Source organism: Oncorhynchus keta, chromosome 7 (genome assembly GCF_023373465.1).
Source record: "Oncorhynchus keta strain PuntledgeMale-10-30-2019 chromosome 7, Oket_V2, whole genome shotgun sequence".
NCBI lineage: Eukaryota > Metazoa > Chordata > Actinopteri > Salmoniformes > Salmonidae > Oncorhynchus > Oncorhynchus keta.
Window position 1 is genome coordinate 21,481,816 of NC_068427.1, and position 57,537 is coordinate 21,539,352.

Here is a 57,537-nt window from a genome sequence, read left to right on the forward strand (position 1 = left end):
TTGCTGTCTGCGGCTGGGGGGGGCAGAGTCTGTGGGGGATCAGACAGGTTCCAGCTCACAGCTGCAAAACTGTAGCCAGATGTCATGAGCTCTTCCTGAAATGAGGATATTCCGTTTCAAAGGTTGCATTACTAAACATTAGATCCGATGTTGGTGCGATTGCATGTCTCTTTCGAAAAGACTCCATATTTTCATCATGACAACAGAGTGAACAGGGTTATGGTAATGTAGATCAAATGAAATCTCAGTCAGTTCATCAACAGTCTTATGGCATGGAGGGAGTAACTGTCTCTGTGCATGGTGCTGCTACTCTGATACAGTTTGCAAGATGGTAAAAGGGCCAGATGTCAGTTTTCTATTTCTATATTGACTAAAACAGACAGATAGACAGACAGACCCAAATCTGTTGTAGAACAGACTACAGTAGTTTCAGATTTGAAACTACACTATCAGGGGAATATTTCATCGCTCAAGTTGTTAAATTATAAATCAATTCGGTGCTAGGCACAACAGATTTTGTCACATTGACTTTACTGCTGTAGGGAACTGTAACAGATTATAGAAACTGAATTGTATGTACATGATCAACATTTTTGACTGGGAAGCAATATTTGTAAGCCAGAAGTTGACAGGTTTGTTGACATAACATAAAATACATTACCTTCCATAACACCAAATGGTGGACAATGTTGGGAGCGCTGTGTGTTCTCACAGCACAGGTGGCACAGAAATATTTATCTGAGCCGCAATCCCCACAGTGCCATAGCTCAGCCTCCTCCAAATCTCTACACACACTGCAGATGGCTTTCGGTGGAGGACATTCCAGCTCCACTGCAGGCATGTGGAGTAGCTCCCTCAACATCTTCCAGGCCTCAACATCCGGTGTCTTACTTTTTTATGTTGGTGGAGGAGGTGCATCACTGCAGCTGGGCACAACTTCTGCTGCAGAGGGAACCAGCACTGTTCTTCCAGTACTCCCTGGAGAGTAGTGACAATTGTTATTGAGTGGACAAGCCTGGTTATGTTGAACAAAACTGAACAAAGCAACTTTCTCACTGATCCAAGTTGATGGCAGGGGTGTACACACTATCACGCCTCCAGTCAGGTCTCTGTAAACCAGCAGGCCTCTTTTTCTTCTAAAAGATGGCATCTGTCAAGAAAAACAAGACAACGACAATTAAGTTTGATTTATTCTAAATGAAGATATAATATGAATTACATTTAAATGATCTGATACATAGGGCACATAGGTATCTAACATAATGCATGACGAGTGGAGTTATTTTGCTTGCACTCAATTATTTTCTTATAGGGAATCTAAAGACAGTTATGGTTAGGAAGTTGTACTTCGCATAGACATTAAATAGTCTGAAATGGCTCCAGAGACAGGTGATGACACATATTTTGGCTTCAACAAGCATGGGACATGAATATATTGGGCATCTTGGCTAATGGATGATTATTCCTGGGATTGTTATAATGTGCCATCTAAACACTTGCCTAGTCCAGTGGTTCTCAACCTTTTTTGGTCATTGTAGGCCCAATCACATATTGCTATGCCCATAGTGCTCCCCATATTTATTTTAAATGTAGGCATATCATATGCAATTTGTCTTTTTAAATACTCACCTCGGATATTGGTTCCTGGTTATATGAATGGTGTAATCGTTGGTTAGAGAGAGTTTAAATCCATGCGAGAAAGCATCCTAGTGCACACTTTGGGAAAAGTATGGAGATTTAAGACACAGGCAGAGACAGGAGATGCAGCCAAAGAAATGAGACGCAGCCTAGCACCGAAAACAAGAAATAATACCCGGGGTTCCGGGGAAACGTAAGACGAAAAGACTGCTAATGCTTTTAAATTGATTATATATTCAGATTGAATAAGAACACATTTCTTATTTTCAATGACAGCCTACAGTGGGTTAACTGCCTTGTTCAGGGGCAGAAAGACAGAGTTTTACCTCGTCAGCTCGGGGATTTAATGGCCCAAAGCTCTAACCATTAGGCTACCTGCCGGCTACCTGCTATGTGTCATATTTGCGTGCTATCCCGGGGTAAAAACATTTTTTTTTATCCATTACATTAGCTTTGTAAATCACAGTAGAAAAAAGTGATCTCCTAGTTTCAGTTAAAGCACAATAAAAATGGCCATTACCGCCACCAACTTATACAGGGTGTAGTAACAGCCATGGTTGATGGGCCGTGCGAGACATTCCGTCGAGTAGGTAGAGGAAATGGCAACTGTGCTTGAAACCGAAAGTGTAGCAAGTGAAGTGTGTGATAATGAATCGAAAATAGGGAAATCAAAGGGGTGGCAGGGTAGCCTAGTGGTTAGAGTGTTGGACTTGTAACCGGAAGGTTACAAGTTCAAATCCCTGAGCTGACAAGGTACAAATCTGTCATTCTGCCCCTGAACAGGCAGTTAACCCACTGTTCCTAGGTGTTGAAAATATGAATTTGTTCTTAACTGACTTGCCTAGTTAAATAAAAGTAAAATACATTTAAAAGAATGGAACAAAATAAGCAAAAGTTGCAGTAGAAGAGAAGGACCGGTCCAATAATACATTTCTTATTGGGCTGGGTTTTTTGAACAAGGAGTTTAATTTGGGTAATCCATTTATAATATCGAGGACTGTGAAGAAAGCAGTGGGAAAGGTGGATTCAATCAAGGTGACTAGAAGTGGCCTTGTTTTGGTTAATTGTGTTGATGAAGAACAGAAGAAGCGTGTTGTGGATTTGGCAAAATTGTGCACGTCAGAAGTCAAATGTATTGATCTTTGGAGCAGGGTGTCTGCCAAAGGAGTTGTAGCTGGAGTCTTGTTGGATATACACTACCGTTCAAAGGTTTGGGGTCACTTAGAAATGTCCTTGTTTTTGAAAGAAAAGCACATTTTTTTGTCCATTAAAATATCCAATTGATCAGAAATACAGATTAGACATTGTCAATGTTGTAAATGACTATTGTAGCTGGAAACGACAGATTTTTAATGGAATATCTACATAGGCGTACAGAGGCCCATTATCAGCAACCATCACTCCTGTGTTACAATTTGCACGTTGTGTTAGCTAATCCAAGTTTATAATTTTAAAAGGCTAATTGATCATTAGAAAACCCTTTTTCAATTATGTTAGCACAGCTGAAAACTGTTGGTTACACTAGTGACCATATCCCCCGTGCATCCCGCAAAGGCAGAGGTGTTGCTTACATTTACGATAGCAAATGTCTATTTACAACAACAAAAAACTATGTTTTTGCCTTTTGAGCTTCTAGTCCTGAAATCTATGCAGCCTACTCAATCACTTTTTATAGCTACTGTTTACAGGCCTGCTGGGCCATATACAGCGTCCCTTACTGAGTTCCCTGAATTCCTATTGGACCTTGTACTCATAGCAGATAATATTCACATTTTTGGTGATTTTAATATTCACATGGAAACGTCCACAGACCGACTCCAAAAGGCTTTCAGAGCCATCATCGACTCAGTGGGTTTTGTACAACATGTCTCTGGACCTACTCACTGTCACAGTCATACTCTGGACCTATTTTTGTCCCATGGAATAAATGTTTTTCCTCATAATCATGGACTATCGGACCACCATTTTATTACGTTTGCAATGGCAACAAACAATCTGCTCAGACCTCAACCAAGGAGTATCGATAGTCGTGCTATAAATTCTCAGACAACCCAAAGATTCCTTGATGCCCTTTGACTCCCTCTGCCTACCCAAGGACGTCAGAGGATAAAAATCAGTTAACCACCTAACTGAAGAACTCAATTTAACATTGCGCAATACCCTAGATGCAGTTGCACCCCTAAAAGCAAAAAACATTTGTCATAAGGGGAAAAGATCATGATCATTAGAAAGCAAATTACGGACTCCTATTTAAATCTGCGTATTCCTCCCAAGCCCAGTTGTCCTGAGTCTGCACAACTCTGCCAGGACCTAGGATCAAGATAGACACTCAAGTGTTTTAGTACTATATCTCTTGACACAATGATGAAAATAATCATGCCATCTAAACCTTCAAGCTGAATACTGGACCCTATTCCAACTAAACTACTGAAAGAGCTGCTTCCTGTGCTTGGCCCTCCTATGTTGAACATAATAAAAGGCTCTCTATCCACCGGATGTGTACCAAACTCACTAAAAGTGGCAGTAATAAAGTCTCTCTTGAAAAAGCCAAACCTTGATCCAGAAAATATAAAAAACTATCGGCCTATATTGAATCTTCCATTCCTCTCAAAATGTTTAGAAAACGCTGTTACGCGGCAACTCACTGCCTTCCTGAAGACGAACAATGTATAAGAAATGCTTCAGTCCTGTAATAGACCCCATCATAGCACTGAGACTGCACTTGTGAAGGTGGGAAATGACCTTTAAATGACGTCAGACCGAGGCTCTGCATCTGTCCTCATGCTCCTAGACCTTAGTGCTGCTTTTGATACCATTGATCACGATATTCTTTTGGAGAGATTGGAAACCCAGTTAAGTTCTGGCCTGGTTTAGATCTTATCTGTCGGAAAGATATCAGTTTGTCTCTGTGAATGGTTTGTCCTCTGACACATCAACTGTAAATTTCGGTGTTCCTCAAGGTTCCGTTTGAGGACCACTATTGTTTTCACTATATATTTTACCTCTTGTGGGATGTCATTTGAAAACATAATGTTAACTTTCACTGCTATGCGGATGACACACAGCTGTACAATTCAATGAAACATGGTGAAGCCCCAAAATTGCCCTCACTAGAAGCCTGTTTTTCAGACATAAGGAAGTGGATGGCTGCAAACGTTCTACTTTTAAACTCGGACAAAACAGAGATGCTTGTTCTAGGTCCTAAGAAACAAAGAGATATTCTGTTGAATCTGACAATTAATCTTAATGGTTGTACAGTCGTATCAAATAAAACTGTGAAGGACCTCAGCGTTACTCTGGACCCTGATCTCTCTTTTGACGAACATCTCAAGATTGTTTCAAGGACAGCTTTTATCCATCTACGTAACATTGCAAAAATCTGAAACTTTCTGTACAAAAATTATGCAGAAAAATTAATCCATGCTTTGGTTACTTCTAGGTTAGACTACTGCAATGCTCTACTTTCCGGCTACCTGGATAAAGCACAAAATAAACTCCCGTTAGTGCTAAATACGGCTGCTAGAATCCTGACTAGAATTAGATCATATTACTCCAGTGCTAGCCTCCCTACACTGGCTTCCTGTTAAGGCAAGGGCTGATTTCAAGGTTTTACTGCCAACCTACAAAGCATTACATGGGCTTGCTCCTACCTATCTCTCTGATTTGGTCCTACCGTACATACCTACACGTACGCTACGGTCACAAGACGCAGGCCTCCTAATTGTCCCTGGAATTTCTAAGCAGACAGCTGGAGGCAGGGCTTTCTCCTATAGAGCCCCATTTTTATGGAATGGTCTTATCCAATGTCCTGTGTGAATTTAAGTATGCTCTCTCTAATTCTCTCTTTCTCTCTCTGAGGACCTGAGCCCTAGGACCATGCCTCAGGACTACCTGGCATGATGACTCCTTGCAGCACGGCCAGTCCACCTGGCCGTGCTGCTGCTCCAGTTTCAACTGTTCTGCCTGCTACTATGGAACCCTGACCTGTTCACCTGTGCTACCTGTCCCAGACCTGCTGTTTTCAACTCTCTAGAGACAGCAGGAGCGGTAGAGATACTCTTAATGATCGGCTATGAAAAGCCAACTGACATTTCCTCCTGAGGTGTTGACTTGTTGCACCCTCGACAACTACTGTGATTATTATGATTTGACCATGCTGGTCATTTATGAACATTTGAACATCTTGGCCATGTTCTGTTATAATCTCCACCCGGCACAGCCAGAAGAGGACTGGCCACCCCTCATAGCCTGGTTCCTATCTAGGTTTCTTCCTAGGTTTTTGCCTTTCTAGGGAGTTTTTCCTAGCCACCGTGCTTCTACACCTGCATTGCTTTCTGTTTGGGGTTTTAGGCTGGGTTTCTGTACAGCACTTTGAGATATCAGCTGATGTACGAAGGGCTATATACATAAATTTGATTTGATAATGTAGATGATCAGTACCTTAGTCAGAAAATACCAGGAGTGGTCAGTGCACGTCGCCTGACCCGAATGGTAAATAGATGGAAGAAGAAAAGCTTGTCGATATTATTGTTGTTTGAGTAACTCTACCTGAATATGTGAAGCTTGGATATGTGAAGTATGCTGTGAGACCATCTTGTGTTCAAACCATTACAGTGTGGAAATTGTAAAGGATATGGTCAAATGTTTGCAGACAGGAGAAGTATGATATTGAATAATCTGTGAATGGAAAATGACGCAACTGTGGTGGGGTTCATACTCCGGACTTCATTGAGTGCCCTGTTAGGGTGAAGGAGCTAGAGGTGTATAGGATCAGGGCTGTGCAGCAGATCTCCTATTTGGAGGCAGTGAAGAGGGTCGAAGGGGCAAGAGAACAGCGTTGAAGATATGGCAGTGGATACATTGCAACCAGTTGCTAGTGTTTTAAGTCAATCAGGTGATCTCGAAACAATCATTGTGAAGAGGGTGGATTTTTTTACATTGGTACCCCAGGTAAACTTAGGTTTCATTACATACAGTCGGGAGGAACTACTGAATATAAGAGCAACGTCAACTCACCATCATCATGACCAGAAATATGACTTTCCCGAAGCGGATCCTGTGTTTTGCCTTCCACCCAGGATAATGGATCGGATCCCAGCCGGCGACCCAAAACAACGATGCCGTAAAAGGGGAAAACGAAGCGTTCTTCTGGTCAGGCTCCGGAGACGGGCACATCGCGCACGACTCCCTCGCATACTACTCGCCAATGTCCAGTCTCTTGACAACAAGGTTGATGAAATGTATGCAAGGGTAGCATTCCAGAGATACATCAGACTGTAACGTTCTTTGCTTCATGGAAACATGGCTCACTCGAGAGATGCTATCGGAGTCGGTGCAGCCAGCTGGTTTCTTCACGCATCGAGCCAACAGAAACAAGCATCTTTCTGGTAAGAAGAGGGGCGGGGGGTATGCCTTGTGATTAACGAGACGTGGTGTGATCATAACAACATACAGGAGCTCAAATCCTTCTGTTCACCTGAATTCCTCACAATCAAATGTCGACTGCATTATCTGCCAAGGGAATTCTCTTCGATTATAATCACAGCCATATATATTCCCCCCCAAGCAGACACATCGATGGCCCTGAACAAACTTTATTTGACTCTATGTAAACTGGAAACCACATATCCTGAGGCTGCATTCATTGTAGCTGGGGATTTTAACAAGGCTAATCTGAAAACAAGACTCCCTAAATTCTATCAGCATATTAATTGCGCAACCAGGACTGGTAAAACCCTGGATCATTGTTATTCTAACTTCCACAATGCATATAAGGCCCTCCTCTGCCCTCCTTTCGGAAAAGCTGACCACGACTCCATTTGTTGCTTCCAGCCTACAGACAGAGACTAAAACAAGAAGCTCCTGTGCTCAGGTCTGTTCAACGCTGGTCCGACCAATCTGATTCCACGCTTCAAGACTGCTTCGATCACGTGGATTGGGATATGTTCCGCATTGCGTGGCCATACACGCCTCCAACTCAATCATCAAGTTTACGGATGACACTACAGTGGTAGGCTTGATTACCAACAACGACGAGACTGCCTACAGGGAGGAGGTGAGGGCACTCGGAGTGTGGTGTCAGGAAAATAACCTCACACTCAACATCAACAAAACAAAGGAGATGATTGTGGACTTCAGGAAATAGAAGAGGGAGCACCCCCCTATCCACATCGACGGGACAGTAGTGGAAAGGGTAGTAAGTTTTAAGTTCCTCGGCGTACACATCACAGACAAACTGAATTGGTCCACCCACACAGACAGCGTTGTGAAGAGAGGCTGAAGAAATTCGGCCTGTCACCAAAAGCACTCACAAACTTATACAGATGCACAATCGAGAGCATCCTGTCGGGATGTATCACCGCCTGGTACAGCAACTGCTCCGCCCACAACCGTAAGGCTCTCCAGAGGGTAGTGCTCAACGCATCACCGGGGGAAAACTACCTGCCCTCCAGGACACCTACACCACCCGATGTCACAGGAAGGCCATAAAGATCATCAAGGACAACAACCACCCGAGCCACTGCCTGTTCACCCCGCTATCATCCAGAAGGCGAGGTCAGTACAGGTGCATCAAAGCAGGGCCCGAGAGACTGAAAAACAGCTTCTATCTCAAGGCCATAAAATAAAATAAAATAAAATAAAATGTATTTATATAGCCCTTCGGCGGCAGGGTAGCCTAGTGGTTAGAGCGTTGGACTAGTAACCGGAAGGAGTTCAAACCCCCGAGCTGACAAGGTACAAATCTGTCGTTCTGCTCCTGAACAGGGGGCAGTTAACCCACTGTTCCTAGGCCGTCATTGAAAATAAGAATATGTTCTTAACTGACTTGCCTAGTAAAATAAAGGTAAAACAAATAAAAAATCAGCTGTACAGTAAACCCAGCCTAAAACCCCAAACAGAAAGCAATGCAGGTGTTGAAGCACGTTGGCTAGGAAAAACTCCCTAGAAAGGCCAAAACCTAAGAAGAAACCTAGAGAGGAACCAGTTTATATGGGGTGGTCAGTCCTTTTCTGACTGTGCCGGGTGGAGATTATAACAGAACATGGCCAAGATGTTCAAATGTTCATAAATTACCAGCATGGTCAAATAATATGTCTGGGACAGGTAGCACGTCCATTGAGTGGCTGCTGCCAACATACTGACTCAACTCCAGCCACTTTAATAACGGAAGTTGATTGAAATTGGTGCAAAAAATGTATCACTAGCCACTTTAAACAATGCCACTTAATATAATGTTTACATACCCTACATTACTCATCTCATATGTATACGTATATAATGTACTCTATATCATCTACTGCATCTTGATGTAATACATGTATCACTAGCCACTTTGTTTACATGCCCTACATTACTCATCTCATATGTATATACTGTACTCGATGCCATCTACTGCATCTTGCCTATGCCGTTCTGTACCATCACTCATTCATATATCTTTATGTATATATTCTTTATCCATTTACACTTGTCTATAAGGTATTAGTTGTGGAATTGTTAGGTTAGGTTACTCGTTGGTTATTACGGCATTGTCGGAACTAGAAGCAAAAGAATTTCATTACACTCGCATTAACATCTGCTAACCATGTGTATGTGACAAATAACATTTGATTTGATTTGAAGCTAGATATCATTATATCGGCAGCCGATAAGTTTTGGGGGCTCCAAGACTTTACAGCAGAAGCACTACCGACTTTTGTTGCTAGGAAATGTCCCCTCTGGGTTGGGACCTGAGTAAAATGAGTTTAAAAAATGTACAAAATTACAGAAAAGCATAATGATTTTGTTTAGTAATTTTAAAAAAATGTTTGGTAGTTGGAATTATATTTTATTTTACCCAAATATTTAAATTTTTTGGGATCTTTATTATTCACCCGAACATTAGGTGGCGGAATGCACATTTCATGTCTGCGAAAGCCATTATACCATGGAAGCAGAAGCACCATAGAAGTAGAAGCAGGACGATTATTTTTGCCTACTCGGAAATTACGATACGAAACGTTGACCCTTCTGAACGAATACAGAGTCAGGCGGGGCCCAACTATTCGATTCATATCGCGTGATTTCTGTATTAATGTAGAAGAAGCGAAAAGAAATTCGACGTTGCGAACGTACGGAGATTAAGTCGATCCGCTCATACTTACATTTCTAGCACGCTGTGGTTTTCTGTCAAATTGCTAAAGATAACAAGACATGGAGAATGGGTCCCGAGCCACATGGTAGGAAAATACGATGCGTACTTTGTAAAAGTTCCAAGGAAAATCTGACAACTGGACCATTATCGACGAAAGATTCTGTCACCGCTCATCAGAACTGCTTGGTAAGATTCGAAAAGCTCTGCCGTGACCTATACTTTTGTTTTGGGGGAATATTTTGGTACTGCTAGGCTAACTACGATATTTTTGGGGAAGGAACTAAAACGAGTCAATCAAATTTTCAGATTTAGTAGACAACAGCATGTGGAAAACAGCTGTCGATTGACACATTTAACAGTGGGGTTCTGACCCGGCCCTTACCTAGTGTTATGATTAGTCTATTGCAGCCAGGGGTTCTCGGACCCTAGGTACTGCATTTAAAAAAATTAATATTACTAACAAATTAAACGAACTTTGGCAAAGGGATTTTAGGAATAGGTTTAGTGTTATACAATGTAATATTATTAATATAAAATTGATGTTATTAACCCTGGGCAACATGGGCCTGGGAGGCTCACAGGGATATTGGTATCCACAGTACTCCACCAATTATTAATTTGACAGCTCAATCATTCTTGTATTCCCCTAAATGTTATTGTATTTTTTAAAACATAAATGCACTGTAATGTAAGCTTTAAAACGGAAAAATGTTCTCTCTGCCTCATGGCAAAATGTGTATAATTGCAGGATATTAGGTTTAAAGCTGCAACAACAACAATATCTCTGCCCCATGACAAAATGTGTAGAATTGCAGGATATTAGCTTAAACTGTAATAATGTCTCTACAATGCCAAGAGATGGGACTTTAGAATGTTACTTCCCCAGGCCACCGAGATTGGGTTCCATGCACTGACAGTCATAGTAGAACTTCTTGTATGCTATTTATCTCACTTGAGTTTTGTTCTGATTGAGGGGGTCCCTGAAGAATTTGATATCACGAAAGGGTTCCCTGGACTCTAAACGTTTTGAGAAGCCCTGGTCTATTGACTCAAAGAGAGTGAACACTACAGAAGTACACCTCACCTTGTATGATCGGCTTTGTTGTTTGTTTGTTGTCCCATTTAAATCCTGAATGCAGCTCGTTTGGGGACACTGATTTTCCTATCATGATAATATAATTGACATGCCTTATGAGCTATCTTACCCCATCAGAACCCAAAATAACATTGTTTATAAACAAAGAAATACAATGTGATTGTAAACAAACACTGTATATCTTCAAAACATGGTTAAAACTATCAATTTGATCCCATGAATGGCCAGTCCATGCATCCATAGGTCCATCTATGAATTTGATTGGTTACATAATATTTATCAAATGAAACTGTTGGGGCTGCCATTTGGTGTTTGAATCCCAGATTGCCCCTTTAACTCTTCCATGTGTTTTGAATTGCAGCTTTATTCATCTGGGGTTATTTGTCAGAACTCGCCAGAGTTTGACGACTTGTTTGGTTTCACTGTAAAAGATGTCCAGAATGAGATGAGGAGGGGAAACAGACTGGTGAGGTTATTTTAATGTTTCCCTTAGTGTTTGACATAAGTTGTTCAAACCATGATAGTTGTTTGAACTAATTAAGTCGTGTGTGTGTTGTTTCAGTAATGTCTGATGGTTTTGGTTTTGTTGGCCTACTGTCACTGTACAAGCAAACTGTATCCCCCCCCCCCAGATTTGCTACAGGTGTAAGAGGAAGGGTGCCACGGTGGGGTGTGAGGTGAAACGCTGTCAGAAGTCCTACCATTACCCCTGTGCTGTGGAAGACGGGGCCCACAACGTCGAAGACCGTATTGAAGGGAAGTATACGTGAGTGCAAGGCATAACACCTTTTCTTCCTAAACAACTGTGAAATATATTTTTGAACTTCGTTGTATAGGACAATGGGTCTCAACTGACCAATTTAATAGATAAAGTTAATGAACATGTTATTGACTGGGTCTCTATGACCGTGTCTCTGTTTGTTACAGGGTGTACTGTCAGAAGCATAATCCAGAGTTAGGAGGTGAGGTGGCTGCTGGTTATTTTTATGTGTCCATCTGCCTGTAGGCTAGGATTGAGTGGTATCCAGATTTCTGTACCTTCAATTCCATTCTCCTGTACCATACTGGGGAATCCGGTATTTCCAGCAGTGCCCACAAGGGGTGCTATTTCTTAAACTAAATAAAAAGCTAACAGCTAACAAGCACGTATTGAAAATCATACCGTCTGTATTTCAAAATACCACAGTATACGATCCAAGCCTATAGCAGGAATAAATGAATTTTCCATCCCGATACCCATCTGGATGTGTTTAGTTTATTAAATAGCAGTTAGTCCATCAGGGCAAATCTTCCTGGCTTGGTACACAAACACGCAGCCTCTGCCAGTCCAGCTGGCCGTTTCAACAAAAAACTGTAAGTTAATGAGGTGTTACTTTGACTTGTTCTTGAGGATTGTTTCTGTCTCAACACAGCATCCAATGGTACATCTTTGTCCTGCAACGGTGATTCAGACACAGAGAAGAACAACAATGGAGAAACGTCATCCAAGGTCTGTATGCCACTGACTGTAATGTAAGAATTTAATAACACGCACACAGGTCATTTATGAAAATGGATAGTTAATAGCTAGGCCTATATATGATTGATTAGCTGGTCACTATTCCTGTCTTCTGGTCATCATTGAACAACATCATCTAGCTGAAGGCTCAGAAATGAATACAAATCACGTTTCTCCCTCCAAATAATGGTCCTGTAGTGTACTAAACTCAGCAAGAACGTCCCTTTATCAGGACCCTGTTTTTCAAAGATAATTCGTAAAAATCCAAATAAGTCACAGATCTTCATTGTAAAGGGTTTAAACACTGTTTCCCATGCTTGTTCAATGAACCATATTCAATTAATGAACATGCACCTGTGGAACGTTCGTTAAAGACACTAACAGCTTACAGACGGTAGGCAATTAAGGTCACAGTTATGAAAACTTAGGACACTAAAGAGGCATTTCTACTGACTCTGAAAAACACAAAAAAAAAGATGCCCAGGGTCCCTGCTCATCTGTGTGAATGTGCCTTAGGCATGCTGCAAGGAGGCATGAGGACTGCAGATGTGGTCAGGGCAATACATTGCAATGTCCGTACTGTGAGATGCCTAAGACAGCGGTACAAGGAGACAGGACGGACAGCTGATCATCCTCGCAGTGGTAGACCATGTGTAACAACACCTGCACATGATCGGTATATTCAAACATCACACCTGCGGGACAGGTGCAGGATGGCAACAACAACTGCCCGAGTTACACCAGGAACGCACAATCCCTCCTTCAGTGCTCAGACTGTCCGCAATAGGCTGAGAGAGGCTGGACTGAGGGCTTGTAGGCCTGTTGTAAGGCATGTCCTCTCCAGACATCACCGGCAACAACGTCACCTATGGGCACAAACACACCGTCGCTGGACCTGACAGGACTGGCAAAAGTGCTCTTCACTGACGAGTCACGGTTTTGTCTCACCAGGGGTGATGGTCGGATTCGTGTTTATCGTCGAACGAATGAGCATTACACCGAAGCCTGTACTCTGGAGCGGGATCGATTCGGAGGTGGAGGGTCTGTCATGGTCTGGGGTGGTGTGTCACAGCATCTTCGGACTGAGCTTGTTGTCATTGCTGGCAATCTCTACGCTGTGCGTTACAAGGAAGACATCCTCTACCCTCGTGTGGTACCCTTCCTGCAGGCTCATCCTGACATGACCCTCCAGCATGGAAATGCCACCAGCCATACTGCTCGTTCTGTGCGTGATTTCCTGCAAGACATGAATGTCTGTTCTGCCAGGGCCAGCGAAGAGCCTGGATCTCAATCCCAATGAGCATGTCTGGGACCTGTTGGTAGGAGGGTAATACAAATATTTACACATGTTAAGTTTGCTGAAAATAAACGCAGTTGACAGTGAGAGGACTTTTCTTTATTTGCTGAGTTTATAACCTAAAATAATATAGCCTAAAGTTAATCAATATTCATTCCCAATTGCAGCTGTTTTGTGTCATCTGTGAAAAGAAAGAGGAGAGCGTCAGTCTAGAACACATCGACAGTGGCATTTTCAAGTGAGTATGAGGAGTCTTTTATTCCAAAACCAATGGCTTTGCTCATTAATTTCTATCATTGTCAGTAAGGGTGATTTATTATGTTGTTGTTAGAGCCTGGAATGCCTCTGTCACAGGTTGTATTGTGAAAAGCATAAACCACTGTCGTTTCAGAAAGAGCTGAATGGTAAGTCATTTAGTCTCCACTGACTCACACTTCCTTTGGTTGTGTGTTACACAAAGGTGTTCTCTGTAGATCAGATACATTTGTAAATGTATGTTTTGGATATGTTGTAATTTTCAAGGACATGCTTTGTCAGGACCCTCATCTTGCAAGTGTGACTACAACACACCTGAAAACCAACGGCAGACACAAACACCCAAGGTGTTTATATTTAGCTTTTAAAAATGGATGCATATCTTCTGCAGTAAAGAAAGTCACTTAATGTAATCGTATGAAAATATAGTGAATCATAATCTCTTTGCTTTTGAAACAGAGACGCTTGAACTTCTCTAACAAGTAAGTATGGAATTGAGGTATGCATGTTGTAGGGTGGTCTGGTTCTTTGGTCCTGTCCAGCTGACCTGCTCTGTTCTGAGTGTGGAGTTCATACTGCTTTATGTATGTTTTTTGCTGACAAACAGTTCAGTAAATGTGTCTCTCTCATTCATAAAATATGGACTGGATTCTTTGGGGACTATTTTCTGAACACTGCGCCCGTTCTCACTTTTTTTTGTCAGACAGGAAGTGACATCATCAAGAAAGTCCAAACACAGGAGGATAATGGATAACTCCTCAGACTCAGGTTGCTTTATTGTTCCTGTAGCCGCCTTTTTCACTACCTTGATTGTTGTCATTTTTTAAATAAAGTTTATACAAAGACATGAGCAACACATTGCATTGATTAGTATGTTGGTGTGTTCTGTAACAGATGGAGATGTGAATAGGATTGATATGAAGTTTTCCCCTCTGGAGTCCAATCTAGAAGACCTTGTCAACTCTGAACACAGGTAATGGTGATAGTGCTCTCATCTAGTTTCAATTAAACTACTTTCAATGGAGGCAGTGCATATTTTTTTTTAACCAGGTAGGCCAGTGAAGAACAAGTTCTCATTTACAACTGCGACCTGGACAAGATAAAGCAAAGCAGTGCGGCAAAAACAACAGAGTTACATATGGGAATAACAAACGTACAGTCAATAACACAATAGAAAAATCTATGTACAGTGTGTGCAAAGTACAGATACTGGGGTGCAAAATAGCAAAAAAAATATATAATAACAATATGAAGTAGATGGGTGTGCTATTTACAGATGGACTGTGTACAGGGATTGGTAAACTGTTCAGACAGCTGATGCTTAAAGTTAGAGAAGGAGATATCAGTATCCAGCTTCAGTGATTTAAAAAATATATTTTTTTATATATTTTTTTGCAATTAGTTCCAGTCATTGGCAGCAGAGAACGGGAAGGAAAGGTGGCCAAAGAGGAGTTGGCTTTGGGGATGACCAGTGAAATATACCTGCTGGAGCGCTTGCTACGGGTGGGTGTTGCTGTGGTGACCAGTGAGCTGAGATAAGACAGGGCTTTACCTAGCAAAGACTTATAGATGACCTGGAGCCAGTGGGTATATGTAGCGTGGACCAGCCAACGAGTGCATACAGGTCGCAGTGGTGGGTAGTACATGGGGCTTTGGTGACAAAATGGATGTCACTGTGATAGACTGCAACCAATTTGCTGAGTAGGTCGTTGGAGGCTATTTTGTAAATTACATCGCCGAAGTCGAGGATCGGTAGGATAGTCAGTTTTATAAGGGTATGTTTGGCAGCATGAGTGAAGGAGGCTTTGTTGCGAAATAAGCCGATTTCTAGATTTAATTTTGGATTGGAGATGCTTAATGTGAGTCTGGAAGGAGAGTTTACAGTCTAGCCAGACACCTAGATATTTGTCCACATATTCTAAGTCAGAACCGTCCAGAGTAGTGATGCTAGTCGTTCTAGCGGGCAACAATCGATTGAAGAGCATGCATTTAGTTTTTAAAAGCAGTTGGAGGCCACGGAAGGAGTGTTGTATGGCATTGAACCACGTTTGGAGGTTTATTGGTTTATTCTGACATTTCCTTACCTTCCAAGGCTCTCTGTTGTCAAGGTTGTTTAAATAGCATGTTATCATTTCAGTGTTGAGGCGTTTCCTGTGTAGGTCAAATGTTATAAAAAGGGAAGGAGGGGGATAGTTGCCTGCCTCTGTAGCGTACAGTGACACAAGATTATTGATTTTGCGCTCTTACTTCACAGTAATCATGCTGAGACCACCATTGCTTCCACCACAGGTAAAACATGTCAGGACACACATTAACACACCACATTACCAGGATGTTTAATATCAAACCTAATCATATCAAACCAACTGTAATTTTCCTTAGGAAATTAGCCAGCACCTGAAGATGGGGACTGTACATTAATCGACTCCGTGAGTTACACAACTTTATTTCTTTGACTACTCTTGTCCAATATTTCTCCTGTGGCATTACTGTATCTCTATACTGGTCCTAAACCATTGATTCAACCATAAGGTGCTACAGAGGGTAGTGCGTACGGCCCATTACATCACTGGGGCCGAGCTCCTTGCCATCCAGGACCTCTATACCAGGCGGTGTGTCAGAGGAAGGACCTAACATTCTTCTGACACCATCCACCAAAGCCATAGACTGTTCTGTCTGCTACTGCACGGTAACGGTACCAAGTCTGGAACCAATAGGACCTTCTACCCTCAAACCACGAGGCTACTTTACAAGACTACTAATCATATGGCTACTCGGACTACCTGCATTGGCCCTTTTTTTGCACTCTATGCACACACTGGACTCCTCTCTCTCACTCACTCACACAGTTAACATAAACATATGCATACTGACGCCACACTCACCACATACGCTGCTGCTACTGTCCATCTGTCACTTTAACCCTAGCTATGTGTACATATCTACCTCAATTACCTCGTTCTCCCTGTACATAGCCATGTTATTACCTCGTACCCCTGCACATTGACTCAGTACTGGTACTCCCTGTACATAGCCATGTTATTACCTCGTATCCCTGCACATAGACTCGGTACTGGTACTCCCTGTACATAGCCATGTTATTACCTCGTATCCCTGCACATAGACTCGGTACTGGTACTCCCTGTACATAGCCATGTTATTACCTCGTACCCCTGCACATTGACTCTGTACTGGTACTCCCTGTACATAGCCACATTATTTCTACTCGTTATTCACTGTATTTATTCCTTGTCACTTTCTATTTGTATTTTTTTACAAATCTTTATCTTTTAACCCTGCATTGTTGGGAAAAGGACCCATAAGTAAGCATTTCACTGTTAGTCAACACCTGTTGTTTATGAAGAATGTAACCAATTGAATTTGATCTTTCTCCAGGATGCTGGGTCCCAGAGTCTTTTGCTGCCAGTGATGCTGTGTGTTGCATCTGAAGAACCCTCTCAGGCCACAGGTAGTTACAGCTCCTCACCTCTCACCTGTACGCTCACTTTTCATGAACTCTTACATATAATCCCTCCCTACTAGCCAGGAAGGAACAACTCAAATTGTTGAGTTCTCTATCATCTCGCTCCTTCTGTGTTCTCTATCCTCTCAGTGTGCAGTTCTGAGTCTTGTCAAGGTTCTGTTCCGCACTCACCTGGTTCACCACACGGCAGCTCTCACTCACCTGGACCTGCTATTGATCCCATCTTGCCTGTCCACTCACCTGACTGCTCATCCGTCCACTCTGGTCCACTCAATTTGGCCAGCACAGCTATTGTGTGTTATGGCCCAGTATCCTCTCCTCCATCTCCCTCTACTCCCTCTCCACACGCTGTCTCCCAGTGTCCCCTTGCAAGGCCTGGAGGCCCGGGTTCACTTGGTGGTTCTGGCTCCGGCAATGCAGCCAGCAGGGTGTTCTGGAGGAGGTGTACCGAAGCAGGGTGTACAGAGTCAATCTTCACCACCTTCATCTCTGACATGGTCGGCATCTCCAAGAGGATCCTGTCAGATCAGGCCAGTCAGGAGGGTGAGTGGAACGGCTGGGGGGGTTGGCTGGTATATTAAATAAAACTGTCACCAATTGAACACTGTAATCAGAATTGCAGGCTTCATTTATTTTCTTTCGTATGTTTTTGCTTTCTCTGTCATCCTTCACAGATTATGATCTCTCTCTGAAAGTGATTGAGGCCTCTGGAAAATTATCACAGATGCTTTCACAGCAGGAGAGAGGTGAGAATTAGTGGATTAATAACAGAGTTAGGAGTTTTTATAGCGTTGTGCAAATGGTAAGGCTTCTTATTTTCAAAGCTTGTGAAGCCTGTATTCATATTTTTCTAGCCCAGACCCATTGTTTGTTGTATGCTCTGTACATTGCTCTACATGCACTTCGTGAGCCTTTAAACAACTAATAAAATGCAAATATAAATCAAATGTATTCTCCCTCCTTTGTTCAGAGTTTAAGAAGAAGCAAAGGGAGCTACAGAGAGCTACGGCAGCCATAAGAGAAGCCAGGTCAGCCCTGAAAAGATGAGCGGCACTGCCAGAAATTACAGCCTTCAAAGTTCAATTCACCTTTCCTCATTTATATTTATAATTTGATTTCTCAAATGTTTTTTGAAAAAACTTGTTCCGCTTTCTTATCATAATACCAAACACATAACCTAATCTTATATTACTACCGTGTTTTATATCTAGTAGAAGCAATTGTCAAACAAGAAGAGGCTGGCTTTTTCACTTGCCAGAAAAGGGACTTTATAGCTTCACCAATGTAAAAAAAAAAAATGTACAGTACCAGTCAAGTTTGGACACGCCTACTCATTCAAGGGTTTTTCTTTATTTGTACTATTTTTTTTTTGGGGGGCATTATTAGTTTTTTTATTGTAGAATAATAGTGAATACATCAACTAGGAAATAACGTATGGAATCATGTCGTAACCAAAAAAGTGTTAAACAAATCAAAATATATATTTTAGATTCTTCAAAGTAGCCACCCTTTGCCTTGACAGCTTTGCACACTCTTGGCATTCTCTCAACCAACTTCACCTGGAATTCTTTTCCAACAGTCTTGAAGGAGTTCACACATATGCTGAGCACTTGTTGGCTGCTTTTCCTTCACGCTCCGTTTCAACTCATCCCAAACCATCTCAATTGGATTGAGGTCAGGTGATTGTGGAGGCCAAGTCATCTGATGCAGCACTCCATCCCTCTCCTTCTTGGTCAAACAGCCTGAAGGTGTGTTGGGTCATTGTCCTGTTGGAAAAACAAATGATAGTCCCACTAAGCGCAAACTAGATGGGATGGCGTATCGTTGAAGAATGCTGTGGTAGCCATGCTGGTTAAGTTGCCTTGAATTCGAAATAAATCACTGACAGTCACCAGCAAAGCACCATCACATTCTTCACAGTGGGAACCACACATGCGGAGATCATCCGTTCACCTACTCTGCGTCTTACAAAGACGATAGCTGTTGGAACCAAAAAATCTCACATTTGGACTAATCAGACCAAAGGACAAATTTCCACTGGTCTAATGTCCATGGCTCGTGTTTCTTGGCCCAAGCAAGTCTCTTCTTATTATTGGTGTCCTTTAGTAATGGTTTCTTTGCAGCAATTCAACCACGAAGGCCTGATTTTACACTGTCTCCTCTGAACAGTTGATGTTGAGATGTCTGTTACTTGAACTCTGTGAAGCATTTATTTGGGCTACAATCTGAGGTGCAATTAACTCTAATGAACTTGTCCTCTACAGCAGAGGTAACACTGGGGTTTCCTTTTCTGTGGCGGTCCACATGAGAGCCAGCTTCACCATAGCTCTTGATGATTTTTGTGACTGCACTTGAAGAAACTTTGAAAGTTCTTAATGTTCTACAATGAGGGACTGTTGTTTCTCTTAGATGATTTGGGCTGTACTTGCCATAATATGGACTTGGTCTTTTACCAAATAGGGTTATCTTCTGTATACCACCCCTACCTTGTCACAACACAGCTTATTGTCTCAAATGCATTAAGGAAATAAATTCCACAAATTAGCTTTTAACAACCACACATGTTAATTGAAATGTATTCCAGGTGACTATCTCATGCAGCTGGTTGAGAGAATGCAAGGAGTGTGCAAAGCTGTCAACTTAAAGGGTGGCTTACTTTGAATAATCTTAAATATATGTTGATTTAACACTTTTTTGGTTACTACATGATTCCATGTTATTTTGATATCTTCACTATTTTTCTACAATGTTTGGAAATAGTAAAAATAAAGAACCTTGGAATGAGTAGGTGTCTTGACTGGTACTTAATAAAATATTTCCCCCTAACCCTACCACCTCTCTCCTAATTGGAGTAAAGTAATGAACAATAACACTTAGGCTTCTACTTCCAGTTTATACATACTATATACATTTTACAGACAATCTTTTTTTGTTTTGAATCCCACCCTTCAGCTCCACTCAACCCCTCCCATCTATCTCTTAACACCATAATCCATGTTTGATTTATATTTGCCATACATTTTTTAAATGTGCTGTGATGCTTCACAAAAGTTCTGAACCTTTCTATTCTCATAGTTTCTACAGATTGTAAATTAGTCAATAGTTTTGGCAAAAATGTTTGACTTTTCAAATCACCCAGTAGTGCTATATATATAATTCTATTTGTTGCAAGAATTTTGTGTAATTCAAAGTTTTGAATCCGGCGTTGTTTTGCGTATTGGTTCCTAAACCATGTGTCATGGAATCAGTACATCAAAAATGTCTTCCCAAATATTTTGCAATCGATACGGCACAGCGGTCAATTTTTTGGTCCTTAATTAAATGAAACTGGTGTATATAATATATATATATTTTTAATCAATTTGTCTAGTGCATGGCCAGCAGACAAGCTTCTTACTGTTCTGTGGTCTGGGGAAATGCATCAGCAAGTGACATTAGGAGGCTACAGATTGCACAGAACAAAGCAGCAAGGATTGTTTTAAGGTGGAAATATGGTTCTTCTGTTGTAGTCATGCTGCCATGCAATAACGAAATTGAATAATTTATCTGAGTAAGCCAATGTATATATTTCAATATATACATTGACACAATACATAGGAAAATTGTGCTGGACTATGGTAGATAATTGATTCTTCATCTTTTTAGACTGTTAAGAGTATTTCTGGTCAATATGTTAGTTTATGTCTGTAACAGTGTGTTATATGTGAAATAATTTTCAAATAACTGAAAGTGAGCGGTTGTAATCTGAATAAAGGGGAGAGACATTCTTAATAATCTGCTAGAGAACCAGTTCGGAATATAATAACTGTTGTATGACAGACCTTTAGTGAGAGGTCTAACGCTTTAATCATTTCTGCCCTCCAAATTCATTATATAAATAGGCCCGTTTCATTTGGTCTGGCTTGCCGTTCCAAATAAAGTTGAATATTTTTGCTCATTTATAAAAAGTGTAGGCAAAACCATAAGCAAATATGTAAACTGTAATATGACTAGAGTTAATCAGGGTGATTTTTTCCATTAAAATTGGAGTTAATTTCTTTCTTTTGGGGAATGTATACTGAGTATGTCCACATCACCGTCAGACCATTTTATTGGAAAACTACACGGTAAAGTAAAATATGTATTTGTGATCTAATACATAATATAGCACACGTATCATAATTAGGTTTTAATCCAGAGTTTATAAAAATGATCTAGATCGCGCAGGGATCCATATTGTTGATTTAAAAGAACATGAGTCAGTGTACAATGACAACTTTGTTTTCAAGCCCTGGATTTCTAACCCTTTGATATGATAGCGGACAACCTTGTTTTACTTCTCTTGACAGTTTAAAACTTTGAGAAGTTTATAACTAAATGCCTGAAATATTTAAACTCCAGTCAACTTTATCAAAAGCCTATTCAAAGTCAGCTGTTCTGTTTCCAGTACTTGTCTTATCTCCAATATGTCAACCATGTAAAAAAAATGCATCACAAGATTTCCGTGGTAGCGGAAACTGCATACACGGTAAACGTTGCATGTCGGCTCAGTCGAAAATTACCGCTATAGCGCTGAACTTCGGCGGTGGGATTGAATTGAGCCCTTGTCTTACACCCACCTCCAGCCCACCACCCTTTTCTTTGACTCACTTATACTCCGCCCACTGGTCTGTCACTTTAGGCTCTGCCCACAGAGCTTTTATCCAACAGATCAACTGTGTGCTGCCCTCAGAACAGGATCCAATAAGGTCATTTGTATTGGTCATATTGAGGAAAGTTAACTGGCACACCACTCTATAGAATTGGCATAGAAATGAATTACTGTCAGTTGGAATCATATAAAAACTCAACTGGAATCTCAGCAGCTCCTCACAACAAAGCAGCCTTCACCCAGCTTTCTCACACTCAGTGTGTGTAACTAAATATCTACAAGTTGTCTTTAATGAACATAAAAAATAGGTGATTATCAGTTCTGTACAGCTGAGATATAGTGCAAACATTACTGAAAAGTAACAATACCTAAAATGTCTGAAATCATCTGTAACATAGGCTGAAAATATTGCATTCAAAAACCCAGCCAACACAACGTTCTCCAAGAACTCTGTCATAGAGTTTACATTGACCCTATGCACAGGTTTTTGTTGTTGCTCTTTTTGGGAATGATGTGATTTCACACAAGTACAACATTTTTATTGCTCTAACAGATTAAGGCCTAGGTTCAATCAGATCAATAACCGACACCAGCATGGTGGATGTGTTGGAGGTTGAACTGTGGTGGAACCATTAGATCGGTGAGCAGCTGCACTTGATCATTGTCATGAAACCACACCCAGTCCTGTTAGAAGTTCAGAACAAGAAGGTGGGCAGTCAAATTGAAAAATCATGAAACTAAATAATGAGGATTTCTATAGTCTTAATCGAGGTGAAGATTACATCTCACATTCCAGTGTTCAAACTTGTAAACAAGGCTACATGGGATTTATGTTAATGTGACTCCGTGCAGCCAATGGCAATGTTACATTTACATTTAAGTCATTTAGCAGACTCTCTTATCCAGAGCGACTTACAAATTGGTGCATTCACCTTATGACATCCAGTAGAACAGTCACTTTACAATAGTGCATCTAAATCTTAAAGGGGGGTGAGAAGGATTACTTATCCTATCCTAGGTATTCCTTAAAGAGGTGGGGTTTCAGGTGTCTCCGGAAGGTGGTGATTGACTCCGCTGTCCTGGCGTCGTGAGGGAGTTTGTTCCACCATGTCCGCTTTAGGTATAAGACCGGGAACCACTTGTGGATTTGACAGCTAACGCAGTTCCACCTCCGACACCCCAAAAACAACCACTATGCAGATGTTGGCTAAAGCGGATCTGATTGAATCAATCCGTAAGACTGGATCTAATAACCTGAGACCCACCGTTCAATTAGAACACTGAAGATCGCTATCTGTCAGTAGTGACAAGTTATATAATCAATCTCACACAGGCTTTCCCAGAACCCACTGCACCATATCAGAAAGTGCAAACGTGCTCCCCACTCATCAAGAAGGGAAACAAAATACTTGCAAAGAACTCTGGCCTCCAAAGCTGCAAGATGTAACTACCAACCCACAGAGGGAGATGGAAGACGATATAAATATCTAATAACCCCTCTGAACAGTTCTGTAACAGGGGTTAGGGTAACTACTTAACATCCTTTGCCACCCATCATCTGCAGTAAATTGGCAGACGCTACAGCTAACGGAGCCTGGTGGCTCATATCAGATGGCAGACCAGAGCGTGTTTAGCCTAGCGTAGCCCCCTGTGATGGAGACAGATGAGCCGGTTCAGCGCTCAATTCTTGAAGGCTCCACAGCGGCTAGCTCGGCTGATGAACTCTTTGAGAAGGTTGCCTTCGATCTGCCAGAAGGCTGCAGTCTGGGTCACCTCCGTCAGGTGGTTCACACAGAACTTAAAGCAGAACTCCTCCAGGTCCTAGATACACCACATGGTTAAACAGGAAATATGAAGTTAGCACTTGTCCAATAACAAACGCTCGTTTTAGTTTTTCTTTGCTATGGTGTGCCCCAATGAACACAACCCAGGGAGAGTAGGCTTGGTAGAAGTTGCTCCTAGCCACTGGTACAGGGTCAGATGTGTTAATCCGCCTAAAGGTTAAGATTGGGTGAAGAGTTACCTGTTGCTAGGTGTGGAAGCGGGACTGACCTCTGCGTCGTAGCGCACGGCAGCAGCGAGCAGAGAGAAGGCGTTCTCTATGGTGATGCCTCTCTTGATGATGTGCTGACAGAGACGCTTCAGGCGGTTCTCACAGTAGGATGTGGCCAGGTCCAGCAGACCTAACACAACCATAGACAGTCTGGATCACTGTTGGCTTGGGATGTTTGCATACACTGATGTCTGCATCAGTGTTGTTTCTGGACTTTTATAAATCAATGATTGGTCTACAGATGAGGTACACCCCAATATGAGCTTGACTGGTAGCACTGTCACAGCCTTTAACCCTCCCCTATTGATTAATTGCCTTGTCAGTAAGGCATGGCTAGGTGGGGGACTGACCGATAGCATCCTCTGGGGGCAGGTCTATGTTGTCTGTGTAGAGGAACTCTAGGAAGGAGCGGTAGACGGGGTAGGTGAACTGGTCGATCTCTATCACCTCCTTCATGTCTTCATTCCAATGGGACTGGAACATGGACCTGAAGTGCTCACACCTAGCAGTGGAGAGGGGTAGAGGACAGCTATTAGCGTCACTAAATATCCTCCATTTAAAGGGATAGTTCAGAATTTTAGCAACGAGGCCCATTATCTACTTCGAGAGTCACGAACTTGTGGATACCATTTAAGCATGCTAGCTGTACCCAAACACTGAGTCTTTGTGCCAAGCTAGTTAGCATTGGCACACGAATCTACCTCTAACTTCCTTCATACTGGACGCAGATACATAGAAATATTATCCACAAGTTCACCTGACTGAGGAAGTAGGTAAGGGGCTTCATACCAAAATCCTGAACTATCCCTTCAGTGTCTTTGAAAACCACTAATGTAAAGCATGTGTTCTATAATATTGTGAAATAATGCCACATTTCCTCATTCGCCAGGAAAGATAAACATGCAATGGGTCTGGTAAAACAACTTGACTCAATAATAGACCATTCAACTTCAAACTTTCCCAATAATCCCAAAAAGTATTTAGATTTGGAAAGCATTTATTGATGTTAGCTGGATAATTTGATCTTGCTGTGTTAGAGCCCAGTGAGCAATCTGCCTGACCTGATCTTGAGCACAGCCTTGTGCACATTGATGTATTTGCCATCCACGCTGAACTTGAGGTCGGCAGTCTCTGGGCTGTCAAATTCCTTCTTTAAAGACTGGGACACTGTCAGGAAGTCATCATGCTCTGGAGAGAACACACAAACACAATGAAAGTCATCACGCTCTGCCAAAAGGAGAGGACGTACTCAGTCACACACCCTTACCCATAGAGAGCAGCCTCCACATGACAGAGGGCGTGGCAAAGCAAGCAAAAACGTCATCAGTGCAGGAGAAGTGTGTGAGGAAGGGCAAGACGATGGACTGACCCCTACACTGGCCCCACATGTACACCTGGCCACTCTGAGTCTTAGCTGCTGAGGTGTGTGTGGAGTGGCATGCTGCAATCTCTACAATCCTGCTGGAGAGGAGGGAGGAGATCAGTCTGTATTCAGAGACTGCCTCATCTCTTTCTCAGCCATGATGTGTACTGTGTATATACACATTTCTCACCTCTCCTTCTCAGCCATGATCTGGACTGGGCTGAGTTGGTTGCTCTTGTTGCCTGTGCCCAGCTGGCCATAGGTGTTGGTCCCCCAGGCATACAGCAGCCCCTCGTCCGTTAGGGCCAAGGAGTGGGCATAGCCAGACACTATCTGGAAGGGAAAAGAGGGGTTAATGGTAGTGGAGGTAGTGTGTGTGTGTGTGTGTGTGTGTGTGTGTGTGTGTGTGTGCACGCTCACCTGTAGCACACAGAGACCCTGCAAGCCCACCAGGCGACAAGGTGTCAGCTGATTCCCGTTGTTTCCGAGCCCCAGTTGGCCGTTTCCGTTATAGCCCCAGCCATACACCTGAGAAAGAAACAAGCGCACAAACACTCTCTTCGGTGTCCTGCAAGGTTGCTGCATACTTGTGAACCTACAAAGTTAAAGTACACCGGCTGATTGAATACAACAAATACGTAACATATTTAATATCAAACCCACGTTCAAACTGTGGTCACTCACCTCTCCATTCTCAACCACAGCCAGAGAGGAGGTTTGACCACAGGTGATGCTGACGACCACCTTGTTCTGCAGACAGTTGGACACTCTCCTGGGGGTGGGCTGGTTGGCCGTGGACCCTGACCCCACCTGGCCACAGTTATTGTAGCCCCAGGCATACACCTGGACAGGGAGGTCAGAGAATCACATTTCACTGAATATATAATCATTTACTTTAGGTTTAATAATATAGTGCAAAACACTATAGAACATCACACATCTAACAGCAATACAAGTCCAGCCCACTTCCCTGATAATACATCAGGTTCACTCTAGAGTGGTGCCAGTCACTGGACCAGTGACATAAAGCCGACTCAGTGAAAGAACAGCGGGTAACAATAGGGCCTTTATATCAGAGCTTGGATTTACTGGGCCACAGTAAGTTTTTGGAGGTTTGTAAGTAAGGTTTGGACTAGGGCACGATGGTAAGGGGGCTTAGAGCAGGGTTTCTCAATCCATGGTCTGTGGAATGTTGTTGGCCAGCCCCTCAGATGTTTCTGACAGACAAGTGCTATTTTCAATATAGGCAGAACCCCCCTTCTCTCTACCCTTTCATCTTAACCTCCCCAGCATTAATATGGATCATGGGGTGAGGAGTCACAAGCCACCTATCTCCCACTACCCCTCTCCATCCTTCCTTCTCTCACCTCTCCAGTGTTGGTCAGGGCCAGGGAGTGATGTGAACCACAGGCCACTTCCGTCACCCTCTTGTTGAGAAGGCTGGCAGACACCAGCACAGGAGCGACCCCCTGGTTGGTGGTCCCATTCCCCAGCTGACTGTAGCCATTGTGGCCCCAGGCAAACAGCTCGCCCTCTGACACACAATGGAGGAAACGGTGAGTAAGAAACCCCAAATAGTGGTAGAAATACTTTGAACAGGCATCTGGGATAGGGATTAGGGAATCATGTCAGCTCTATTGAAGACATTTCTATGTCCAACATTCTGTGCCATCCTCTTGAATGTTGTATCCCTGTTATGTGCTGTAGTACCCTCAGTGGCCAGGAGGATGTGGGGTCCACTGCCATAGCTGAGGCTGACCACTTTCCTCCCACTCAGAAAGTCCAGCTTCTTAGGTAGGATGGTGCTTTGGCTATCCCCTGTTCCCAGGCAGTTACTGCAGTTCAGCCCAAACACATACACCTAAGGAAGAGAAAGAGAGATGGGTCACTGTTTGAAATAAGCAGACACCAGTCAGCATGTGCTGTGCAGAGTGCATGTGTATTCCAGAAGAGAGACCTAGGAGTGACCACTCCAGATAAAACACTGACTACACCAATCATCTGACCACTTACATCATCATTGTGGGTGATGTAGATGACCTCGTTGGCGGAGGTTCCAAACACACAGGCCTGTCGTATGGACGAGAGCTCCTCGCCTTCCATCAGGCTAAACAGCGGCCATTTTGTCACATCCACCATAGTGCGCCTTGATCTCCGTTGCAACGGTGGAGGGGTGTGTCCCCGGCTATAGGGAGGAGCAGGTTCGTGGTCTTGGTGAGTGATGCTATCCCTGCTTTTCACACTGAATATTAGACAAGAGACATCGAGAGAACACACAGACAGAGCTTACACAACCACCAGAGAACACACTGACAGAGCGCTCACACAACCACCAGAGAACACACAACTCGATGTCAGAGATCAAACACACACGCACTCACAATCATCAGAGCACATGTGGGCACAAACAGTCACACACATACTGTATAACTCAAATACTCTGCAACCCCAGACCACCTTTCATTCTCATTAGTATTTTGAGTTGGTGAAATTGAACAGACAGAACAGACCATTGTCCTGGCCTTTAATCTCTAAATGTTTCCAGATTATAATTTAATCTGTTCCTCACGAACCGCAGGGTTTCACATTTGTATTCTATCCCAGCACAAACCCGAGTAATTGCCAAGCACAATATGAATCCGGTGGGTTAGTGTTGGGGTGGAATAAATCCTAGGAACTGATTTGGAAACACTGACCTTACATGTGGTTAGTTCTATATCCAGTCAGCTGAGACATAGGTAAAAAAAAATATATATATAAAAAGACTTGATACGGTTAAAGCAGGCAGCGAGGCTGGGAATAGTTGCTGACCCTTGATCTCACCCCTACAGATTACCACACGTCAATCGAAAAAAATCAAGTCGAGTCAATTTTCTGACTCTACACAAGCAAAACTCTCAACTAGTCAGTTTAGTACATCAGAAAAGAGAGTAACTAATGTTAATGCTACAACCGAAGACGCATTCACCTTTTATCGAGTATATTGATGAAATTAGTAGCTAGTTAGCTCGTGGAACTTTAGCTGATTAGTTAGCCATCTAAAGTTACCTTTATAGTGATCAGTACACACTCGCCTTAAATGACTGCGGACCTGGCTAGATAACGTTATCTAGAAAGCAAGCCAACAAAACATTCCAGTTGTAACTAAACTAGCTACTGCTAGTAAACGAGTATGCCAGCTGACAAACGTGCATTCACTGACCTACAAGAGCGTTCCATAGTCAATAATGACAACTTTTCCGGGGAGGAAAACAAAATAGATCAAAATGAAAGTATGTTTAAAAGCGTCACACCACCAAGCCTACCTATGAGATGCGTTGGTTTGGTGCTATTACCGGTGGACGGGTAGCTAGCCTCCCGGTCACTGAACCGCTTTCTCCTGCTGCCGCCTCTCGGATAATGTCAGCAGCTCCCTGTTGTTGATGTTGGTGTGTCCGGAAGTGAGAGCCAATACATGTCACGTGATCAACATTCAACCAAGAGGACCAATTCGATGGAAAATCTGTCTCCCTCCAGCAGGTGGCGTTTTTTCGTTGTTTCGCACAGTTGTTACGCGTGCACTGATAGAAGTAGGACACGTGACATTACTGCAACTTTTGAGGAAAAAACACTTTATATCAGTCTCGAGATGGCTATGCATATTCGTAACATGAGGCTAGTAGCATAGCATCTCTCAATTGAATACAGGCGGTTGACACCAACAACCCTCATGGAGAATTCAAAAAGGGTTATCCACCAACCTAGAGAAATGACAGGAGGGAGCTAGATCGTGGACAATGACACCCATTGTTGGGGCAGAGAGATGTATATTGTCAATATACCCTAAATAAACAGGACAAAGGTCACTAGATGGCTGTCTGACAATACAATAAACACCCCCCAAAACACATGTTAAACATTTGCAGTTCTCAACATAATCCTCATTTCAGGTTTTGCAAGAAGCCTGATCTCTCTCCTGATCCAGTTTTGCTCTCAGTTAATCATGAGGGTTATCAGGTGATTCGGGGTGATTCTTTTTTAGCTCTGAAATAAACAAACCACACAAACAACCAGGTGAAGCTACTGACATGGTTACCATTCCCAGTGATTGAAATCCCAGTCAGCTGGGGAGATCAGTCCAAGGGAGATAAAGCTGGTTTAAGAAAGCTGCATGCAAACACATGAAAATAAGTAGATGTTATCTCCTTATTTGGTTGACTGTTCAGTGGCATTCAGCTCTGCTTGTAGGACCATCCTTTTCAGCACAGAGGTGTAATGGCAAGCAACTGGATCACAAACCAACAGGACAAAGAGGAATCAGGACCTTGCTGAATACATTTGAAGGTCTTTGATGCTTGACTGATCTGCTCCACTCATTGGACTATTAAGGGAAAGCTTGGATGGACTCCAAACAAGAGATCTGCAGAAACCGCCAACCTTCATAAAAAAAAAAACAATATCCTGTCTGTCATGGGCCTGGCCCTGTGCAGACAGTCTCACATGCATACATCCAAAGTGGTTCTAGTGGGCAATGAAGTCCATCCCTCCACTGTCTTCAGAAGGGTGACCCCCATCATGGCCTTCAATGTTGGCTCGTTGGAGCTGGACTCTGGCCCGGAGCTTACTGTGTGGGACATAGGGGGATACGCAAGCCCTGGAAAGACCACATGGAGGGCTGCGATGCCCTACTGTTGGAGTAGACTGGGGGAGGCATTGGGGAGACTGCTTGGGGATGAAAGGGTGCGGGTCTCCCTTGGTGTTGGTTAGTAAGATGGAGCTCGCTGAGGCCATGGGGCTCCAGGAAGTGATGGATGGATGGACTGGAGCCGTCCTGGGACATAGACTGGGAGATACAGATGCCCTGGGCTCACTGGCCACACTCAGAGACTGCTGAGGGGTAACACACACACACGGATATGAAACATATTCACAAATACACAGTGCAAACTGATCAATAGACGAGGCACGGATGCCCATACGGTTTGGGTTAAATGCAAAAGACATTTCGGTTGACATTTCAGTTGTGCAACTGACTAAGTATCCTCTTGCCCTTTCACACACATGTAAAAGGGTTGGCACACAACCAATATGAGGATGTGAAGCTTTTCATAAGCATAATGTGTTCCTATGACTATAACTATCTCCATGCCTCAGAATGTATCAGGCCAGTAAGTTATTTTAATATAGAACCAGTTGTGACATTCACTCTAAAGGAAACTGTTAAAATGGGACTCGAGAATTGTCAGAGAAGATTGGAATGAAATAGCTACTTATCAAAAGGACAAAAAAATCCAATGGGATTATCCACCCTTTTTTACACTCATTGTAACAATTATACATTAAACAAATCTCCTCACCGCAATGTCAATTGAGTGCCACTAATTTGTAACATTTACAGAAGATGCAGTACCCCTCTACACCACAATGTGGTCTCAACCCTGCTGGGTAATGTAGGTTGGATCAATGGTTACTACTGATTTACGTATTGACACTGCCAGTCTGAAGGGACTGGTGACATACAATGACTTTAAAATAAAACCTTTAGTCGTACTTTCAGTAAAGCTTATGATTATTGATTGGTATTTTACATCGGGTATATTTCTCTAGGTACCATGGCCAGCAACTCAAACACATACATGCGAGCATACACATTCACTTAGTCTCTTAAGACTCAGTCGCTCTCCCCTTTTTTCCCCCAGACACACACGCCTTGATTTTAGTGTACAAATCAGAACACTTGCAGCGGTGAGGATCCAACGGCTAACAGGAAGTTTATTTTGGTTAGGATCAGTAATACAGAGACCATGTCCTGAGGGTGAGATGGGAGGAAGTGATATCATAATGCCATTATTGGTTAGCAGAATATGGCATTGATGGGTTTGCTTGTGGTGAATGTAGGTATGGGTGGATATGTCATAATGGGTTACAATGCTCAGCCCATAGAATTAGGAATTAGAATATTAATAGGATCTCTATGGCTCAGCCAATAAAATAGGAGTAGAACCATCACTACAGCAGAGAGCAGCATTGACTAATCCCATGGCAGACTCCAGTAATTAGGGAGACATCACACACACACACCTATTTCAGATGTGCCAACAGCTTCTAGCATTTTTTTGTTGTTCACAATACATCTGAGAAAAAACTTGTTTGTTTCGTAGAAATGAAAAACAAAAAAGGCACAATGTCAATGAATTTCAACTCATTCTCAATTTTTTAATATGCACAAGAGTTGAAAGTATCAATGAGCCACCTTAAAGAGAAGAATTCAATCAAAATGTATAAAAAAGATATAAACATTGGAGGCCAAAACGCAGTCTGTTGCTATTTCTCTCTATTCTCTTATTTAAAACAACTTTTCTCCGGCAAGTAAAAATCTTGCAAGTAACATAAGCTTGTATCGTTTTCCGATACAAGACAAAGAAATTGTAATTCTTTAAAGTGGCTCGGTCCGTCTAGGCGGATAGTTCATGACTGTACACCCCCCCCCCAAGGTTTTGTTCATTAGCAATAAACTAGACCCTTTCCCACCTCATCCCCTAATCCAAGCCCACTCCTGCCTCCCCACACCCACTGTCTATCAGTAGTTAGCAGCGTAATGGCCCATTCAAACACACAGCTGCAAAAGAGTATTATGCCTTGTGGTGGCAGCGTAGCAACTTATTTGACCATCTACAGTAGTGACCAGATGACCGGACCTACTTTCCGTGGGTGAGACTTCACCTAGAAATGCCTCATTGCTACTGCTGCCAGGCTTCCATTGAAAATAACAACTTCCCTGCTTTTGCTGTGCACTGTTTGAACAGGTCATAAACATAGGAAAACAAGTCCAGACCAGAGACCTAGGTCCTGGAGACCAACTGGGACGGCTCTGGGATGGTAAAATGACAGTCAGTCCCTGCAGATAGACAAGCAGGTTCATCAGCATGTCATCACAATACATATGAATGTTTAAAAATAAAGACAAAACTAAAAAAACTTTAAAAATTGACCACCCCATCCGTCCGTCTTTGATAGTATGTAGGTTATCGTTCTGCAGAGCGAGTCCAGTTCCAACAATGACTTGTCAGCTGCAGCAGCTTTGTACAGGCATTATGGAAATATATATTTGTATATTTTCAAGAGACTGGTTTAAGAGATACACATTGCATTTTGTACAATTATTCAGGTTGTTGATGTGACAAAATAAAATAAAAACCACAAAAAAAATTAAGTTCTGAAAAGGTCAGAGGTCGTGTTCTATCCTCAGTCCGGTCTTCAGTATCTGTCTCTTTCCGCAGGAAGAGAGAAAAAAACTACCTCTCAGACGTGTGCATAAAACGAAATTATAAAATTAAAAATGGTGCAAATCTGGAAGCTCCACAGCCTGGACCAGAACAAGCCAAGTAGATCTTTTTCAATTTCAACATAAAGTACATTTTTAAAAGAATGGGAGAATTTAAAAAGAGAAACCCCCAAAAAATCCCAGATTTGGCAAATGGTCTGTGCAAGCCGGAATCCTTGGTACGTCAATACCCCCCCATTGAAGTAGACATTTAAAATGGGTAAGGGTTATGTTTAAGATTAGGGTTAAGGGTACGCAGGTCCCAAGGATCCCAGATAGCACTGAGCATTTCCAAATATAGGTTTGTTTGAGTTTGACTGTTCTGGTGTTGAAGAATTCAGGTGATATTCACCTGTCAACTACTTTGTTGGATATCCCAACAGAGACATCACTACCCGCCCTTCCACAGGACGTGACATCACTTGTGCAGCAGGATTTAATGTCCTCTGGGGAACAGGGCTACAGTAGAGATATTCCATTACAATACCCGGAGGTATTTTCCTCTAACTTCAGGTTGCTTTTTTATTTTGCTCTCCCCTGAATTAGAGCAAAATTGCAAAACAATTGTATACTTCTTTATGTACGAGTTTTGCGGTATAAGTATATTTTGTACACATTTCCGTTTTGTTTATAGATACATACAAATCAATAATTCCACTTAAGAGAAGTGAAAAGGTGAAAAAAAGAAAAAGGAATCAAATGTTTCAGTCAGTCACAGAATCCTCTTCCTGCATAAAGCCCGCCCTATCCTGTCCTAAGTCTTTGGGAAGGGGGGTGGAGTCTGTGGCTATTCTCTGCTTAGCTCTAGGGTTAACGTCTTCAATTGAGGGGCACTGGGGTGCTCGGCTATCACTACAGAGAGACTGAATGTGACAGTGAGGGGGGGTCTGACTGTCCTGTGTCTGTCTGCACACGCATGCCTGGCTGTGTGTGTGTGCGCACGCACCTGGCTGTGTGTGTGCGCGCGCACGAGTGTGTGTCTGGCTGTGTGACTGACTGACTGATTGTGGGAGCGTGACTGAACGTGGGAGTGTGTGTGCGACTGTGTGACTGACTGACTGTGTGTGACTGTCTGTCTGTCTGTCTGTCTGTCTGTCTGTCTGTCTGTCTGTCTGTCTGTCTGTCTGTCTGTCTGTCTGTGAGACTGTCTGTGTGCGTGTGCGTGTGTGTGTGTGCGCGTGTGTGACTTTCTGTGTGTGTGCGTGTGACTGTCTGACTGCGAATGTGTGTGACTGACTGCGAATGTGGGAGCGTGTGTGTCTGTGAGACAGTCTGTGTGTCTCTGTGTGTGACAGTCTGTGTGTCTATGTGTGTGACAGTCTGTGTGTCTCTGTGTGTGACAGTCTGTGTGTCTCTGTGTGTCTCTGTGTGTGACAGTCTGTGTGCGTCTGTGAGTGACAGTCTGTGTGTCTGTGTGTGACAGTCTGTGTGCGTCTGTGTGTGACAGTCTGTGTGTCTCTGTGTGTGACAGTCTGTGTGTCTCTGTGTGTGACAGTCTGTGTGTCTCTGTGTGTGACAGTCTGTGTGCGTCTGTGTGTGACAGTCTGTGTGTGTCTGTGAGTGACAGTCTGTGTGTGTCTGAGTGTGACTGTCTGTCTGTGCGACTGTCTGTCTGTGCGTGCGACTGTCTGTCTGTGCGTGCGACTGTCTGTCTGTGCGTGCGACTGTCTGTCTGTGCGTGCGACTGTCTGTCTGTGCGTGCGACTGTCTGTCTGTGCGTGCGACTGTCTGTGCGTGAGTGTGACTGTGTGTGCGTGCGTGCGCATGACTGTCTGTGTGCGTGACTTACTGACACTGTGTGTGCGCGACTGTCTGCGTGTGGGTGCGCGCGACTGTCTGCGCTTGCGACTGTCTGCGCGCGTGTGTGTGCGCGCGCGACTGTCTGCGCTTGTGTTTATGCGCGCGCGACTGTCTGCGCGCGACTGTCTGCGCGTGTGTTTATGCGCGCGCGACTGTCTGCGCGTGTGTTTATGCGCGCGCGACTGTCTGCGCGCGTGTGTGTGCGCGCGCGCGCGCAACTGTCTGCGCGCGTGTGTGTGCGCGCGCGCGCACTGTCTGCGCGCGTGTGTGTGCGCGCGCGCAACTGTCTGCGCGCGTGTGTGAGCGCGCGCAACTGTCTGCGCGCGTGTGTGCGCGCGCGCAACTGTCTGCGCGCGTGTGTGCGCGCGCAACTGTCTGCGCGCGTGTGTGTGCGCGCAACTGTCTGCGCGCGTGTGTGTGCGCGCGCAACTGTCTGCGCGCGTGTGTGTGTGCGCGCAACTGTCTGCGCGCGTGTGTGTGTGCGCGCAACTGTCTGCGCGCGTGTGTGTGTGTGTGTGTGTGTGTGTGTGTGTGTGTGTGTGTGTGTGTGTGTGTGTGTGCGCAACTGTCTGCGTATGGGTGCGCGTGACAGTCTGCGCGTGTGCGCGGCACGACTGTCTGCGCGTGTGTGTGTGCGAGTGAGCGACTATCTGTGCGTGTGCGTGCGACTGTCTGCGCGTGTGTGCGCGCGTGTGTCTGCTGTCTGCGCGTGTGTGTGCGCGCGTGTGTCTGCTGTCTGCGCGCGTGTGTGTGCGCGCAACTGTCTGCGTATGGGTGCGCGTGACAGTCTGCGCGTGTGTGTGCACGCGACTGTCTGCGCGTGTGCGCGGCACGACTGTCTGCGCGCGTGTGTGTGTGCGAGTGAGCGACTATCTGTGCGTGTGACTGTCTGCGCGCGCGTGTGTGCGCGCGTGTGTCTGCTGTCTGCGCGTGTGTACGACTGTCTGCGCGTGTGTGCGCGCGTGTGTCTGCTGTCTGCGCGTGCGTGCACGTGTGTGACTGACTGACTGTGCGTGCGTGCACGTGTGTGACTGACTGACTGTGCGTGCGCGTGTGTGACTGACTGACTGTGCGTGCGTGCGCGTGTGTGACTGACTGACTGTGCGTGCGTGCGCGTGTGTGACTGACTGACTGTGCGTGCGTGCACGTGTGTGACTGACTGTGTGCGTGCGCGTGTGTGACTGACTGTGTGCGCGCGCGTGTGTGTGTGACTGACTGTGCGCGCGCGTGTGTGTGTGACTGACTGTGCGCGCGCGTGTGTGACTGACTGTGCGCGCGTGTGACTGACTGTGCGCGCGTGTGACTGACTGTGCGCGCGTGTGACTGACTGTGCGCGCGTGTGACTGACTGTGCGCGCGTGTGTGTGACTGACTGTGCGCGCGTGTGTGTGACTGACTGTGTGCGCGCGTGTGTGTGTGACTGACTGTGCGCGCGCGCGTGTGTGTGACTGACTGTGCGTGCGTGCGCGTGTGTGTGACTGACTGTGCGCGCGCGCGTGTGTGTGACTGACTGTGCGTGCGTGCGCGTGTGTGACTGACTGTGCGTGCGTGCGCGTGTGTGACTGACTGTGCGTGCGTGCGCGTGTGTGACTGACTGTGCGTGCGTGCGCGTGTGTGACTGACTGTGCGTGCGTGCGCGTGTGTGACTGACTGTGCGTGCGTGCGCGTGTGTGACTGACTGTGCGTGCGTGCGCGTGTGTGACTGACTGTGCGTGCGTGCGCGTGTGTGTGACTGACTGTGCGTGCGTGCGCGTGTGTGACTGACTGTGCGTGCGTGCGCGTGTGTGACTGACTGTGCGTGCGTGCGCGTGTGTGACTGACTGTGCGTGCGTGCGCGTGTGTGACTGACTGTGCGTGCGTGCGCGTGTGTGACTGACTGACTGTGCGTGCGCGTGTGTGACTGACTGTGCGTGCGTGCGCGTGTGTGACTGACTGTGCGTGCGTGCGCGTGTGTGACTGACTGTGCGTGCGTGCGCGTGTGTGACTGACTGTGCGTGCGTGCGCGTGTGTGACTGACTGTGCGTGCGTGCGCGTGTGTGACTGACTGTGCGTGCGTGCGCGTGTGTGACTGACTGTGCGTGCGCGTGTGTGACTGACTGTGCGTGCGCGTGTGTGACTGACTGTGTGTAAGTTTGTGTGTGTGTGTGCGACCGACGACATGTGTGAGTGTGTGTGTCTCTGTCTGACAATGTGTGTGCACGTGCGTGCGCGACTGACGACGTGCGTGACTGACGACGTGCGTGCGTGCGTGACTGACGACGTGCGTGCGTGCGTGACTGACGACGTGCGTGCGTGCGTGACTGACGACGCGCGCGTGCGTGACTGACGACGCGTGCGTGCGTGCGTGCGTGACTGACGACGCGGCGCGTGCGTGACTGACGACGTGCGTGCGTGACTGACGACGCGGCGTGCGCGAGTGACGACGTGCGCGACTGACGACGCGTGCGTCCGTGACTGACGACGTGCGTGACTGACGACGTGCGTGCGTGACTGACGACGTGCGTGCGTGACTGACGACGTGCGTGCGTGACTGACGACGTGCGTGCGTGACTGACGACGTGCGTGCGCGAGTGACGACGTGCGCGACTGACGACGTGCGTGCGTGACTGACGACGTGCGTGCGCGACTGACGACGTGCGTGCGTGACTGACGACGTGCGTGCGTGACTGACGACGTGCGTGCGTGACTGACGACGTGCGTGCGTGACTGACGACGTGCGGGACAATGAGAATCCAAGGACAATCCAGAGGTGAAGCACAAAACGAACCCGCAAACAAACATCAGTATCCTTTCCCCATCTGTGATATATTGGCTTCTAAAACAAGTCTGCACAAATTCTTCAAGTGTCTTCAACTGTGTTTTTGTGCGTGAGTACGTGTAGATCAGGATATTTGGCAATTCAGAAATATTGCCCCAACAGGCTTTTTCTTCTGTCCATATGATTTTCACATGACATTTCAAAGCATCGGCTACGACTGCCTGAGATCAGATTGTATTGGTGCTGGATGAATTACCTGGACCCGTCTGGGTTACCAGGTTGTGATGAATAGTGGTAGTTGTTAGGGATCCTTCAGTACAGAGGTGGAGTATTGTAGCGGTGGTGGCGGTGGGTGAATCCTTCAATTGCAAGATGGGTGACCATGTTGAAGTAATAGCAGGTGTGTACAATCCTTCTGTAGCAAGTTGCCAGTTTGGTGGAGAGATAGGTGGATGAATGTCTGAGGTGGGTTTGACAGTACCCCTGCTGCTTGATGGACCGGCTCCTAGAACTTGAACTCCTTCGTCTGCAGGTTGGAGGCGGGGTCAAAGTTGAAGGTCCCCCCTTGGGTGGCTTCAGGAATTAAACTGGGATCCTCATCAATCTGAGGGAGAAAGAAGAAAGGTAAGAGGCGTGAGTGTGTGTGTGTGTGTGTGTGTCTGTTTTATAACTCACATCGTCGCCTGAGAAGTACTGGTCGATGATCTCGAAGGCTAATTTGTAGATGTCCTCATTCTCATGTTGCTGCAGATTTTCTATCTTCTCCAGACCTTAGAGCAGAGCAGTGGAGGCGCAGTCAGACAACAGAAACTTTCCCCTCACACACCTTCAGCCATGATGACAATATACACACACACACACACCTCCAGACTCCTCTATGATCTCAGCAATGGTGCTGGCCTCATCCCCGGCCATGATAAGGACGTTCTTGAGGCCGTCTAGGACCACCTGAACCACTTGGGAGTCCTTCACTGACAGCAGGCTGCAGAATGGGGGAATCACATTCTGCTGCACCAGGTACTCCACCTACACATCACCATATCAGAAAATACAGAACTGAATACAGCAGAAAGAATTTCTGACAAATAGCTCCTGACACGTGTGATTGTATCAGGTTCAGTCACTGGATGCCTACTAGTTCATAAACTCACTGGTATGAATGCTCCAGCTACAGAGGCCCTAGCCTGACAGTGCTAGCCTCGTACCTGCCTCTTGTACCTCTGTCCAAGTCAATAGTCTGGCTGATATGGAGGTTGCAGTTTGTGTGTGTGTGTGTGTTACTTTCCTGGTCTTTCCTGCCGCTGATGGTGAGGTTGCTGATGGCCCATGCTGCCTCCTTCTGAGTGCCAAAGTCCCCCTGCAGACACACAGGCTGTCAGCACTACAGAACAACTCAGCACACAGCAATGACAGAAATATCATCTCTCGCACAGACAAACGCACACACCAACCACACACCACGGCTCTCACCTTGGCCAGTTGGTGGATGATCAAGGGGACGAGTCCTGCGTCGATCACTGCCTGAACCTGCTGCTGGTTCCCAGCCGTGATATTGGACAAGAACCACACTGCTTCCTGTAAACGAACCAATCACATGCGGTTATGCCAGAACACTTTCTGTTAACAGTCTAGTCACACGCAGTCAAACCAAACAACTTCTTAATGGCAGGACAATCATAGAAAAGCCTTGACATAAGCGCCCTCCCTCCTCCCCGTTTCCCTGGACTTTCCCGTTCCCTCTCCTAGGAGTGTGTGCGTGTTCTACCTTGTTGATCTTTTCTTTGGGGTGTGTGAGCAGGTTGGGGAAGTGGGAGAGGACGTCACAGTTGAGCACCACCTGTGTCTGCTCGTCTGTCCCAGTCACAATATTCCCCACCGCCCTCAGAGCAGCTGTCTGCAGGAAGTGACATCACCGCAAGTCAACACCCACAATGTCAGCGTTTCAGAAAATGCATAGAACACCCTGAATGTATTACTTATAAAAATGCATATTTTCCTCCCTCCCTTGAAATAAAATCACTGAGCTTTTCCTGAACATATGGCACCATTTTTCTGCAAAAACTCCTACCCATAGTGATCAGTAGATCCAAGATTTGTTGCTTTAATCAATCCAATCTTAGTAAATCAGTGGTTTTTTCTTCTTCCAGATAGGAAGGAGGTAGGAAATTATGCATTTTATAAGTACACCACACCAAAGTTTGTTACAGTCTTCTAAAAATCACAATGTTATCAGTTGACGCCTTACCTGAACTTTGACCTCCTGGTGGCTGAGCAAGGGGACAAGGAAGGGGACCACGCCAGAGTCTATTACCATCTGAATCTGCTCGTTCCCACCGTCTGTCAGGTAGGACAGAGCCCACACCGTGTCCACAAGGATCTACAAACACACCGTGTAAACCAAGGAGTCCAATAAGTGTTGTTCACAAAAGGAGCTGAGTATGTAGGGCTTAACACGAGGATGTCAAACTTATGGCAAACCGTTCATTTAGTTGTAATAAACGTGCAGGGCTTTCAGAAAGCACACCCCTGGACTGTTCCCACATTTTGTTGTTACAGCCCAAATGTAAAATGTATTACATTGACATTTGTCACTGGCCTACACACACAACAATACCCCATAATGTCAAAGTGCAATTAACTTATTCAAAACATTTACAAATTAATAAAAATTAAAAGCTGAAATGTCCTCAGTCAATACGTATTCAACCCCTTTGTTATGGCAAGCCTAAATAAGTTCAGGAGTAAAAACTTGCTTAACAAGTCACATAAGTTGCATGGACTCATTCCGTGTGCAATAATAGTGTTTAATGTGACTACCTCATCTCCGTACCCAACACATACAATTATCTGTAAGGTCCCTTAGTAGAGCAGGGAATTTCAAACACATATTCAATCACAAAGGCCAGAGAGGTTTTCCAATGCCTCACAAAGAATATTGGTAGATGGGTAAAAAAATAAAAGCAGACATTGAATATCTCGTTGAGCATTATGAAGTTATCAATACACCCAGTCACTACAAAGATACAGGCGTCCTAACTCAGTTGCCGGAGAGGAAGGAAAATCGCTCAGGGATTTCACCATGAGGCCAATGGTGACTTTAAAACAGTTACAGAGTTTAATGGCTGTGATAGGAGAAAACTGAGGATGGATCAACAACATTGTAGTGAGTGGCCGAGTTACAGTTTTGACCTAAATCTACTTAAAAATCTATGTCAAGAACTGAAAATGGTTATCTAGCAATGATCAACAATCAATTTGACAGGGCTTGAAGAATTCTGAAAAAAAAAAAAAATTATATATATATATATATATATATAAAAAAAAATAAAAAATGGGCAAAAGTTGCACAATCCAGGTGTGGAAAGCTCTTAGAGACATACCCAGAAAGACACACACCTGTATTGGCTGCCAAAGCTGCTTCTACAAAGTATTGACTACCTATGTTAATGAGATATATTCCTGCATTTCATTTTCAATAAATGTGCAAAGATGTCTAAACTTTTTTTTCACTTTGTCATTATGGGCTATTGTGATGTCATTATGGGGTGTTGTGATGTCATTATGGGGTGTTGTGATGTCATTATGGGGTGTTGTGATGTCATTATGGGGTGTTGTGTGTAGATGGGTGAGAAAAATTTTTTCAAAAGAGTATTTAATCCATTTTGAATTCAGGCTGTATCAACACAATGTGGAATAGATCAAAGGGTGTGAATACTTTGAAGGGACTGTATGCGCTCATACTTACATTTATATCTGTGTGGTATATAAGAACACACAGCGCTGGGAGAAGCTGGGAAAGAGACAAAAAACAAGTGGAGAGAGGAGTGTCAAAAGCAGAAATGTGGCCATGTAAAGGCATGTAGTAAAACATCCCCCCTAGTTATATGTGATGTCTGACTAGCTGGAGAGAGCACCACTATAACTCTACTCACAAATTAGAATACCTAATGGCACTGGAGATGACTGACGTTTTTACAGGCTCCTAAACAATTATGCCATTTTGTGTGCTTTTTCACATTGTTTGTAACTTATTTTGTACATAATGTTGCTGCTACCATCTCTTACAACTGAAACGAGCTTCTGGATATCAGAACAGCGATTACTCACCTCGAACAGGACAAAGATTTTTTTCTTTAATGAGTATGACATGAAGGATATACTGTTTCTCCCGGACCAGGCCCAAATCCCCTTCATTCGCATGAAGAAAAATACATAATACAGGGGGCGCAGATCCGGGTGCCTTGTGAGAATTTGTTGGCGTGTGGGTGACCCGCCTCTACTATCTGTTCTTTTGGTCAACGTGCAATCACTGGAGAATAAACTGAATGAGCTCCGTTCGAGACTATCCTACCAATATCTTATGTTGTTTGACTGAGTCGTGGCTGAACGACGACATGGATAATATAGAGCTGGGTGGGTTTTCCGTGCACCGGCAGGACTGAACAGCTACGTCCGGTAAGACGAGGGGTGGTGGTGTGTGTCTTATGTCTCAATAATAACTGGTGCGCGATGTCTCGAGGTATTGCTTATCTCATTATAAGCTGCAGATTACACTATATTTTTCGGAGCCGTCATTTACCACCACAAACCGATGCTGGCACTAAGAACGCACTCAACGTGCTGTGTAAGGCCATAAGCAAACAACAAAATGCTCATCCAGAAGCGGCGCTCCCAGTTGCCTGGGACTTTAACACAGGAAAACGTAAAATAGATTTTACTTCATTTCTACCAGCATGTTACATGTGCAACCAGAGGGGGGAAAAAACCTAGACCACCTTTACTACACAGAGACGCATACAAAGCTTTCCCTCACCCTCCATTTGGCATATCTGACCATAATTATATCCTCCTGATTCCTGCTTACAAGCAAAAACTAAAGCAGGAAGTACCAGTGACTCGCTCAATACGGACGTGGTCAGACGACGTGGATGCTACACTACAGGACTGTTTTGCCAGCGCATACTGTAATATGTTCTGGGACTCATCCAATGGCATTGAGTACACCACCTCAGTCATCGTTCTCATCAATAAGAGAGACTGTACGTACATAAGCCATGGATTACAGGCAACATCCGCACCGAGCTAAGGGCCAGAGCTGCCGCTTTCAAGGAGCCAGACGCTTATATAAGAAATCCGGCCCTCAGACGCGCCAGCAAACAGGCAAAGCATCAATACAGGACAAAGATTGAATCCTACTACACTGGCTCTGACGCTCGTCGGAAGTGACAGGGCTTGCAAACTCTTACGGACAACAAATGGAAACCCAGCTGCGAGCTGCCCAGTGACACGAGAGTACCAGACAGGCTAAATACCTTTTATGCTTGCATCGAGGTAAGCAACACTGAAGCATACATGAGAGCACCAGCTGTGTGAGAATGCTGTTCATTGACTACAGCTCAGCATTCAACACCATAGTGCCCTCCAAGCTCATCACTAAGCTAAGGACCCTGGGACTAAACACCTCCCTCTGCAACTGGATCCTGGACTTCCTGACATTACCTGGGGGCGGCACAAGGCTAGGCAACAACACATCCGCCACACTGATCCTCAACACAGGTGGCCCTCAGGGGTGCGTGCTTAGTCCCTTCCTGTACTCCCTGGGTCACCCACGACTGCATGGCCAAGAACGACTCCAACACCATCATTAAGTCTGCTGACAACACAATTGGTAGGCCTCATCACCAACAACAATAAGACAGCCTATAGGGAGGTCAGAGATCTGGCAGTGTGGTGCCAGGACAACAACCTCTCCCCCAACGTAGTCAAGACAAAGGAGCTGATCGTGGACTACAGGAAAAGGAGTGCCGAACATGCCCCCATTCACATCGACGGGTCTGTAGTCAAGCGGGTGAAAAGTTTAAAGTTCCTTGGTGTCCACATCACCAACAAACTATTATTGTCCAAACACACAAAGACAGTCGTGAAGAGGGCACAACAATGCCCTTTCCCCCTAAGGAGACTGAAGAGATTTGGCATGGGTCCCCAGAACCTCAAATTGTACAGCTGCACCATTGAGAGCATCCTGACCGGTAGCATCACCGCCTGGTTTGGCAACCTCTTGGCACCTACAGTGGGTGCCAAACCAGGCGGCAAGCGGTGCCAGAGAGCCAAGTCTAGGACCAAAAGGCTCCTTAACAGCTTCTACCCCCAAGCGATAAGACCGCTGAACAATTGAACAAATGGCCACCCAGACTATTTGCATTTTGATCAGAACACACACGTACCTCCTGTACTGTCTCCATGGGGGGCGGTGGGTCCTTGTTGCGGCAGAGGTTGACAATGACCCAGGTGACATTACGGAGGAAGGTGATGGGGATGGAGGGGTTAATGAAGGACAGCAGGGGCTTGACCACGCCCAGGGAGATGACGTAATCTCTGCACTGTGGCCCGTCGCCTGGAGAAGGAGCATCACAGGTCAAAGGCCATCATTGGGGCACCAGTTTTTCCTGGTCCGGTCACATGGTTAGTCATTACAGAAGAAACACAAAATCATAACTTTAATGATGTGTTAACTGTATCAGCCATACTCGCCTATGATGTTGCCTAACGCCCACACGGCCTGTTCACACACATTGTGATGGGGAGAGTGGAGCAGACGCAGGAACAGGGGAACAGCATCTGTACATGAGTACAAACACCGTCAGGAATTGACAATTTAACACACACAAAGATAAACATTAGCGAAGCCCAGACAGTCAGAATAACAGCGGAGCAGAATGACCGCAGGGTGAACTTACTGGACTTGACCACAGCCTGGGTCTGTTGTGACGTGCCAGACGCTATGTTGGTCAGGGCCCAGGCTGCCTCAAACTGAAGAGACGGACTGGAGGAGAGAAAGGAGGGGGGAGAGTGAGAAAGATCATTCTAGGGCTTCCATTAACATGAACGCATCTTTCTCCTAACCCTGCCCTTGCTTCTTCCTCCTCTTCAGTCCACACAAACACACACAATGTGTGTGTAAACAATGGTGTGTTTGGTTGCAGTGCCCTCTGTGCTCCAGGAATTTCAGTGTCTGTCTGAGAGACTGCAGCAGTCGCCATGACAGCTGTGCATCCGCAGCTCATCGCTATAGTAACCCTCCAACCCCTGCGCCCTCCTGTACTGACTCCTGGATGTGTGCGCACATCTGTCCCCTTCATGACCACAAGGTCCTGTGTGTGTTTGTGTTTGGCCCTGAACACAACGAGGTCCTGGGAATGGGGGAAATCCAGAGGACAGGAATGCTCTTTTATTTGGATTGGCACCGGACGGCAGAGACAACAGACCACCCTGTGCCTCGCACACACACAAAGCAGCATGCGCGCACACACACACACACTAGTAGCCCCTCTACATCATGTATCCTAGCCAGTCTTCAGTAATTCCAGTAAAAAATGTACAAACAGTGCATTAGTAGAGACCATCCAGGGGAGGACATTGGGTTAACGCATCAGCAGACTCACTTGTCGTCTCTCTCCAGACATTTGACTAAGATGGGCAGGATGCCAGACTTTATCAAGTCATCAATGGGAGGGTTTCTGTCACTGGAGAGGAGTTTTCTGACACACACAAAAACAGGAAAAGTCATGTTTCAATCATGGAATACAAAACAGGGCGAGAGGTTCAAAACTGAGAAGAGGTCTCACACACACTTACCTGGCAGCCTGTACAGCACTAAGCTGGACCACAGAATTATCACTGGTGGCGTTCTTCAGAGAGACAGAGAACAAGTTACAGCACCACACTCTCACAGGACGAGGGAGAGAATGAGAGGGAGAACAAACGGCACCGAAGGAGATAGGAGTTTATCACTTCTTTGTACATAAAGTTGAGCCTTACCTGTAAGATGGCCTCTAGTGTGACGTTTTGCTGCAAAGAGTGGGAAGGGATGGAACACAATCAGTACCAAGTTACAGATCAACAACAACATGGGGGATGGGGATACAATTCACATTAACATCTGGCTACTTCACACTGATCGGTCAACATGTCATTGATACACACAGTCTGTCCCTCTCAGTCTCGCTCCACACGCCAGTGTTTTCACAGTGCTGTGTTGGCTGGCTGGTTGAGGCTGAATGAGCTCACAGGCTGAGAATGCCATTCTACTCCATCATAACCCTACATCACCTGGTAGCAGCTAGGTCAGGTCAGGCCCTATTCCTCATCTCATTAGCTCAATGACAGGGCTCCAGTCAGCAGGGTGACAAGGCTTTGAGCACGATACATTATACAAACCCTAGAGAAGCCATGGGGGCATTGGAGAGACCAGGGGGGCTTAAGGACACATGTCTAGATTACAACATCATACATAGAAATATATTGTATAGAGCTGACCATGTCCAATGCCAGTAGCTCTTCGGGAGGAATGGCAACACCTGCCCTGTCCAAACAGACAGAAATCTACTGCCTAGATTCTCTATCTGGAACAAGTCTCTCATCCTACTGCAATGGCAAATGGGTCGCTAAAGTGGAACACACAGACATCCCACATACCCCTTTGAAGTCGGAGTCGAAGTCAGAGTCCTCCAGACTGTCCTCCTGTGGGACATTCCTCTTCTTCAGGAGATGTTCGTCTCGTTTGTTCTGACGGAAGAGAGGGGAGGGACAAGAGAACAAAACACTGATGAATATTCAAATACGCGACAGAGTAGCAGTGCAAACTCCTACAGCAAACTTCTTGTGACTGTGAGATAGATATAGGTTGAAAAACAGCTGGCCCTCGCATCCCTAGAATGTGTGTGTACTGGTGTATGTTGGGGTCATCTCTGGAACCTTTGTCCCCTGTACGGAGAGACTAAGTACAAACCCGGTGTTGTTATGGGGGATGTCCCCTATAGTTACTAAACATTACGGAGACACACTAATCAAAACACCCCAATTAAAAAACACACAAAAAACAAAGGCATACACTCCTAGAAAGTTGAGGAGCAGGCACAGTGAGACACACCCATATTGGTGTTGAATAGAGCGTGGAAAAGACAGACACAGCCGGTCGGCATGTGAGTCAGTGGTAGGGAGGGAGGGAGGAGAATCCCTTGGCCTACATTCCAGTGTGTGCTGCAGTGCTGGGCCGTGCGTCACTGCTGGTGACGAACCATCCCAGTGCTGCTCTCTGCTCTGGCATAATGGAATGTGCAGCCAGACTACAGCAGCACACTAACTCGGCTCTTTCTTTTTCGCTCTCACTGAATTAGGCCCTAAACTAGTTTCTAGCCATGTCTCCCTCTTTTCCTCAATGGTAACTTAGCAACGACTACAGGCGATTGTTTTAACCTCAGAGAAAGAAAGAAAACGTGTGAAGAGGAAGGAGAGTGAGGAGTGTGTCAAAGCCCTAGGGGGTTTTACGGAGGAAGAAATAGTTAGGGGAGGGGAAAGTAAGATTCAAAGCCATGACCAGGGGACTCGTGTCAGAGAGATCACCAAGTCAACATGAGAGCAGCGAATTGTTGGATGTATGAGTGACAGGGATACCTGCCAATCACCGGAGAGGAGAAGAGAAACCCTTCAGTCTCTTGCTCTTTACAACACAGGTCTGCACAATATGGGCACATCATTTAACAGTCTTTTTTAAAGAAAACATTGTGACTGCGATTTTGATCAAAACACTTGGGTGAACTGTTGGAATCATAAAAAAAAATTGGTATTCCGATTCTATGGTTGGCATTGTGTGGCATGACAACTAATAACAAAGACAGGTAGAGTAGAAGTTGTGACAGGGTAGGACACAAAGTGTTGGTCAAAGTTTCCCAGGGGACCCTTATTATATTATACATGGCGTTGCACATGTCAATATTGCAATTTCGATTAAAATTTGATTCATTGTGCATCCCTATTACAAAGGTGTAAGTAAATGCATGACAACCATACTAATTGGGTGTATTGTAGCCATTACACGGTTCCGATTTAGGCATCCACATCAAACAGGCAAGCACAGCGAGCACCTCAGGATAGATTACATCTGGATATTCTTGTAAATCTCTGCTAATCTCCATGGACTGCCATCTAATCTAGGTTTCAGCATCCTGATGATGTAGTCTGTTAATGATCACCAAGTCTGGATAGTACAGTGACATTACATAGGTATGCAGATCAAGGCGAAGGGCATGTGGAGGGACGGTACACCGTATATTTGGAAATAGCCACGGGATGGTTTTTCAATACCATTGAAACTATTCCTTGGATTTTTTGTTTTTACACACTTGCATATTTGTAGCTACTTTTTAAGTGAATACCTACAATCAACTTGTGCAATATGATAGGAGATCATGAAGAAAGCAATCTTCTTTTCCCCCGGTCACATCATTTTTCATTATGAAGCTTACCGGTAGTACCCGTTCACGTGGTGTTTGTTTACAAGCACACCACAATGAGAGACCGGAGCCTTGTGACTCACTCGCTGTTATGCAGCACGAGCCAGGTGATCTAGTTACAGTGTGGAATTCACAACTAGCCCAGTTAGCCCTGTTATATATCTGATAACTGTATAAAATGTGCTAAATGCCCTACAGTTTTGCATTTGGTGTGCTAATTTAGTAGCTAGTTAGCTATCTAGCTAAGTGGTTAGCTTCTTCCAAAATCAAGCTTCGCTTGCTGATAACGGCAGAGAATCCCCTCCTGGATCAAGAGCCCTGCTGTCTAGTATTTGTTTTGTGCATCCAGCAAACTGGGTAGATTTTTTTTGTTACTTGTATAACTGGGATGACTGTCCTGAAAATAGTTTAGGTCAGACTGTATAAAATGTTTGCAAAGCGCTAGTTAGCATTTTCAATGGGATTTTACATGTACTTGTTAGCATTGCTAACTTGCAAATTAAAAAGGCTAAGTGGGGGGTTGAAAATTGCGCCCTTTGTGTTCAGTTATAACCAAATATACATGTACGGCACAAGGTCAGTGTGACAATCTGGATACCGCCCATGCCTAGAGGGAGCAGCTGAATGACAAAGGCAATTTCTACCTGCAGCAAATCACCGCAGTGGGCCAAACAAAGAAACCTAACTACTTAGTTTTCAGTTATGGAAAAGGGGAGAAGGCAGTTTACAGGGATCAGAGGCCAATCCAGAGAGGTGAAATATCATGTTGTTTGGGTCATGGTCAGAAAATGAGGGGGTCAAATTGGGGTTAGTGCCCCAATAGAGTAACGAATACCAAGTCTGTGTCAAGACACAGGGTGAGAAAGGAACAGCCCGTCTATACTATAGATGTGTGTGTGTGTGGTAAGCAGGGAGGTCAATATTAATATAGGGAGCCGTGAAAGTACGCCTACAAATTGTGCATCACCAAAATGTAAAATTAGGCTTCTTCTCTCACCTTCCTCAGCTCGACTGTCACGTCATTTCGATGTCTTCTCATAGTCTGGAACACAAACACACAGGGAGCAATATGAGACAGACACGATAATTCACCGATAACACATTTTAAAAACACAACATCCCTCTCTGGACTTCTTAAATGGCACAATTTGCTTTTGGAAGCAGCATGAAAACATACTAGAAAGTAATATAGGTATAGGTCAGAACATAGGAATTGAGGGGTAAAATATGTATAATATATAAGCAATAGGCTAAAAAAGCACAAGTTAAACACACCACTTGATATCGTAATGGTTCAGGTTAATCAATGTGTGTTTGTGTAATGGTAATGTGTTCTTAGTCCACTCATGACTGTGAGCTGGTCTCAGATCTTGTGACTGTGCACTGCGGTTCATATTGCCATCCTAAATAGCCCCTTACATCACGTGGGCCAGTCACATCCATGACCCTGTCTGGAGAGGCTGAGGAGCAGAGAACCAGAGGGATACCCCTCTCCTTTCTCTAACAACGTAACATTGACCCAGCCAAAGCACCAGTCTCTCTCAGAGCACCTGTCTCACCTAGATCAGCAGAGGGCAAGAATGGGTCTGTGCAGGCTTTTGTTATAGCCAAGCACTAACACACCGGATTCAGATTGAAGACCATGATTAACAGATACAGGCTCTCAGAAAGTATTCACACCCCTGGACTTTTCCACATGGCTGAATTTAGATTTTTATTTACAAAATAACTTGAAATGAAAAGCTGAAATGTCTTGAATCAAGTATTCAACCCCTTGGTTATGGTAAGCCTAAATAAGTTCAGAAGTAAAAACGTGCTTAACAAGTCACATAAGTTGCATGGACTCACTGTGCGCAATAGTGTTTAACATTGGTTTTGTATGACAACCTCATCTCTGTACCCCACACATACAGATAATTTTACGGTCCCTCAGCCGAGCAGTGAATTTCAAACACTGATTCAACCACAAAGACCAGGGAGGTTTTCCAATGCCTAGGTCACCTATCGGTAGATGGGGAGGAAAAAAAATAAAGGCAACATTGAATATCCATTTGAGCATGGTGAAGTTATGAATTACACTTTGGATGGTGTTTCAAAACACCCAGTCACAACAAAGACACAGGTGTCCTTCCTAACTCAGTTGCCGGAGAGTAAGGAAACTACACAGAGTTCACCACAAGGCCAATCATGACTTTAAAACAGTTGCAGAGTTTAATGGCTGTGATAAGCAAAAACTGAGAACGGATCAACAACATTGTACAGTGCATTCGGAAATTCTTCAGACCCCTTTACTTTTTCCACATTTTGTTACGTTACAGCCTTATTCTAAATCTCATCAACTCTACACACAATACCCCATAATGACAAAGCGAAAAGAGGTTTTTAGAAATGTTTGCACATTTAAACTGAAATACCTTATTTACCTAAGTATTTCAGACCCTTTGCTATGACACTTGAAATTGAGCTCAGGTGCATCCTGTTTCCATTGATCATCTTTGAGATGTTTCTATAACTTTATTGGAGTCCACCGGTGGTAAATTGTCTATATAAGGTCCCACAGTTGACAGTGCATGTTGTCCATAGAGCTCCGAGACAGGATTGAAGGTCCACTCCATCACTCTTAAATGGAAGAAGTTTGGAACCACCAAGACTGTGCAATCGGGGGAAAGGGGTCTTGGTCAGGGAGATGAACAAAAACCCAATGGTCACTGACAGTGCTCCAGAGTTCCTATGCGGAGAATCTTCCAGAAGGACAACCATCTCTGCTGCACTCCACCAATCAGGCCTTTATGGTCGAGTGGTCAGGCGGAAGCCACTCCTCGGTAAAAAAAAAAAGGCACATGACAGCCCACTTGATGTTTGCCAAAAAGACTCTCAGAACATAAGAAACGAGATTCTCTGGTCTGATGAAAGAAACCAAGATTGAACTCTTTGGTTTGAATGGCAAGCGTCACGTCTGGAGGAAACCTGGCACCATCCCAACGGTGAAACATGGTCGTGGCAGCATCATGCTGTGGGGATGTTTTTCAGCGGCAGGGACTGGGAGACTAGTTAGGATCAAAGGGAAGATGACAAGAGAAAACCTGCTCCAGAACGCTCGGCAAGGACTAGGGAGTTTAGAATGGAAAGAACCAGAATAGAGCTAAGCACAGGCAAAATCCTAGAGGAAAACCAGGTTCAGTCTGCTTTCCAACAGACACATGGAGACAAATTCATTTTTCAGCAGGACAATAACCTAAATCACAAAGCCAAATATACATTGGAGTTGATTACCAAGATGACATTGAATGTTCCTGAGTGGCCTCGTTAAATGTTTTCAAAAATGTTTTCACTGTCATCATGGGGTATTGTGTGTAGATGGGCGAGAAAAAAATATATTTCATCCCTTTTTAATTCAGGCTGTAACAAAATTTGGAAGAAGTCAAGGGGTATGAATAGTTTCTGAAGGCACTGGACATATATTAGGCTGTAGTCTAAACATAGCTTGACCGGTGAGCAGTGTCCTGAGCCAACAGTGAGTGTTACTCCTGGATATGGTGTACTGGGGTGAACATTATGGCACAGAACACTGACTGAGCAAGTTCAAACCCGTTAGAATTTACAGAGAAAAACAGATATCTGATAAGTAATGCTCATGGCTCAACCATAAGCTGGGCTGCATCTCACATGATATCCCATAAGGCTGTTCATCGAGAGACTGTTGAACAGAGAAATTGGTCAAAATAGTCCCTTCTGCTGGTGCAGTTTCAGATCATCCTAGTGGTTAAGGTCAGGATTAGGTAACCTCATCCTAGATCTGTGGTTATGAGCAAGTTCAACCTAGATCAAACACCAATGATTGATTTTCCCAGTACTCACCATACTGAGGTACTATAGGAGTGGGTGCCAGACTGTTTCTGTATTCAACTAAGCTACATTGTTGCCTTGCCAAGACAACAGCACTTTGGCCAGAGCAGAAACATGCAGACTACCATTCATATAGCAATAGCTACAGTATTCATACTCAGTAGCCTATTTGTAAAGTCTAGCAGAAACACTTAACTTAAATTCTGAAGGGGGGAGGATGATGCATTTCTTTACCAATCCTAAAAACCATTGCAGGAACACATAACTCCCAGGTCGTAGATCAGTGCTGCTTAGGGGCTTCTTCTACCTCCTGGCCCCTCTAGAGGGCCATAGATCGGGTTGTACCTCCAATAAGAACCCAAGCCAGACCTCCAGGATGCCCGAAATAGCCCCAGTGGCGCACGTGGTCATGTCTGTCATAGTAGCCATGTGTTTGTCACGTTGGCTCTCAGCTTCAAAACAACAACCTATGAGACAGGTCCACTTCCCATGGTTTTAGATGGCTCCCAAAGACAATCAACTCCAATTCAACAATTACTCAGAAAACACATTTATTCATACATACAGTGGGGGTATCCCAAAGATGACTATTTGTGCAACTCTGTAAAGACAGAAATGTGTGTGTTATTGTCGAAGATGGCACGGCTATCCACTAGCAATGCATGAGGTCAGCATGCCATAGTTTTTAATAATACCACTAGCATCGGCTGAAAACAATGACAGCTTTCGTGACGATGACTACTCAGCCACGAGATACCGAACGATACAGATAACAAGCCATTGATGGTGGAAGCGGCAAGTAAACAGATTCAGCAATTAACAACATCATCACCTAGTTAGCTAGATACATAAGAATATTTGCTGCACATGCCGTTGTTCAAATTACAATTTGATCTGGCTAGCTTGCTAGTTCACAGTTCATTACGACAGGATGATTCCGACCTTGCCTGACAGACTGATACCTCAGATTAATGCCATACATTTGTTTGGAAAATTTAATCTCACAAGTTTTAGAATTTAATCTCACAAGCTTTAGAAGCCAGAATGTTGAGTACAATTATATTTTAATGTACTGCAACAGTTGACTGTGCTGTTGATCCTCTTGTTTACACTGAGCTGCACTGGGATCGGAAGGTCATCAAGGTTATATTAAGACACCGCAGAGCAGACCCAAGATATAAGATGTACTTCAATGCAGGGATGGGATATACCACCATACATTTTACCTTTACCCAAAATTATACATTGAAAAGGTTGAAATACTGCTGTTTTCCCCCGAAAAACTGGCCATTCCATCCTCACGCTAGCTCCCAGTAGCCAAAGCAGCCATTATGGAATGGCACATGGCATTGAACAACAAAGGAGCGGATTGGCTGACGCTGCCATTCCAAAATGGTTGCTGTGGCTACTGCTATGACAATGAGGACGGAAATGGAAGTTTTCTGGAAAAACTTGCAGTATTTCAATCTTCTCCATGTATCATTTTCGATCAAGGAAAACGTGGAGTACAGTGGTATATCCCATCCCCTACATTGATGTACGTTCTCCGAGCCATATCTCGCACCTGCTTAAGCCGTATCTCCCTGATTGCGTTCCGACCCCAGTGTAGGTCAATGTAAACAAGCGTAACTGCAGGTTCGCAATCGGTCTAATTATGGTTGGAAATGGGTGCTAGCAAAAAATACAAGTTATCAAGGGGGTCTAATTAGCTAATAGATAGCCAACCCAGCTAGATTAGCTAGTTATCGACATATACTCTAGCTACTCTGGATTATGCTAGTTGGGCTGTCAACTCTGTTAGTCTGCTTTCAAAACCGGTGGTACGATAGTTAGGTAACGTTAATCAGCTAACGTTAGTTACCTAGGCTAGAGCTTTTCGTTGTCGGTGAAACAGGCTGACATTTCAAACTATTTGATGGAGAATAAGGGCCGTAAACCACGCCCGTTCGTTATGATGACGAATGAACGGAGGATATTCCGGATAAACTCAGCACACAACAGCAGGCTGGCGGCGAATAGCTAGCTAACTTAGTTAACTAGCCAGGCTTCATCAAAAGATTGGTAGACAAGGCCGGGGAAGATAGCCGGTGTCTTAAAATAAAATCCTACACGGATCATTGTCTAAACCACCCTATCCAAGTGCACTCCTACCTCGACATCGCGTCCCTTGTTTTTGAAGCTCTTGATACGGTGGTTATCCAAGCCGGCGTTTTCTGCCATGGCTGCTTGCTGGTTCAGAGTACTCCGGCGTTCGTGATCTCCAGTGAAAGACAGAGCAACTACGCGAAGGAGTACAGCGAGTGGGCGGCTACGGCAGCAGAGAGGGAGGAGCTCGGAGACCGGTTGTCCTATTTTTGATGGACTCCCTGACGTCGCACAGAGACAGATGCTATGTTGACGTGCCAGTCGGAACTAGGAAACTCGGAAATGTCCGACATGGTAACTGGTTGTGCTCATACACGTGTCGCGTTCAACGAAAATTGCAAGTCGGAAATATCCGAGTTTCCAAGTTCCGACTGGAATTTGAACGCGGCAAAAGCATCACCAACATAGAGATCGTTCGTCACCATACTTCTCCGGTGCGGTATGTGTGGTTAATCACGTTACATTTTGTGATACAATTTTTTAAAGGGGAACATTTTAAATATGCACCACGAACTAACCCTACACTTAGAGTGCTTTCGGGAAATATTCAGACCCCTTTACTTCTTCCACATGTTATTACATTACCGTCTTATTCTAAAATTGATTAAATCGTTTTTTCCCTCACCAATCTACACACAATACCACACATGACAAAGCAAAAACAGGTTTTTAGAAATGTTTACAAATGAATTCCAAATAAAAAAATATCACATTTACATAAGTATTCAGACCCTTTACTCAGTACTTTGTTGTAGCATCTTTGGCAGCAATTACAGCCTCGAGTCTTCTTGGGTATGATGCTATAAACTTGGCACACCTGTATTTTGGGAGTTTCTCCCATTGTTCTCTGCAGATTCTCTCAAGCTCTGTCAGGTTTGCTGGGGAGCTCCTCTGCACAGCTATTTTGAGGTCTCTCCAGAGAAGTTCGATCGGCCTCAAGTCCGGGCTCTGGTTGGGCCCCTCAAGGACATTCAGAGACTCCTGCATTGTATTTTCTGTTTGCTTAGGGTCGTTGTCCTGTTGGAAGGTGAACCTTTGCCCCAGTCTGAAGTCCTGAGCGCTCTGGAGCAGGTTTTCATCAAGGATCTATCTGTACTTTGCTCCGTTCATCTTTCCCTCGATCCTGACTAGTCTCCCAGTCCCTGCCACTGAAAAACATCCCCACAGCATGATGCTGCAACCACCATGCTTCACCGTTGGGATGGTGCCAGGATTCCTGCAGACACAACGCTTGGCATTCAGGCCAAAGAGTTTCAATCTTGGTTTCATCAGACCAGAGAACCTTGTTTCTCATGGTCTGAGAGTCTTTAGGTGTTTTTTGGCAAACTCCAAGTGGACTGTCGTGTGCGTTTTACTAAGGAGGGGCTTCTGTCTTGCCAGTCAACCATAAAGGCCTGATTGGTGGAGTGCTGCAGAGATGGTTGTCCTTCTGGAAGGTTCTCCCATCTCCACAAAGGAACTTTGGAGCTCTGTCAGAGCGACCATCGGCTTCTTGGTCACCTCCCCTACCATGGCCCTTCTCCCCCGATTGCTCAATTTGGCCCGGGCGGCCAGCTCTAGGAAGAGTCTTGGTGGTACCAATCTTCTTCCATTTAAGAATGATGAAGGTCACTGTGTTCTGTGGGACCTTCAATGCTGCAGACATTTTTTGTCCAGATCTGTGCCTCAAAACAATCGTGACTCTGAGCTCTACAGACAATTCCTCCTACAAATCTTCTATTGTTGTTGTGTTTTGTATCTTCTCTCTTTATCTGTCTCTATCTAATACTTGTTGCATTCACTGAATTGTTGACAAAGTAGGCTACTATTTCAACATTTTGTGTCAGACCTGTTCTGTACAAAATCTTATTGAGAGAGGTTACCTACACTTAAATAGCCTCTGATTAGTTGTTTGCATTTTTACATTGTTACAAAAGTAATAATCATTGTCAATCAAATAGCCAACTTTGTGTGGGTTTTGAAACACTTTCTGAACATTGTCACATTTTGGATATTTCATTTATTTATATATATATATAATATATTATATAATATATCATAATATATTATACTTGGTACATTTTGAGTGATTTTGTCAAATGTACTACAATTGAAATACTCTAGTGTTTTGTTGTGTTGCGTGCTAATTGTTTTTTGAAAGTGAGTGTCTTTACACAATGGAAGACAAAATTACTGTTATTCCTGTTGACATGAATGTGGTGTCATATTAAATAATAGGTTGTGCTCTTTAAAAGTAATTTGTAATTGTCATTTGTTCTTTGTTTTTGAACTATGTCTGTTTGAAATGTGTGACAAAATTATCTTTATCTTGAAAGTGTTCAGTAATCTACAGCAGCACTCTATACTTCTATTGGGGTCTAAAGGGTTAAATCATTACAATTTTGAAAATATGCATACACCTTTATGACTCATGTACCATAGCCTAACCAATTGTTTTATTTCACCTTTATTTAACCAGGTAGGCTAGTTGAGAACAAGTTCTCATTTGCAACTGCGAATTACATTTTCCCATCAGGATTTTGACCCATTCACAACATAGTGATATTGTTTTTGACACAGCTGGTGCACTAAGAGAGAGGCCTGTAAAGTGTTTGTGTGCTTACTGTTCACATCAAATTGTCAAAAAGGGGAAACAATACAAGATATTTGTCTAGTCTATGATATGTAGCTGCAACCTGGTCTCTGGGGTAGACGTAAAATAGTGAAAAATAAATATGGGACACTCCAATGAATATGATGTGTTACGATTCGTATGATATGTATTAATTTGTGAATGTACATCATCCATTTAGTATATGTTTTGAATTACAATTCGTACGATACGAATTGCAATTCGTACAATAGTTACAACTTTCCTAAACATATACACGACCGGTCACTTCGAAATGTTCTTGTTTTTTGAAAGAAAAGCACATTTTTTGTCCGTTAAAATAACATCAAATTGATCAGAAATACAGTGTAGACATTGGTAATGTTGTAACTGACTATTGTAGCTGGAAACGGTTGATTTTTTAAATGAAATATCGACATAGGTGTACAGAGGCCTATTATCACCAACCATCACTCCTGTTTTCCAATGGCACATTGTGTTAGCTAATCCAAGTTTATCATTTCAAAAGGCTTATTGATCATTAGAAACCCCTTTTGCAATTATGTTAGCACAGCTAAAAACTGTTGTTCTGATTAAAGAAGCAATAAAACTGGTCTTCTTTAGACTAGTTGAGTATCTGGAACATTAGCATTTGTGGGTGCGATTACAGGCTCAACATAGCCAGAAACAAAGAACTTTCATCTGAAACTTGACAGTCTATTCTCATTCTGAGAAATGAAGGCTATTTCATGCGAGAAATTGCCAAGAATACTGAAGAGCTCATACAACGCTGTGTACTACTCCCTTCACAGAACAACGCAAACTGGCTCTAACCAGAATAGAAAAAGGAGTGGGAGGCCCCCGTGCACAACTGAGCAAGAGGACAAGCACAGTTGAAGTCGGAAGTTTACATACACATAGATTGGAGTCATTAAAACTTGTTTTTCACCCACTCCACAAATTTCTTGTTAACAAACTATAGTTTTGGCAAACCGGTTAGGACATCTACTTTGTGCATGACACAAGTAATTTTTCCAACAATTGTTTACAAACAGATTCTTTCACTATAATTCACTGTATCACAATTCCAGTGAGTCATAAGTTTACATACACTAAGTTGACTGTGCCTTTAAACAGCGTGGAAATCTATCCTGAGGTGCTCGCTGTGCTTGCCTCTGTACACCTATGTAGATATTCCATAAAAATAAAATAAATCTTCTGTTTCCAGCTACAATTGTCATTTACAACATTAACAATGTCTACACTGTATTTCTGATCAATTTGATGTTATTTTAATGGACAAAAAAAAAGTGCTTTTCTTTCAAAAACAAGGACATTTCTAAGTGACCCCAAACT

General features: G+C 44.2%; 3 protein-coding genes across 17 annotated transcripts; 1 reads left to right on the forward strand and 2 right to left on the reverse strand.

Annotated features, from left to right (window-relative positions):
• The first annotated feature begins 9,581 nt into the window (after positions 1-9,581).
• Positions 9,582-18,773, forward strand: LOC118371174 (PHD finger protein 7-like). Of its 7 annotated transcripts, none has more exons than XM_035756520.2 (18): positions 9,582-9,958; positions 11,230-11,334; positions 11,501-11,634; positions 11,796-11,830; positions 12,281-12,357; positions 13,831-13,901; positions 14,018-14,067; positions 14,201-14,265; positions 14,378-14,400; positions 14,622-14,686; positions 14,813-14,891; positions 15,321-15,421; positions 16,173-16,207; positions 16,301-16,607; positions 17,315-17,387; positions 17,532-17,945; positions 18,077-18,148; positions 18,373-18,773. In XM_035756520.2, the coding sequence occupies exons 1-12, from the start codon at positions 9,839-9,841 to the stop codon at positions 15,391-15,393; spliced, it is 897 nt and encodes a 298-aa protein (XP_035612413.1). In that variant the 5' UTR covers positions 9,582-9,838; the 3' UTR covers positions 15,394-15,421; positions 16,173-16,207; positions 16,301-16,607; positions 17,315-17,387; positions 17,532-17,945; positions 18,077-18,148; positions 18,373-18,773. The 7 variants fall into 7 exon arrangements, with proteins under 7 accessions (XP_035612413.1, XP_052378195.1, XP_052378196.1 ...); XM_052522235.1 differs by having other exon boundaries at positions 16,301-16,347; positions 16,451-17,387; XM_052522236.1 differs by having other exon boundaries at positions 16,301-16,347.
• Positions 18,774-21,563: 2,790 nt separating this feature from the next.
• Positions 21,564-28,889, reverse strand: LOC118371175 (RCC1 and BTB domain-containing protein 1-like). 9 transcript variants are annotated; one of them, XM_035756533.2, is made up of 12 exons: positions 28,754-28,889; positions 27,462-27,633; positions 27,159-27,309; positions 26,816-26,982; positions 26,133-26,291; positions 25,869-25,976; positions 25,639-25,781; positions 25,353-25,546; positions 25,147-25,273; positions 24,436-24,587; positions 24,085-24,215; positions 21,564-23,853 (listed from the first exon to the last, which is right to left on the reverse strand). In XM_035756533.2, the coding sequence occupies exons 2-12, from the start codon at positions 27,585-27,587 to the stop codon at positions 23,713-23,715; spliced, it is 1,599 nt and encodes a 532-aa protein (XP_035612426.1). In that variant the 5' UTR covers positions 27,588-27,633; positions 28,754-28,889; the 3' UTR covers positions 21,564-23,712. The 9 variants fall into 9 exon arrangements, with proteins under 9 accessions (XP_035612426.1, XP_035612424.1, XP_035612423.1 ...); XM_035756531.2 differs by having other exon boundaries at positions 27,462-27,690; XM_035756530.2 differs by having other exon boundaries at positions 25,455-25,543; positions 27,462-27,690; positions 28,651-28,868.
• Positions 28,890-37,302: 8,413 nt separating this feature from the next.
• LOC118371176 (importin subunit alpha-4-like) lies at positions 37,303-53,783 on the reverse strand. The gene is made up of 17 exons (XM_052522239.1): positions 53,598-53,783; positions 48,598-48,642; positions 45,784-45,873; positions 45,127-45,156; positions 44,944-44,996; positions 44,751-44,846; positions 44,046-44,131; positions 43,840-43,926; positions 43,533-43,702; positions 41,054-41,098; positions 39,554-39,685; positions 39,074-39,202; positions 38,779-38,883; positions 38,593-38,665; positions 38,172-38,333; positions 37,984-38,078; positions 37,303-37,912 (listed from the first exon to the last, which is right to left on the reverse strand). Exons 1-17 carry the CDS (start codon positions 53,664-53,666, stop codon positions 37,814-37,816), a joined length of 1,566 nt encoding a protein of 521 aa, XP_052378199.1. The 5' UTR covers positions 53,667-53,783; the 3' UTR covers positions 37,303-37,813.
• Between the last annotated feature and the right edge of the window lie 3,754 nt (positions 53,784-57,537).

Bases quoted from the DNA above. Each gene is read 5' to 3' on its own strand.
- LOC118371174 (XM_052522233.1), top strand. From the start codon at position 9,839: ATGGGTCCCGAGCCACATGGTAGGAAAATACGATGCGTACTTTGTAAA. The intron at 11,635-11,795 runs GTGAGTGCAAGG...TGTTTGTTACAG, and splicing joins CGTATTGAAGGGAAGTATAC to GGTGTACTGTCAGAAGCATA. The intron at 14,266-14,377 runs GTGTTTATATTT...CTTTTGAAACAG, and splicing joins GGCAGACACAAACACCCAAG to AGACGCTTGAACTTCTCTAA.
- LOC118371175 (XM_035756525.2), bottom strand. The intron at 25,977-26,132 runs GTGAGTGACCAC...TTTCTTTCTCAG, and splicing joins CTGTGGTTGAGAATGGAGAG to GTGTATGGCTGGGGCTATAA. The intron at 24,216-24,435 runs GTCAGTCCCCCA...TGGTTGTGTTAG, and splicing joins GCCCCCAGAGGATGCTATCG to GTCTGCTGGACCTGGCCACA.
- LOC118371176 (XM_052522239.1), bottom strand. From the start codon at position 53,666: ATGGCAGAAAACGCCGGCTTGGATAACCACCGTATCAAGAGCTTCAAA. The intron at 43,703-43,839 runs GCGAGTATGGCT...CTCCTTCTCCAG, and splicing joins GGCGTTAGGCAACATCATAG to GCGACGGGCCACAGTGCAGA. The intron at 37,913-37,983 runs GTGAGTTATAAA...TTTCTCCCTCAG, and splicing joins AGTACTTCTCAGGCGACGAT to ATTGATGAGGATCCCAGTTT.